At 33.1% G+C, this 69,144-nt stretch overlaps 1 protein-coding gene, 2 long non-coding RNA genes and 1 other non-coding gene across 4 annotated transcripts; 1 reads left to right on the top strand and 3 right to left on the bottom strand.

Moving 5' to 3' along the window:
* Window positions 1-24,620: 24,620 nt before the first annotated feature.
* LOC146722116 (uncharacterized) lies at window positions 24,621-25,539 on the bottom strand. The gene is made up of 2 exons (XM_085485414.1): window positions 25,224-25,539; window positions 24,621-25,165 (listed from the first exon to the last, which is right to left on the bottom strand). The coding sequence occupies exons 1-2, from the start codon at window positions 25,537-25,539 to the stop codon at window positions 24,621-24,623; spliced, it is 861 nt and encodes a 286-aa protein (XP_085341540.1).
* Window positions 25,540-39,772: 14,233 nt separating this feature from the next.
* Window positions 39,773-39,847, top strand: TRNAV-GAC (transfer RNA valine (anticodon GAC)). Its single transcript has one exon. It is a non-coding gene; the product is annotated as a tRNA-Val (tRNA).
* Window positions 39,848-49,234: 9,387 nt separating this feature from the next.
* LOC146722115 (uncharacterized) lies at window positions 49,235-50,246 on the bottom strand. Its single transcript, XR_014925336.1, has 2 exons — window positions 49,386-50,246; window positions 49,235-49,312 (listed from the first exon to the last, which is right to left on the bottom strand). It is a non-coding gene; the product is annotated as an uncharacterized LOC146722115 (long non-coding RNA).
* Window positions 50,247-52,362: 2,116 nt separating this feature from the next.
* On the bottom strand, window positions 52,363-52,821 carry LOC146722114 (uncharacterized). The gene is made up of 2 exons (XR_014925337.1): window positions 52,514-52,821; window positions 52,363-52,440 (listed from the first exon to the last, which is right to left on the bottom strand). It is a non-coding gene; the product is annotated as an uncharacterized LOC146722114 (long non-coding RNA).
* Between the last annotated feature and the right edge of the window lie 16,323 nt (window positions 52,822-69,144).

The raw sequence follows: 69,144 nt of genomic DNA, 5'->3' as shown, positions 1-69,144 counted from the left end.
TTCTGTTCTTTATGATCGTAAGACACATCGCGTGTGGCGCTATGGCTGAGCTGGGAATGAGTGTAGATCGTGTTTTTAAGAATTAAGGAGCCGACTAATGTCTTATTATTGGTATTACAAAACCAACTTAAAATGTTCATCACTACACTATTGTTTAAAAATCCGTAAAAAAAAATAGAGAATGAATTAAATAATTTGTTGAAAAAAATGGTTTAAAGGGGGAAATATATCAAAAAAATGAATAGTATAAATTACGTTCAGTGATTCTCCCCTTTTCCAAAAGCGTACGGATTACCTAAAATCCAAAAGGGAAAAAACTACCCCCAAGTTAGAAAAATAGTTTCATGGGTTTGATAAAAGCTTTTACCGCTGGCTTCATTTTACAAAATGTCTTTAAAAACTACCCTCCCTAAAGCAAAAGTCATATCAATAATAGTTTTGTTTTGTAAGCATGTTGTCTGGTTTAAAAAAATTGATGAGAAAGATGGATGTTTTTTTTAGATTGGTTGGGGTTTTTTTATTTTCGAACGTACCTCTGATCTTGCGATTAATGGGATTAACGATGTGGAATCACATTGAAAAAAAATAAGAATCCCCAAAAACGAATTTATAGTGGTATAAAATTCATTTTTGACCTCTATTATTTTACATTTAAAGAAATAATTTTCAAACAGACTTTTTGGGGCCCCCATTGGGTCCCGTTATCTCCAATTTTTAGTGATTGGTTAGCAAGATCTTGAAGGGTACAGTTTTAAAGCGTTAAATTTAAAAAGTTTGTTTTATTTCCGTTGGTTTTAGAGACATAATATTGGCCACTTCTAGATTAATTGATCAGATAGTTAATAATTTTAATAACTATCATGATAGACTTTAAAATTTACGGAGAACAAGAGGTTAACCGTAGCTTGAATTTTTTTTAAATTTTTCACTTTAAAAAATTTTTAAAACACAATTACATTGGGGTTGGTATCAAAAAAAAAACCCTTTTTAGGAAGGATTTTTTCATTTTTTTCTAACCACCATTATGCCATTTAAAAATGGAATAATATACAACCTTGTGGAAAATGTTTTTTTTTTATTACACCCACCCAAATTTTTTTAAAAAAAATTTGGCGTTAATATTAAATAATCATAAGCAATGGTTACTCTCTTGATCTGTTTTTAATAAAATTTTAAACATCGGATAGAATGTTGAAAACTTTTGTACGGCTTGTAAAAAGGATCATCTAAATATAAAAAAACAAGTTTCATGAATGAAATTTTGAACAGATTTTTTAAAAATCAAAATTAGGATTATTGCCTCCCTTAAAAACTAAAAATTGGAAAAAGGGTTTTTTACTTTTTATATTAAATTTAATTTATTACGGGGTTTTGGAATTAAAAAGGAAAGGGTATATTGGAATTTAAAAACCCCCTTTTTAAAGTCTTTTTAAAAAAAAATTTTTGGAAATTTTAAAGCTTTTTTAGGTATACTATAGAGTAAAATATTGCCCAATATGAAAGGAAAGACCCCAAAAACAAATGATGTTCCTTTTTTTTTTTTTTTTTTTTTTTACATGGTGGAAACCTGCAAAAAGCCCCCAAATTCCCCCTCGGGTAAGGGAAAAGGGGAAATGGGGATTCTTCTGGGCCCAAAATACCGAGATGATCGGGATCACTGGGGGTAGGGACCACGAGAAGGGACCTCACTAAAACCACCTTTGGTGGCCTGGCCCGGGGGGTTTAACGGGGACCCCCCCGGGAACTTTGCAATGCATTACTTCCGGGGGCCCCCCCAAACCCAACCTTTTCCCCATGGGGGGTCCCGGGAACCCCCTTTTGTACCTCCCTCTGAACAAGAAGGGGGCCGCACTCGTGTCCGCGACGAAAAAGGGGACCAAAAAAACCCTCCCCTTTCGCGCCCTCCCTAAAAGTTAGGGGGGGGGGGGTAAGGGGCTCGAACACCCGCTCGAGCCATGGCCCCCCTGCCCCCCCGATGGGGGGCTCCCCCAGAAAAACCCTAGGTATCTGGGTTCGGCCTTCAATCGAGGGGGCCCGCTCCGGGGGACTGTCCCCTGAGGGGGGCAGCCCACCTTTACGGCGGCGGTTTTCCCCCGGCCGGAAGCCCTTCGGCTCCGGCAAGGGGACCCCGGCCGCCGCAACTCGTCCCGAAGGGGAACACGTGCAATGGCTTGCCAATTCTTATTTGTGCTCCCCTTTGAGATCCCGGGATGTGGCCCAGGTTATAACTGTACCCAGCCCACGGAGCTCCTTTATGCGCTCGTACGTTGATTTGTACGCCCGAGCCACGAGCTCCATGGGCGGCAGTCCCGCCAGGGCCGAGGCAGCTGCATGCGCCACGGTTCTATACCCGCGGACGACGCGTATGGCCACCTTCTTTGCACTCTCCTGAGTGTATCTCTGATATGTCGAGTGGCCACCGCCTCGTCCGCCCAAACTGGTGCCCCGTATAGGACCACCGAGTTCACCACTCCCGCATACAGCCGTCTGACTCGATCGTTGGCCCACCCAGGTTGGCATTAGGCGACTAAGTGCCGCCGCAACCCGGTCTATCTTTTCCGCCAGACGATCGAGATGATCGCCAAATCTCAAGAGCCGTCCAGCCAGAATCCAAGATATTTAATGTTGGGCCCCAGCCGGACTGGAATGCCATCCACCATGACCTGGTCTCTCGGTGGCCTTCCCCGATGGCCATCGTGGAAATAGATGGCCTCCGTCTTATGGGGAGCCACCTTGAGACCCAGTCCCTTGATTGAGCGCACCACGCACTCGGTTGCAAGTTCCGCCTGTCTTTTGGCTTTCCCCCAGTCATCCCCCGGCCAGCACTATCGTGTCGTTCGCGTAGCAGACGACATTTGCGCCGGAGGAAGGGCAGAACGGATTACACAATCATATGCGATGTCCCACAGTAAAGAGCCCAAGACCGACCCCTGCGGGACACCGCAATGCATGTCCCTCCGCGTATTACACCGTCCTTGCCGCGGTATTGCAAAGTACGGGGGCTAAAATAAGCCTTGATGACCTCCACGGGTTTGAGGGACGCCTGATGTTGTGGGGTCTTTACCTTCCCCCAGGGGGGTGTTGAATGCGTTGGTAATGCCCAAAAACATCAGTGCCAACACCCCGCCCTCCTCCGAACGGATTCGCAGCTTCGGACGCAAAGGGATCGCATTTTTGTCAAAATCTTTTGGTGCGGAATCGTAGGGTCCTGTAAAGGGTACCCCCACACCCCTTATGCGGGACGAGCTGTCCGCAATTATTCCCCGAACAATTTTGCTGACCCGTCCGCAGATAAAGGGTTTTAAAAAGGGGGAAGGGCCTCACCGTCCTGCCCCTTTTGGGATGGGACTAGATTACCCTCCCCCAACTGGGGGGAATTCCCCACCCCGTGGGGCCAGTTATAAATAGTCGCTTATTGGCCCGACAAGTGCGAAAAGGGCTTTACAGCCAACCCCCCAGGAACGCCATCAACCGGGGGCCTTTTTTCCCTTTCCTTAGTTTTTTGGGGATCCGTTTATTTGGGGTGGGACCCTGGGAATCCTCTTCCCTAAAAAGGGGGCTCCCACGTATAGTCGGAAACCCTCCCTTCATGAGAAGGGGTCGACAACACTCTATTAATGTTTGGGCCCTTTAAAAACACCCCCGTCGCGGGGGGCTCCAGCTTTAAAGTTTCTTATGATAATTTATGGACCCCCCCAGGGTTGCTTTGAGAGCGTGGAGGTTTGTCCCGGGCTTCGTTTTGCCTCTTGATGGCTGCACTCAGAGCGTTTTAGCATTTTTATAACGAAAAAGCGCCTTAAGGGGATGCCGGAGCTTTGGGCCGAACCCCGGGGGTTAGGCCCTCATTAGAGGAACAAAATTGTCGATAATTACCGCCATTTTAATTCCGCTATTATCCGAGAATATATATATTTTAAAAAAAGCCTTTTTGTAGTTAAACTATGGAAATCAAAAACATAATATATTTTTTTTTGTCAAATCATCTCGCACAGAAATCAAGCTTTGTCAAGAAAAAAACTTTCCATATATAAATGTGTTCTTTATGAATGTGAACACATTTTAATATTGCTTTTTTATATTTTTTAGATAATGCAATTTATTTTTTCAAAAGGGAAAAAAACAATCTACCATAATTAATTTTATCAAAGGGTTTTATATATTTATAAAGGGGGTTAAAAGCCGGCAAAAGGTCAATTATGCCCGAAAAGTGGTTTAAAGAATAAAAATTTTAAAAAAAATTTAGGGTTTAACCGGGGGAAAAAAAATTTTTTATATAATTATCTAAATAATTTATAATTTAAAAAATTATTGTGAAATAGTTTATTTTATATATAATAAATTTTTTTTATTAAATTATGAAATTTATTATAATTTGTCAAATTATAATTTAAAAAATTTTATAATTTTTTATATTTAATACTTATTTTTTATATAACAATATAAAAAATTTATTTATATAGTAATGATTAAAACCCTTTTTATCTAATTATTATAGACTATTTTCATTTTTAAATTTTTGCAATTTATGTGTATTTTTTATATATTTCTATAAATTTTTTTAGAAGAAGACCCGGTGGGTCGAAACTTTTAAAATTTAATAAAATTGGAATTGAGATCTCTTTTTAAATTTATTAATTTGTGCTTGTCTGACGGGCTCCGTTTGCCTTGGGTTTTTATTTTATTGTAACACAATAATTCGAGCCGAGATTAACTGTTTTTAATTAAATTTACGCTGGCTGTAATAAGCGTCCGTTGGGGAATTTTTCCAATTTGTTGGACAAGTTTCAATTGGAGCGCTGTCAAAATTTGAAGGTTTGGGATTAATTAAAAACAAACCCTGTTTGATTAAATTTGCGAATAAAATTTTTAAAAAGATTTTTTAATCAGAATGTTAAACCGTCTCATCTTTATTTCTTTCTTTATTTAAAATTTTAATCTTTAAATCTGCTTTGAAAACAAATTTTTTATTAACGTATATTAAAGACATTTTAAGAAATAAAAATTTATGATTATAGACAGGGCCAAGTTAGTTTAGATATTTATAAAATCGTTCTTTCCCTCTGATGTTTCCCCCAAGGTGTTTTTTTTTGCGAGGGGTTTTTTTGGTAGCAAACAGATCATTACTTTATTTTTTTAATAAGGAGGGGGGTTTCGACTGGATGAAAATTTTTAGGGGCTCTTGAAAAAACAAAAAAAAATTAAATAATAGAAATATTGTCCATCCCAATTTTATTAACAGTACGAAAGATTTTTCTTCAAGGCCATGTGAGTCGGGGCCCGTCTCAGTCCTCAGGTTTCTTTGAACCCGATTTCCTTTGTTTTTTAAACCTGATTTTGTGACAAAAGATAAAGGGGTTTTAAAATTTTATCATCCGTATCGATCCGGTTGAAATTCAAGATTTGTTGGGGTTTGGGGAGAAAACTTCGTCTCCCATATTTGAAAAAGATAAAACCCCCATAGATTTGTTAAAAAGAATGTAGAAAAATTTTTTTTAAACCCCCTGAGTTGAGGAAAAAAACGATCTGCGTCAGAAAAAGGGCCCTTTTCCCAAATAAAAAAATTTCATTTCCATGTCTAAAAAAAGCTAACCAAAAATGTTTTGAAAAGGTTTACAAATTGAGGGGAAAAATTCTCCAAGACAATCCCGTTTTTTATTTTATGAAGGGGGATAAAGGAAAAAAAAGATTTTTTAGGGTGACCTTGACTTTGACGAAAGGGGGTAAAATTTAGGGGTTCATTTCAAGATCAATTTTTAAATTAAAAAAAACCCTCTTTTTTTATTAGATATTCTTGAAACCCTTATCTCAAAAATTTTCCCAAAAACCCCAAATAAAATTTTTTTGTTTGTACTTATTGAGAAAAAGGGTTTGAAGTAAAACCAATTTTTTTTAAAAAATTGGGACAATTTTCTTGAAAAAAAATTAAATTTTCATTAACATTTAAAATTTTTTTTATGCACGGAATAATAAACCAATCAATATTTAAAAAAAAAAACCCACATTTTTGGCAAAAACGTATGTAGTTTTCAAGAAGCAACTGCCCAGCAAACATTATAATTGCTATATAACACGTAAATAACGTGCATGTAACATGTAACATACACGTTAGTTGTAATTCCCACTTATGGATTCTATTATTTATTGTAATTAATAGATAGGATAGTGGACTTAGCGAAAGATTATCTTTCGGCATCCTACAATATCGATGCCTATCTGGATTTAATTACAATATATAAATAACATATGTCATATTCAAATGTTACATCATGAGTGAGAAATTACCGTATATATTACATGTAACATGCACGTTATATAGTATTATATACATGTAACATAGCAGTTATATTTTGTGTTTGCTGGGTGCATTTTCTTTACACCAAATTGGTCTCATTATTATGTGCATAAAAATAAAAAGTATGATAACGTAAAACTGAATACTTTTACAAAGATATAATTTTATGTCAAACAATTGCTTCGAATCTTTATAATTCAAAAAGTACTTCATGAAAAAATGTTTTATTATATAATGCTTTAGGAAAGCTGTCGAGATAAGCTACAAGAATATCTAATAAAAAATAAAGGATTTTTAAAAAATTAAGTTGACCTATAAATGATCTCAAAATTTGACACCTAGGTAAAAGTCAATACCTTTAGTATTTTTTCATAAGACCACTATTTTCGGAGATAATTGGCCATTGCCAGACTTTTTAATCACCATGTACATATTATATATATGTTTATGCATAGGATATATGCATCTATATACATGTATATATATGTATATATTTCTTACATATATAAATGCATGCCTAAATCGCATACTATACATATACAAATACATGACTACGAATACATGTAGACACATACGTGTATGGTATAAGCAACGTGTATGGTAGCGTATATTGATATTACCTGTAATTTCTATAAATTACATGTATGCAGTGGGCGATAATTCCGCTTTCCTTCTCTTATCAATAATTGAGATAGCAAATATAGTCAAATATATAGTCAAATAACTAGTGCTTATATTTTTATATAATAATACCCAGAATATTAGTATAATATACAAAACCTTTTTATGGCATATATAGAATGTAAATGGGCCCCTCTCTCGCCCATCCCGTGAGAACGCAACCATAATATATGTATTTTTTTCGTCTCTCCGATTTTTGCAAATGAGACATTTGTATTAGACACTTTTTTTGCAACAATATGTATTAGAATTACACATTTCTAGTATAATGATAAAATTTTATTAGTTAGGAAAAGGTGACAGTTTAATTTTCTGCTATTATTTTTAAGAAATGTTTCTCATACGTTTAACATCAGCAGAATATGTCTCATTACAAGGATTTTCTCCTAAAGCTATAGTTGTAGCAAATGCGGCCAGCAAAGATTCCACAACATATACCATCAGGTTGTGTTTGAACGTTTTCAAATATTATATTATTTTTATTTATTTGTGGATACGGCGATGAATGTAATTTTTTTTCTTTAGCCTTCAATGTTTCGTATGTACAGCCAGATAGATTGTCGTACACTCGAAGCTTGGTGCCGTCAAAAGAAATACATCGCCAGTGATTACTGCAATTTTCTCCAATAATTTGTAAGCTTTTGTCGTTACAACTTGCTTCAATTATATGAGGATATAAAATATCTTTTTTTAATAACTAGAACGCACATGCAAATCGTTCTGGGAGAAGATATTTTAGAAACAACTAACAGACGAATAATCGTCTCTGATAGAAAATATCTTTTTTAATAACCAGAACGCACATGCAATCGTTTCTGGGAGAAGATATTTAGAAGCAACTAACAGCCGAATAAATCGTCTCTGATATAAAATTCTTTTTTTAATAACCAGAACGCACATGCAAATCGTTCTGGGAGAAGATATTTAGAATCAACTAACAGACGAATAAATCGTCTCTGATGTAAAATATCTTTTTTTAATAACCAGAACGCACATGCAAATCGTTCTGGAAGAAGATATTTTAGAAAGCAACTAACAGACGAATAAATCGTCTCTGATTAAAATATCTTTTTTAATACCAGACCGCACATGCAAATCGTTCTGGGAGAGAGATATTTTAGAAGCAACTAACAGACGAATAAATCGTCTCTGATATAAAATATCTTTTTTTAATAACCAGAACGCACATGCAAATCGTTCTGGGAGAAGATATTTTAAAGCAACTAACAGACGATAAATCGTCTCTGATGTAAAATATCTTTTTTTAATAACCAGAACGCACATGCAAATCGGTTCTGGGAGAAGATATTTTTAAAGCAACTAGCAAACGAATGGATCATCTTTGCATAAATATCTTTTTTGTTACTACTGCAACTTTATAACTATTATTATTACTATTGTACTATTGTAACTACTATTTATTATTACTATAATATTTCTACTACTAACAACTATTTAAAATAAGCAAGACTGCTTTATTTTTCAGAAATTGTTACTTTTAGAAAATATGTATATATATATTATGTAAAAAAAATTTATAACAATTGAACCCATAAATATTGAATAAGAATGAAGGAGGTGTCATTAGAATATCGCAAAAATTTTATAGATGGAGAAAATCTTGCAAATTTTAAAATATCTTTTTTTAATAACAAAAACGCACTGCAAATCGTTCGGGAGAAAATTTTTAAAGAACAACAGACGAATAAACTTCTGATATAAATATCTTTTTTTAATAACCAGACGCCCCTGCAACGTTCTGGGAAGATATTTTAAAGCAACAAACAGAGAAAAAATCGTCTCTGATGAAAAAATATTTTTTTTTAATAAAGAACGCACATCCCAAATCGCGGGGAAAAGTTTTTTAACATGCAGGGGGCAATAATTGCCGAAAACCCCAAAGAAAAAGAAAAGGGGAAAACTAAAACGCGTTTAGCAATTACAAAAATCAAAACGTTATGGGGGAGCCCCCGAAAAAAAAAAAAAATGCCGTAAAATGCTATAAAGGGGAAAAGGGGGGGGCATACGGCGAGAATGCCGTAACGTAAATACGCGTTTTCCAAAAAAGAAAAGTCAGATCGGTAATCACAAAAAAATTTTTAAAAACCCAACTGAAAAAAACGCGGACACACCGGAAAAATTTGCTGGACGAAAAAGGGGGGGGCTAAAAACGACTCAAATCGCGACAGAATAAATGGGGAAAAAAAAAAGGGGTTTTTTTTTTTAAACCCAAAGGGTCAAAAGAAGCCAAAACAAAAAAAAGGGTGATAGGGTTTCCGAGCAAAGCAGGGCTTTACAAAAACCAAAACAGAACGGGGGGAAAATCGGAAGGAGGGGAAAACCCGGGCACGCGCCGTCGGATCGTATCACCCCTAGATCCCACTAAAAGAGAGCCGGGTTTGGAAAAAACACTCCCAAATGCGCGAAGTGGGAAAAGGCCCCCAGTTAAAATGCTATTGATTCGGGGGAAACTTTTTCATTAAAAAAAACTGAAAACTTAAAAGTTTGACGCATTTTTTAAAAAGGAAAAAAATAACGTTTTTTTGGGCCCCTTAGGGAACAAACACGGAAAAAGGAAAAAGCGGGGAAAAATTTTGAATGGGAGGTGAAAAAAAAGCACACAACCTACGTCGCAAAGATTTTTTTCCCCCGGGGGAAAATACAAAGGGAAATTTCCCCGGGGGAAGTTTTTGGGGGGGAAAAGGGGGGTTTTTTAACGAAATTTTTAAAAAAAACGGGAACCCCCAATAAGGGGCCGTTTTTAAATTTTAAAACCATACAAAAAAATCCGTTACAGCCGCCCCCAGCGAAAAAAATTATCCGAGCCCCCAAAAAAAAATAGGGGGGGGAATCAAAGAGCCGAAAAAATTCACCCGGTGTTTTGGGCCAAGCCTCTGAAACCAGGGGAATTTGAAAAAATACAATGACAAAAGTTGTGGGTTTTAAGAACGGCTAAAATTTAGAAAAAAAAAAAGGGGGGAAAGAACCCATGAAAAACCCCATCATACAAAAAGAAACCGAAGTATTCGAGCAAAAAAATTTGGGAAAAAGTATAAAATTAAGGAGGCCTCTAAAACGTAGAAAAACAAAGGGCTAAAAAGGGGATATGCGAAGAATTTGCGATTTTTTTTTTTAAAAAATTGTCACGTTTTTTCAAAGCGCCCAAAACAAAGGTAAATTTTTTTAAAAAATTAAAAATTTCCCCCCCGGATGTTTTCCCCGGGTTTGTTTTCTTTCCCGCGGGAGGAATCTAAAAAAAAACTCCCTTTTGTCTCTTTTTTCGGGGGATGGGGCAACCCGCCGCAAATGGGTTTTCAGCACTTTGTCCCCAGCGCGATCGGATGATGACCCCCCCCTTTTTGCTGCCCGAATTCCGCGGGATCAAAAATTAAATCGGGGGTTTAAAACTGAAGAGATCTCGTTTTTTCGGGAAAAAAAAATCCCAAAAATTTTTAATTCTTTCTAGAGGGGGAATTCCCGCTTTTTAATTTTGTTGCGGGGATTTTTGAAAAAAAAATGTTTGCCTAAAAAAGGGAATTTTCCCCCCCTTTTTACAATTTTCCCGCATCCGTCTCCTTCGTATCTGCCCCCCGCTTTAAAAAAAAAAATTTTCCCTTTCCCCCGGGGAAAATTAAAACAATCAAAGGGTTTCCCCCCCAAAAAATTTTAAAAGGGTTTGGGGGCCCCGGATTGTGAAGAAAACGGGGGCCCAAAAGGTAAAAGGGGAAAAAAGTTTCTGTGTGACTCTCGCGGACAAAAAAAAAGGCGGGGGGACAATAAAAAGCACTCTTTAAAAAACGAGGTGAAAAAGAAGGACAGGAACCAATTTTCGATTCCTTGAAAAAAAAAGGGTTACGGGTAGACTCCGTTTCAGGGAAAAAAACCCCAAATTTCGATGTGAACAAAACTTAGTGGTTCTTTCGAGAAAAACCCCGGGGGGTTCGCCCAGTAAAGTCGTTCGCAACTCGTCCCGTGGGTTTTTCACGCCCCCGACATATTTCATGGTTTTTTTTGGAAAATTCGTCTTTTTTTCAAAAAAAGGGGTCGTCCGCAAAACTCTTGCCGTCCGCCCCGTTTCCGCCCCCTGACAAAACAAGGGTTAAAGTCAAATTAAGACATCCCGCGTCGCGTTTGATAGGGGGAAGCGCCCCCCAAATTTTCCGTTTTACTACTGACGTTGCTCCAAAAAAAATATCGCAGAAAAAGTTTTGGTTTTCGCGAAATTTTAAAGCCCAAATCTCTCAAGTAAAAACGCTGCTCTGTTTACAAAAATTTGGTGGTCAATTTTCCCCGAAAAAAATTTAAAGGACTTTGGACGACTTACGTCGCTCGGGGCATCCTGCAGGGCTCCACAAAAAACTTTTCAATTAGTTTTCAGAAAGGGGCCCAAAGGGCCATTTCGCTGAAGTTTTTCTAATCGTGGGTGTCTACTCGGGGGGGGGCCTTTACGCTCCTGAATGATAAGTAAAAAAAGGTCTCTTCCCCGTTCTCCGTCGTAGCCGACCCCTCGTTTCGCGACGGAAATTTAATAAATTTTTCGTTGCCTCGTTTTACGTTTTAAAAAATTTTTTGGGGGGTTTTTTTCCAAAGGGGAAAATTTTTCAAAAATTTTTTGAGTTTTCTTCTAGAAGGGTTTCCTACAACACTCAAAAGTTTCTTTAAATAAAAAAAAGGGTGCTCGGGGGACGTTCCCTTAAAAATAAAAAATTTAAAAATTTTGGGTAAAAATTAGAAGGGCCCCGTGGAAAAATCTTAATTGCCGAATATGATATGGGCGCCCTTTTTTTAAAACCCCCTTTTGTTTTGAGCATCCCGTTATGAAAATGAAAGGTGGGGGGAAAAAAATTTTGCGAGCCCGGGGGGGCGCATGCGGGCCCGCGCTGACAAATTTTGGGGGGTTTTTCCCAAAGGGGAGGGTTGTTTTTTTTTTTTTCAAAAAAATTTGTCAAAAAACGCAAGGGCGAGGGAAATTAAAGTTTCCTCTTAACTTCAATTCGGCGAAAAAGTTTTTCATAAATTTTTTACGACTCGAACCCGGGTTTTGTCAGACTTCGGGGAAAAGTTTCAAGGAAAGTGTTAATCAAAAGCCGCAAGCCTTTGAAAACCCCTAAAGTCCCCTTTAAGTGAAAATGCTGTCAGGCAATATTTTGTGATAAAAATGCGACCCCTTTGTAAAAAATCAGTTGAACAACGAAATAGCTCCCCCGCAAAAACGGTATTTTTTAAATTTTTTTGCGTGGGGGATATTTCGCCGAAATTTCCCGAGGCCCAAACCGGGTGCAACCACTGTAGTCGGTTCTCATTCTTTTTTGTTTTCCCCCAAAAATTTAATCGTGGGTTCAGAAAATTTTGGAAGCTGGGGAAAAAACCGGGTAAAAAAAAAATGCGAAAAACCCACGCCTTATTCCAAAACGCTGCCGGGGCCCCCGCGTCCAAAAATGAGCCCCGGGGCTTTCGATCCGGGGGTTCTCCTCGGGAACCGCGTGGGGAAAAATCCACCCCCCCTGGGGGCCCGGGGCCTTTAAAGGGTTTGCCCCCTATTTGGGTCAGGGGGTCCAATTTTGGTTTTTTGGGAAAACTTTTTAAAAACCCTAGGACCAAAGGGGAAAAAAAAACCCCTTTTAAAAAAAAGGTTCGGGGGGGAAAACCCACAGGGTGCCCAAAGTCGCGCGTGCCTTGCGAAAAGACTCGTGGCGAAATCCGCCCGGGGTTTTTTCCCAAACAATGAAAAGTGTTTTCCCAAAATACGTTGTAGCGGCTTCGCCGGGGTTTGCCCCGTCGAAAGTGGCCCCACTTAAAGGGGGCCCTTTCCCCCGCGGAAACCCGGGCCCCTCGGGGCAAAAAAACAAATTTATTTGCTTCTTGGAGCCGACTTTTTTGGGGCCCCTTTTTATGGCGACTTGAGGCAAGGGCCCCTCGGGGACCCCCCCCAGTAACTAAACGCGCTTTGGGTTGGGTTATTTTCCCGGCCGACCAAAAAAAAAAAAACGGGGGAAAGGTTTAAAAAAAGCCCTTTTTAAAAATTTTTTTCTCGGCCCAAAAGTAGCCCTTTTCCCCGGTTTGGGAAGGAGGGATCGCGCCCAAATTTCCCCCACGGGGGAGGAAGGTTTGGAGCGACACTTCGTGCAGACGCATGTCGGTTGTCCGACCCAACCCTCGTTTTTTCTACCCCCTTTTAAAGGTACCTCCCCTCGAAAACGGGAGTCTCTTTCCATTGCCCCCGGGGCTTTACAACCTTTTTGGAAAAAAAATTTTAGAAAACGTGGAAATGTTTGCAAATTAACGAATTTTAGCGGGGAAAAAAGTCCCGGGGAAAAAAGCTAGCGCGACCCAGTCGGAAAAAAAAAAAGGGAATTTTTTCCCTTTAATTCCGGCCCCCCCCTGATCGGGAAAATATTGCCCCCGACTAAAATTCGGGGGTTTTAAACCCCGGGGGTGCCGAATAGGAAAGGCACGTCGTTTTTAAAATTTTTTTTTAATAGGGCCCCCCAAAACCCGCAAACTCCCGCCGTGATCGCGTGGGACGGGGGGGCTTTTCGTAGGCCGACATCCCAAATGTTTTGGCAAATTCAAATTTAGAGCAAGATTGTTTCCAAAGAATTTTTTTGGGGTCCCCAAGCGGAAACGCCCCTTTGACATTTTCGGTTGTTAAAAGGGCCTTAGGTCTCGCCCCGCTCCCCCTTCGCAATGGAGTATTGAAACAGCTGCCCTTGGGCGAGGGAAAAAAAAACAAAAGGGCCCCGGTTCCTACTAGGGGAGTTTTTTATTTTGCGACCCCTGTTTGGGCGGATATTAAAATCTTTAAAAAAAATTTTTGCGTTCAATTGGCGTTAATGGGAAAAAAGGGGGGGTTTTAAATTTAAAGGGAAAAGGGGTCAAAAATTTTTTCGAAAATTCCCAAGGATTTGTCTGTTTACCCCAAAAAGGGGAAAAACCGTCCAATCCGCGGAAAAATTTTTTTAAAAAATTTTGGGGCCCCCCATGGTCCTAACGAAGGGCGTGTTTTCCCCCGGGGGAAAATCGAAAACCCCCCCCCCCTTCCCAAAAACGCCAATTTTTATTTTTTTCGGGGGTTTCGACCCTTGGAGGGCCGCTCCCCCGGGATCGGGCAAAAATAAAATTAAAAGTGTGGTTTTAAAAAGCAAAAAAGGGCTTCCCTTTTCCCCCCGGGGTTTAATTTCCCCCCGGGGAATTTTTTTTATAAATTTTACAAAATTTTGAAAGATCAAAATTCCACGGGGGACGGTCAAAGGGCCCCCCAAAATCTGCGCAGAATTTCACGGGGTTTTGCGACGCGCAAAAAAAGCTTTGCCCCCGTCGTAATTCGCGTTATTTGCTTTAGGGCTTGCAATAAATTTTAAAAACGCAAAAAAAAAAAGGTTTTGCGCCCCTGAAAAAAACCCCCAGCATCCCGCTCTAGATTTTAAAAAAGGTTTTGGGTTTTAGCGCCTCGTAAAAAGGGGGGGGGGTTTAAATTTGTTGCAGTTAGTTTGGGGGAAAACCCATCCCCTTGTTGGCGGCCCCCCATAGCTCTGGGGGTTGCGCCCGCACCCCCCCCAAAAGGGGAAAAATACGTGGCCAACCCCCCCTGGCTGAAAAACAAAACCCAATTTTTATCTTTCTGGTGGGGGTTTTTGATCATCGGAGAAAACCCCCCGGGGGATTTTGCGTCGCGGGGGTATCCCTCGGGTTTGTGTCGAAATTGATGGTGGACGGGACCCCCATGGCTTCGGCAACCTTTAACCCCGGGGGGGGAAAGATATACGAAACTAGACCCCCCAAGAATCAGCAAATTTTAGCGAACTGCGAAAAAACCCCAAATTCTTTACATTGAAGGTGAAAAAGAGGGGTCTAAATTTTTTAAAATTTTTAAATTTGGCGAAAAAACGTCCCGGGGGACGGTTTTTTCCACCCGGTTTTTCGCCCTTTTGGGGGAAGGAAAAAAGGGGTTTTTTTAAATTTTTAAAAAAATTTTGACACGAGCGTCGACGGCTTTAAAGGGGCCCCCCAATTTTGGTGTCTTATGCCCGGGAGGCTTTCAAGGGCCAAAATTTAAAACTTTTCAAAAAGGGTTTCCACGATTCAAAAAGGGGTTCCCTTCGAAAAAATTTCTCCTTCTTGGGAAGATTCGGGGCCCCCCCCTTTTCGGGATTTGTGACCCAAAGGGGTTGCCCCCCAACTAATAGCGAAAGGAACAAAATTCCAGGGGCAAAGGAATTGAAACCGTTCACGCCTTTAGAAGTTTCTTCTTGCCACATCCTTCAAAGACAAAATTTAAAATGGAATTTTCATTCCGTCTGCGGTCCCCTTGGGGGCTATGGGAGGGGGGAATAAAAAGTTCAATGCATTTAAAAAAGTCGCCGGTTGAAAATCGTCACAGGCCCAATTTGCGAGTTATTTCCCAAACGAGGGTGTTTAAAAATTTCGTCCGATCGCGGCAAAACGAGACCAAAGTGCCTCGGCACTCACCCGGGATTTCCTATCGGGGCCCCAAATTCAACCGGAGGATCAGTGCTAAATAAGCGAATGACTATCGCGTGGCAGATGGCCTTTTTGTCGAAAAAATTTTGGGTTTGTGGGCAACTACTTCCTCCCTGCAGAGCGGCGAAGGGGTGGGAAAAAAAAAAGTCTTGTTTTGCATAGGAGAATCCCCTTTGTTGAAGCCCTTTTCCCCCCCAGCAATGGAACTAGCGCGTCCGCGATTCACCCGGGCTCGGATGACTCGTGGGTATTTGGGAGAACTGCGGTCGATCCTGAAAGCCAAATTTACCTACTGGCCGGCTCCAACAAAGCAATTTAAAAAATTGACTTGCGTTAAATTAGATTGAAATTTTTTTAAAAATTTGGGGTGATTTAGTTTTAGCGTCAAAAACTCTAGTTGGAAATTTCTCCTTTCGGCGGGTTTTGACCCCGGATCGCTTTTATACTTTTTTATTTGCCCCATGCATTGTGGGTTAAAATTTTTAAAAAATGATAATTTATTTTGGGGCTCGCACCAAAAGGGGCGAAATTTGAAAGGGCTCGTGCCTTTTAAAATTTTGGGCGTTTTTTAATTTAAAATTTTTTCAAAATTGAAAAAAGTTTTTTTACCTTTTTCTTGCCCGTTATTCGATCGAAGGAATTATGGGTTTTTCCTTGTTTTTTTCTTATTGATTGAAATTATTTTTTTGTCTCATCGTACTTTAAGATACCTTTGGGTAATTTTGCAATTTTAAAAGTTCAAACGAGGGGGGCGGATGTTTAAAAAGTATATTTTTTAAACGAGAAGCAATCATCTTTTGAAATTTAAAAAAATTTTTTTCCCGAGAAAGTTTTTCCGGGTTTTTTTTTGTCCGGGAGGAGGAATTCAAAAAATGCCCTTTTCCGGTTTTGGGCGTATGGGGCAATCGTCGGAATAGGTTTCCCCCGGTCCCCCCGTCGATGGGGGACGATGCCCCCTTTGCTGCCCAATTTTCCCAGGACAAAATGAGTCTACCGGGATCTGAATGAAAAAAGTCTCCGTGTATATCAGCCGAAAGAGGCATTCGCGCGAATATTATCTCGTTCTAGAGCGAACTTCCGCGTTTTAATCTGTTCGCGAGAGTTTTGAATAAAACTGCTTTGCCTCAAAAGTGAATTTCTCCACCTTTACAATTTTCTTCCGCATCCAGTCGTCCTTTCGTATCTGCGAGCCGCCTTATAAATAAAATAAATTTGCCTTTGCGCGTGAAAATTAAAACAAATCGGAAGGTTCTCGCACAATTTCTTTTGAATGGAGAACCACTGACTGCACCCGCGACCAGTGGAACATGAAATAACACCACGCGCGCCGATTCAGCATCCGGTACAACGTACGACCGTACCGCCTGCCGGAGAAGCAATAAGGCGTGAGGGTAAATAAACAAGTTTAAAGAGATGCTAGATGCTGGCATTATCAGGTCAAGCGTTAGCCAATGGAACGCTCCACTGTTAGTAGTGCCGAAAAAAAGCTGACGCATCCGGAAACCCAAGACTAAGGGTAGTTGTAGATTTCAGAAAGGTAAATGACCCTTACAGTAGGCGACTCCCCGTTTCCGCTACCAAACATCACGGACATTTTGGACCAGCTGGGAAACGCTAAAATACTTTACAACGCTCAATTTAGCATCAGGTTACCACCAGATACCGATGGCTGAATACGATAAAAAGAAACGGCTTCTTCTCAACTCTTTTTGGACATTATGAGTTCAACAGAATGCCATTTGGACTGAAGAATGCACCCGCGACCTTCCAACGACTAATGAATTCAGTACTGACTGGAATTCAAGGGCTCAAATGTCTTGTATATCTCGACGACATTGTCATATATGGGTCAAGTTTAGAGAACCATAATATAAGGCTCAGGGAAGTATTGCAGAGATTACGGACACACAACTGAAATTGCAGCCAGATAAATGTGAATTTTTACGAAAAGAAGTTATATACTTAGGGCACATAATCTCGGAAAACGGTATATTACCAGACCCATCAAAATTAGAGGCGGTAAAAATTTTCCGACGCCGCAAAAAGTTAAAGATGTACAGGCATTTATAGGACTTGCCGGTATTATAGGAAATTCATTCAGGATTTCTCAAAGATCGCAAAACCCCTGACTAGATTGACAAAAAGGGCGAAACCTTCGATGAAACAGCGAGCAACAAATTGCGTTCGATATTTTAAAAGATAAGCTAATAACAGCACCGATATTACAATATCCGGATTTAGTAAGGAATTTAATATAACTACAGACGCGTCCCGATTATGCAATCGGAGCCGTGCTCTCACAGGGGCTCATAGGCAATGACCGCCCTGTTGCTTACGCAAGCAGAGTGCTATCTCGCGCGGAGCAGAATTACAGCACAACTGAAAAAGAATTATTAGCGATTGTATGGGCCGTAAACATTTTAGACCATACGTATACGGGACCAAATTCAAATCATCACGGATCATAAACCATTGGTATGGCTATTTAACGTAAATGACCCCGGCTCAAGGTTAATTCGCTGGAGATTAAAATTAGAAGAATACGATTACGAAATCATACATAAGGCCGGACGAGCGAACGCAAACGCTGATGCATTGAGTCGGAAACGTAATCCGAAACGCTGACTCAAGCGAAAGGACGGGAGGTATATGCAAGATAGAAAAAGAAGAGGTAAACGGCGCTAATAATGAAAGGATGTACACCAAAGAGGAAAAACAACAGATACTGTATGAAATATCACGATGCGCCCATTGGAGGACATCAGGGAATAGAAAGAACAATTAAGAGGATTCGTTTAGATCATGATTGGCCGGGTTTAACAAAAGACGTCAAGAAATACATCGCCAAGTGTGAGTCATGTCAAAAAAATAAATTGTCGCGGAAAAATAAAGCACCGTTAATAATTACAGATACGCAGCCTGGTAAGCCATTTGAAAAATGTGCGTTGGACATTGTAGGGGCCGCTAACAATAACTACGAATGGGAGTAAATATTTATTAACATTCCAAGACATCCTAACAAAATTTAGTAAGGCGATTCCAATACCAAACCAGGAAGCCGGCACAATCGCAAAAGAGTTTCGTAACGAAAATAATCCTAGAACACGGAATACCGGGAAAAATTTTGACAGATCAAGGGACAAACTTTTTAAGTGAAATATTTAAGAACACATGTAAACTGTTAAAAATCAAAAAATTACAAACAACCGCGTATCATCCGGAAACAAATGGGGCACTCGAACAATCACATAGGACATTAGCAGAATATCTTTGCCATTATGTTGACGCTGATTAAACAGACTGGGACGAATGGACACCTTATGCAATGTTTACTTATAATACGACCCCGCACAGTGCAACGGGGTACACGCCGTTTGAATTAATTTACGGACATCAGGCCAACCTACCGACGGCATTAACAAAACCACCGAGGGCCACATACAGCTACGATGATTACGCTCAAGAGCTTAGGGAAAGATTAAGGGCCACACAACAAATTGCGAAGGATCGCGTAAACGAAGAAAAAATCAAATCAAAAAAATATTATGATAAAGACGCGAAAGAAATAAAATTTAAAGTCGGTGATAAAGTGCTTATATATGACGATACGCTACGACGCGGACGATCAAAGAAACTTGACGCCTTATGGGCAGGACCGTATACGATAATCGAAAAGAACTCCGATGTCAACTACACAGTAAAGAAAGGAAGAAGAGCAGTACGCATACACACAAACAGACTAAAATCATTTATCGAAAATTGAGACTTACCTATTCTGGTATCGCGAATCGATCAAGGCTGGTCGTCCCCACCAAAACCACCACCTCACGCACCACTCGCGTACCGGTACGCGTATCGAGGGTGACGTGCAAGGAATGCGGCTCACCCGCCCTCCGGGGACACATTCGCCCACCGGAGCACCACATCGTACGCCCGGGTATATTCGTCCCCCGTTATTTCGGGCCCCACAACAGGGGCGCGGGCGCGACAGTAGGGACACAACAAATCATCTAAATGCGAATAGGCATTGCACCTAATACAATTAAATCGAAAACACATGATAATACGTCGTGCCGCACGTAACAAAAATTGTCCTAAGACTGAAGAAACGACAGAAGATATAAAAAACGAATGCTCCGCTTTTTTGATAAAAATTGCATACAAAAGTATAAAATAGTAAGGGGAATTATATATATTACAGGATGATCATATTCAATGCCAACGCAGCGATATTGAGACGGTCAAGCCAAGAGCCATACGAACTCGAGGAATTTACCAACGAACCAGGGATACATTTTGAAAAAATAGGCCATTTACATTGTTCTAAAAGCACGTGGAAACTAGTAATAAAACTAGACCTAGCAACATTAACTGCGAAACAGGGTTACATACGAAATTATATAGAGCGTACAGAAAAAGCGTGCAATGTGTTAACGCAACAAAACACATGCCTTAATTTAGTTAGTATTACAAAACAAACACTAAACTATTTGGAAAAGACGACAATACAAATAACTACACTCTACGACAGACGTACAGACAAACGTAGGGGAATAATTGACGGGATAGGAACAGTAGCAAAAACATTGTTCGGTACCATGACGCCGATGACGAAAAACGCATAAATGGCCAGAGAGGTGGATGGAAGAGGTAATAGTGCCAATAGTGAAGAAAGGGGAAGGGAAAGAATGAAGGATTATAGGGGAGTGACCTTGATGCCGACACTGTACAAGATTTATACGGTGGTGCTGGCGGAAAGAATAAAGAGGGAGGTGGAGGAAAAGAGTATAGTGCCAGAAAATCAGACAGGACTCAGGAAAGGAAGGGGTACAATGAATAACATATATGTACTGAATTATGTAATAAACAGACAGTTGGAAAGAAAGGGGGAAAAGATGACAGCAGTGTTTGTGGATTTAAAGGCGGCGTTTGACTCGGTGAATAGAGGGAAGTTAATAGAGGCAATGGGAGAGAGATAGAGAGAGAGAAAGAGAAGGGAGGGTAACGATAGGGCTGAGGAGAAGAATGATGGAGGTGCTGAAGGAAATAAAATGTAGGATAAGGATAGGAGAGAAGATAGGAGAGGTGTTTTGGACGAAAAAAGGAGTGAAGCAGAGATCCCCGTTGAGCCCGATATTATTTAACATTTTGACGGCGGATTTAGAGGAAAAAATGGGGAGAGTAAGAAAAGGAGAGTAAGAAGGAAAGGAGTAGGATAGAAGAGAAGAGAATATACACGCTGGCATATGCATGGTATTAGTAGCGGAGGAAGAAGATGAACTGAGAAGCATGATAGAGAGACTGAAAGAATATCTGGAGCAGGAGCTGGAATTAAACGCAAAAAAGACAAGGATTATAAGGTTTAGAAGAGAAGGAGGAAGGTGGAAAAAAGAAAGTGGAAATGGAAAGGAAAAAAAATGGAGGAGGTGAAAGAATTCACATACTTAGGCTACAGGTTGCAGAGAAATAGAAGGCAAGGAGGGCGGTGAAAGATAGGATAAGAAAGCAGCAGTCATAGAACAAGTATGGGTAATAGGGAAAAGGAGATTTAGAAAAAATTGGGGGAGGAGATTATGGCTATTTGATAAGTTAGTCTGGACGGTCATGAGTTATGGAGTACAAATATGGGGGTGGAAAGAGAGAGAAGGAATGGAAAGGTGAGAAGAGAGGTACTTAAGATGGATGTTAGGGATGGAAAGAAGAGCGCCGTGATATATAGTAAAAGAGGAGCTGAAAATGAATAAATTAAGGACAAGAGCAGGGAAAAGAGCGTGGAGTTTTGAGAAGAGGTTGGAGAAGGAAAAGAGAAGCGGGTTGGCAAGATGTTGGGAAGAATTGAAGGGCAGGACAAAAAAAAGAAAGGAAGGGTCGGAATGGGAAAGAAAAAGAGAGGATTTTTTCAGGAAAAAGGATGGAGGATAGAAGACGTGACAAAGAAGAGCGGAGAAAAGGAGGGGTGGTACGGGGAAGTAATTAGGAGAGACGTGGAAGAGCAAAGAAGAGAGAAAAAGAGGAGAGAATAGAGAGATCAGGGCACAATAGATGGTATAAGGAGGTGAGAGTAGAGGGGGTGCCGGAATATTTGAAGAAGAAATGGGGAGAAAGCAGATGAAAGAGGGTAGCAAGATTTAGACTAGATAATAAAGTGTTAGGAAGTTGATATTGGAAGGAGGCAGAAAAGTAGAAATGCAGAGTGCGTGGAGGAAAGAAGGAGTCATGGGCACACGTATGGAAGAGATGTAGGGTGAATGGGGAAAGGGAAATGAGTTGGCAGGAGATAGTGAGAGAGATTTTAGAGGAAAAAGAGAAGAAGAGAGGAGGAGGATGAGGAGAGATGAGGGAGAGTGAGGTAGGATGAAGCAGGTGAGGGAAGTTATAAAGAAAAAAGAGTAAAGGCAAGAAGAAACAGAAGTCCTATGCGGCGTGTGTGTGTATATTAGGGAGTTGAGCGGAAGCTAAAGGGAGATGGCCATTAGGGCGACCCAGAGTGGATGCTCAATCCCCTAGAAATATTAGCCCAGCAAACACCGATATATAATTATTACATTGCTATAATAAAACGGAATATAACAAATAATATAACGTGTACGTAACATTCATGTTAGTTGTAATTTCCCACTCATAGATGTAACATTTTAATATAACATATATATTGATATAGGATATATATATATATATTTATATATATATAGAAAGAACAGAAATGGAAGAAATATGTACCGGGTGTTTAATTAAGCGTTACAAATTTTTACCTCTACTAATATTTGTAGAAAAAATGTTTCAAATAAAAGTTTTAGTATCTCAAAGAGGGGCATAGTTAATGTCATAAAAATGTTTGTAAGAGGCAATTTTCAAGCTTATTTATTTAGTCAATTTAATTATTTTATATAGAATTATTTTAAGCGTTTATGTAAATAGATTTTTTGTAATATTTTGCATAAAAAATATAAGAAAATGTAGCCAAGAATTAAACAGTTTTTGAGATATTTTGCCTAATCTGACATATTTTTGATATGAAATACAAAATATCTCGTATAATATTTAGTTTTCAATAATCTTGCTTTTATGGATAGACTAGATAACACAAGCGCCAAACACATTTTCACTACGCAAATGTACATAATTTTAATTCGTCAAATTTCTTTTATATAAATAATTTTTTATTTTCCATTATGTTTATAATTTTAATTCTTGAATTTCTTTATGCACTTAATATTAATTCGCCGTATTTCTATTATGTAAATAACTGAAATTGTACCTAATAGAAATTCGGCCAGTTGAATTTATGTACACAATAAAAATTTGATGAATTGAAATTATAATACAATATAGAAATTACTTATGTATTGTACATAGTAAAAATTCGGCGAATAAAAATTTAAAACATAATACAAATTTAAGAATTAAAATTACACAATGAAAATTCAAGAATAAAATTATGTACATATAGAAATTCAGCAAATTAAAATTATTTACATCAAGGAAATACGACAAATTAAAATTATATACATAATAGAAATTGAGCAAATTAAAATTATTTAGATAAAAGAAATACGATGAATTAAAATTATGTACTTAATAGAAATTAGAAATTTAATAAATTAAAATTATGTACATAATAGAAATTTGGGAATTAAAATTATGTACGTAATAAAAATTCGGAAATAAAAATTATGTCATTATTCTCAGCCATCTTTGGTCCACTCCTGAACATAAGCCTCTTTGTTCCCCTTCCATGCCTTTCTGTCCGCTGCCACCCTTAACCAGTTGCCCTTTACGTTTATTTTCTTGATGTCATCTGTCCATTGCCTTTGAGGTCGCCCTACACCTTTTCTGTTCGCTCTTGGTCTCCATTGGATTATTCTCTTTGTCCATCTCGAGTCATCATGTCTGGCAACATGACCCACTCATTGCCATTTCATCTTGGCAATACGTGCCATGATGTCCGTAACTTTAGTACGCCTTCTTATCTCCTCGTTCCTTACTTTATCTCAAAGACTAATACCCAACATAGCTTTTTCCATGACCCTTTGACAGACTTTCAATCTGTTGGCGCTACTCTGTGTGAGTGCTATTGTTTTCATACCATACACCGCGACCGGTAGTACACAGATCTCGTATACTTTTCTCTTCAGGTTGATGGGCATAGCCTGGTTTCTAAGGATGAAGGCTAGCTTTCCAAAAGCGGTCCACGCCAGCCCCATACCTCTGGCACTCTCTGCACCTTGGTTGTCTTTACCTAGCTTAAGTTTGTGTTCCAGATATATGTAATGGTCCACTACTTCAAGGACTCGACCTTCAACCGTAATTTGAACCTGGTCTGGGCTCAAGATTTTTGTCTTTTGTAGATTCATCCTCAGTCCTTTCTTTGCTGATTTCTGGTGCAGTTGTTCGAGCGTGACTTTTAGTTCCATTGGGTCACTGCTGATCAGGATTATATCATCCGCGAATCTTACAATTAGATGATTGAGGTAGAAGCCATCCACACTGATGCCCTTATTTTCTCAGGGTAAACTCTTGAATATGTCCTCTAATGCCAGAGTAAAAAGTTTAGGCGAGATCGTGTCGCCCTGTCTTACACCTCTTTTGATCCTTATCTTTTCCGTTACCATGTCTTCCTCCAGTCTTACTTGAAGCGAGGCATTTTCGTAAATGTGTTTAATCAGATTGGTGTATCGAAAGTCTATTCTTGCCTTATCCATTGCTTCGAAAACTGCCCAAATCTCTATGGAATTAAATGCCTTTTGGTAGTCTATGAAAGCCAGATAAAGTGGGATGTTATATTCCGTTGCTTTCTCTATTAGAGTATGCATAGTTTGTAGATGATCTACTGTGCTGTAGTTTTTCCGGAACTCAGTTTGTTCTATTGGCTGATAAAAGGTAAATTTGTTGTTTAGTCTATTTGCCATTATTCTCATCAACAATTTATAGAAGACGGAAAGTAGACTGATTGGACGATAGTTTTCTATATTTGTGTGATCCCCTTTCTTGAATAACAAGATAACTTTAGCATTGCTCCAAGAGGTTGGTATTTGTTGTTGTTCTAAGCATTTGTTTAGGAGGTTAAGCAATGCTAGCTCCAGAGGTTTTTCTCTCATTTTTAAAATGTTACTTGTCACCCTGTCTTCTCCTGGAGTCTTTTGGTTCTTTTCATCTTCATTGCTACTCACAGTTCATCTTTGTCAATTCCTGGAATCTCTTCCGAACCGACATTTAGGATTTTTTGTCCTCTGTTTCCTACCTTGTCCGGCCTTGGAAATGCTACACTGTATAGCTTGCAATAAAATCTTTGAATGGTGTCGGTGATATCATCTTTATCTGTGATTATTTCTCCTTTTTCATCTCTTATGGCGTAGATCTTTGTTTTACCTCTTGCTATCTTGGAACGTAGAACTTTCATATTGGCGTCCCCCTCAATAGTTTTGCGGGCTAGTTCGGTGTTATGATTTCGTAAATCTCTCCGTATACTTTTCCTGATCTTTTTGTTTAGATCTCTGTATTCTTCTGATTCTCTATTCGTTTGCCATCGTTTTTCTATGAGATGTTTAGTATCTGTACTTAGCTTGTTGTTCTTTTCTTGTTTTATTTGTGCATTAATTTTTTTGTGGCTATTTGAATACTCCTGGTGATCCTCTCCAACAGTTTGTTGATGTCTATTCCTGCTAGATTTTGTGGCTGTAATTTTGTTTGGAGTGTTTTTTGGTATTCTAGCTGTTTTAATTCCAATTCTTTTAATATGAGTCTGAAGGTTTTGTCTTCATCAGCTTACGCCTTTCCCGTTTAATGTTGATTAGGATCCTAGCCCTTACCAGACGATGGTCACTTCCAATGTGAAATTTATTCAAGACTGAATCATCTGTGCATTTCTTCTTGGTATTTGTGAGGATGTAATCGATCTCGTTTTTTGTCAAGTTGTTTGGGCTTTTCCAAGTCCATTTCCTTTGAGGTAATTTTTTGAAAAAAGTGTTCATGCAGACTGAGTTTTCGCTGCCGAGATAATCCACCAACATTTGGCCTCTGCTATTTCTGGCCCCCAAGCCGTATGGTCCTATAATTTGAGGATCCTCTGCTGTCCTTGGGCCCATCTTAGCATTAAAGTCTTCTATAACCACCGTAAATGTCGCTTTTCCCGCTCTTCTTGCTGTACTCACATCCTCGTATAGCTACTCTATTTCCTCATCTTCCGCTGTGGTGGTCGGCGCATAGACCTGTATTACCTGGATGGTGTATCTCTGATTTAACTTCATCACGATGTAAATGACTCTTTCTAAAATGGCCCTTGTCTTAGTGACAAGGTGTTTTAAGTTTTTGTGAACCATGATCGCCACTCCTCCATTATGTGTATTGTTGATAGAGTTATTCTGATATAGAAAATTTTCCCCCCATTTGACCCCCTGCCCCAAACCCCACCCTTTAGACGGGCCCCCGCAAATTTTTAAAACCCCCACTTTTTGAGTTACATTTTTGTTTCATTTCCCCCCGAGGGGCTCACCAAACCCGGGGTTTGTATATTTATTCGCATCCCAAAATTCCTTTTGGTTACTCCTATTTTTAGGAGACGCGGGGAGTGTCCCCGGCCTTTTTTAAACCCAAAAAACCTTAAAAAACACAAAAAGTCCCTTATCCCCCCATAAATTTTCCTTTTTTTTGGGGAAATTTTAAATTTTTAAAAAAAAAAAAAAATTTTGGGGAAATTTCCCCTAAATCACCAAAAGGGGGAAAAGCCCGAGAATTTTTTACCCCCGAAAAAAAAAATGGTAAAACCTTTTCCCGGGGTTTTCAAGCGGTAAAAGGGGGGACGTTTTTTTCATAAAAAATTAAAAAAAAAAAGTCGTCTTCTTCTTTTTCTTCTCTTCTTCTTCTCTGTCCGCTTAAAAACTCTTCTCCCTTTTTCCCCAAAACCCCCTAAAATCCCCCAAAAATTTTAAAAAAATTTTCCCCCCCCCAAAAAAAAAACAAAAAAAAAACCCCCCCCCCCGTTTTTTCCCCCCCTTTTTTTTTAAAAAAAGCTTTCCTCTTTCAAAACTTTTAAAATTTTTTTAAAATTTTTCGTTTTTAAAAAAATTTTTTCGCCTTTTAAAATTTTTTCGGGCCCTTTTCCCGCTTTTTAAAAATTTTTTTAAAAAAAACCCTTTTTTTAAAAAAAAATTTTTTTTTTCCCCTAAAATTTAAAACCCAATTTTTTTTGTTTTTTTCATTTTTCTTTTTGCCCCCTTTTTTTCCCCTTTTTTCCTTTTTTTACATTTCTTTTCGCCCCCTTTTAAAACCCCTTTGTAAATTTAAAAAAAGTTTTTTTAAAAGAGCCCCCCTTTAAAATTTCCCCTTTTCCCCTCTTTCCCTCTTTGGCCCCCTTTTTCCCCTTTTTTTTTCCTAGTTATTTTTGTCACTTTTTTCAAACCTAAAAATTTTGCCTCTTTCCCCTTTTTTTCCGCCCCCCTTTTTCATTTTCTTCCCCCACCCTCTTTACCCTCTTTTTTTGCCCCCTTTTTCCCCCCGATTTTACCCCCCCCAAAAACCCCACCCCCCCTTTTTTCCTTTTTTTTTTAAAACCCTCTTTTTGTCCTCTTTCACCCTCTTTCTTTTCTCCCCCTTTTTTGGCCCCCTTTTCACCCCCTCTTTCCCTTTTTTCCCCTTCACCCTTTTCCTCTTCACCCTCTTTTCCCCCACCTCTTTCGTTTTTCTTTCCATTTTCCCCCCCTTTCATCCCTTTTTAAAACCCCCTTTTTTGTTTCTTTCCCCCTTTTGGGGCCCATCTCGTTTCTCTTACCCTCATTCTTTTTCCCCTCCCCCCTACTTCAAAAAATAAAAATAAAAAAAGGGAAACCCTTTTTTAAAAAAAAGGTCCTAAAAAATTAAAACCCAGTTGTACAAAAAAAAAATTACTCGAATTCCCCGAGTTCCAATTTTTTAAAAACAAAAAAAAGTATTTTTTCAAGTAATGGCATTTGAGTCAAAACATCCTTTTCGTAATGCATTTTTTTCTTTTAAAGGGACTTAAAAGAAAAAAAAAATTTTTTAAAAAAATTTAAAAAATAGCACTTTTTTAAAAAAAAAAACTTATAAATCGAACTTTTTTTAAAAAGGAAAAGGGGGGGAAAAATTTTTATTTGCCTCTCCCCTTTTCAAAAAACTTTTGGGTGGTTTTGTCCTCCGGGGAAAATCCTTTTAAATTTTTATCACGAGTTCACATTCTCGTTCAGGGTATACCCAAAAAACAAAGGGTTTGGGAAAAAATTTAGTAGATTTAATAAAATGTAAAGGGGTTTTTAAAAAGGGTTGAAAAAAAAAACCAAAATCCCCCAAAATTCGTCTTCCGGGGGTCATTCTTACTATTAAAGGAAAATTTTTGGCAGGAAACAGAATAGGGGAATTGTCTTTTGGGGAAAAGGAAAAGGACAATGCCGAAAAAAAGGGGAGGGGGTTTGGGGGAATTTCCCCAGCTTGGGGAATTTGAAAACAATGTACAGCAAAACAAAAAAAGATAAAAAAAACCGTTTTAAAACGGGGTTTTTTTCCCCCCCCCAAATCAAAAACCATTCGGATTTAACGATCATTTAAAAATATACCCTTTACACGCGAAAAAAACCCCAAAAACCGAATCTGATTGAACTTTATCAATGGTAAAATTTTAAAGATTTTCCAATGGATAATTTTTATAAATATGGGGGTTTGTCATGTGTTTCCCTGATTTATATCCAAAATGTGTAAAGGGGGAACCGGAAAATTTTAAAAATTTTAAAATTCCCCGGAATTTTTTTTTTGGGGAACACTTTTGATGTCGAAACTAAAAATTTTAAAGGTTTTGGAATCTGGGGGATTTTTTTCTTCCTTCAAAATATGCAACTCCAAAAACAGTTGAAAAGTGGTATCTTTTACGAGGGGGGTTAAAACCCACGAGAGAAACACTGCGGTTTTGATACTTGAACGAATTAAAGGGTTTTACGAATTAGAATAAAAATTTAAGGAGTATTTCAAAAAAATTGGGGAAAAAATCGGAAAAAATTTTGGGGGCCCCCCCAAACCGTCCAAAATTTTTAAAATGATGACTTTAAAATTAGGGCCCCACAATTTTTTTTCTTTGAGTCCGGGGAAATGGAAAGGTTTTCCGTTTTGGGTGGAATTTTACGAGATATAATCCCGAAAAAAATTGGGGAAAAACAAAAAAAAAATGCCATCCGATCCAAAAGTACTTCGGGTTCATGTGAAAAAAATTAAACCCCAATTGATTTTTTGTTTTTCCGATAATCCTATGGAAAAAGGTTATTTTTATTCTGGAAAAGGGAATATCAAAGAAGTATCCAGCACAGCTTGGGGTTTTTTGGGAAAAAAGATGCTCCAGTATTAAAAAATGCCGGATGAAGAAGTTGCCTAGTTTTTTAAAAAAAACAAAACGTGTAAATTCCAGAAAAAAATTTTTCCCCCAATTTTGTACGTACGGAAAAAATTTGGCCCCAGAATCATAACAACTCGTATTGCATGCGTACAAAAAAAAAAAAAAAATTAATATAAAAAAAAAATTTTGGGGTTCTTTTTTTCCTCGGCCATTACGAGAATTTCGTTTTAAGAGACGTTATCACTTCGATTCGGAAAAAAAAATTTTCGCAAAAAGAGAGATTTTACGATTTCCTCGCAAGGAGCCGGAAAAAGGGTTTATAAATGATTTAATCCGCTAAAAATTCCCCCGGGAAGGGAAATATGGAAAAAAATTTTTAAAAAAAAAATCAGAGTTTTTAAATCATTTTAACAAATACACCCCCAAATGGAAAAAAGAATTTTACAGATTTTTAAGTGATAGATTGGGAAAAGCCCCCGGGATCGAACTGTGGAATTTTGCTAGGGGGTTCTTAAAAAAAAAGAAAGGGGGGTGCTTAAAGTGCGGATACACTATTGGGAAAACCTTGTACGGTAGGGGAAAAAGATACCCTGGTCAAAGGGGTGGTTTTTAATTTTAGGGGAAATAGAAAATTAAAAAAAATTAATAAAAATTAAGCTCTTGATAAAAAATTTAAAAAATATTTATGTTCGTCACTCATCGATGTTAAAATTTTCCAAAATTTTGACCTCGGAATTAAAAAATCTTGAATTTGTAAAATTTTCCAAATTTTTGGGGAAAAATTTCGAAACGATGTCAAATAATGCCCCAAGTCAAGTTTTAAAAATTTGGGAGGGGGGTTTTTTTAAAAAAAAAAAAAAGGGTTATTTAATTAACCCTTATCGTTTTTAATTTTAAAAACCGGGGCCCGAAAAAATCTTTTCCCTTTCGGGGGTTTTTTCTATTCAAACCATGGAGAGTTTGGGGGAAAAAATCAAAGGTCCCTTGGGAAATTACACGGATGCCTTTAAGAATTCAAAGTCTTTTTTAACAAAGGGGAAAAAAAATTCACAAAAACTCGAAAAATAAAGAAAGCTTTTGAGAACGTTGTTTTTTTTAACGAAAAAGGCGAAAATGTTTTAAAAAAAGCAGACAGAAACAAATCCATGCAAAAAAAACGGGGGGTAATCCGTAGAACTGACAAAAGCGATGAAAAATCTGGAAATTTTGGGAAAAATTGACAAAACCCCATTAAAATTTTCGAAAAAGTTTTTCCAAAAATTTAACAAAGCCCCAAAAAAAGGTTTTTTAAAAGGAGAAAAGCCAATTTTTTAAGAAAAAAAACCCCGATTCGGGGACTGTGGGGGGGGGCGAGGGTGGAAAAGGGAAAAATTTTTTTTAAAAAAACGTTTTTTAAAAGGGGGTCAAATTTTAATTGGAAAAAAAAACTCCCCTATCTGCTCCCCCGGGTACGCAGAAATTAAAAATGGGGGCTTGAAAATCCATGAATTTTCAACTACCTTTTTTTTCAGGGGGGAAACTACACCAAAAATACGAAAAAGTCAGCATGGTTTTAAACTTTAGAAAAAATTAAAAAAATGTGGGGTTATTTAAAATCAAGGAAAATTACATGTAACAATGCAATGGGGGTTTTTAGGAACGACTTTTTTAAAGGGGGGGGGTCAAGCCTATGTAGGTTTTTCACGAAAAAAAAAATTGGAAGGGGGGCCTTTTTTTTGAAAATTTTTTAAACCCCCGCATCTTTAAAGCAAACTCGGGCCCCATTGTAGAATAAATCGACTGAGATCTATTTTAAAAATTAAATTTTCCACAAATCAACCCCCCCCGAAAAAAAGGGTTGTGAAAATGTACTTTTCCCCCATGGGAAAACCCAATTTTATCATTGATGATGGAAAAATTATTTTTGGGGAGGAAACCCAAAAAAGTATTTTTGGGGTGGGAAAAAATATAGGGCCCTTTTCCCCAAAAACGTGTTTTTTGGGGTTGGGGCTAATTAATATTCAATGTGCTTTTCACCCCCTTTACGTATTGGCCCCAACAAATACTAAAAAAAAAAGCATCAAGGGGCATTGACTTTTGAATCTGCGCGTATGGAAAACCAAAAATTTAAAAACATTAAAGGGGGTTTAGAAGATCTGTGGAAAAAACGCTTCCCCGAAAACAAAAACCCAAAAAATTTTTTTTGGAAAATTTTTTACGGTCAAAGGGGTCACGTATTCCGACCCCCAATGATTTTTTAAAAAAACTCAAATTTTTAAAGCACGTAACAAGGTTCCCAAAAGTAAATTTTTATTACAATGTAAAAAAGTTGGAAAGCAGTAGTTTGTTAATATTACCTATACTTTGGGGCTTAAAAAGGAAAAAAAAAAAAAAAGGGTTCACTAAAACAAAGTTTTTTTAATTTTTAAATTTTTTAAATAAAGGGGAAACAAAAAACCGGTTTTTTAAAACTTTTAAAGGGGGGCCACCTTTTTTGGAAAAAGGAAAACCGTAATCGAATCAACTTTATTTTTTCGTAGAATTTTACCCCTCAATTTAAATATTTTTTTAAAAAGGGTTGCTTCTAAAAAAATTTTTAAAAAATTGGGGAATTAACGGGGCCGGGGTCCCAAAAGGGGGAAATATCATTTTTAAAAAAAAAATTACAAGCTAATAACGCTATATTTCAGGGGGGTTTTGAAGAAATAAATCTTGGTCATACACGTGATTTGAAGCTGACAAAAAATCGGAATGGTAAAATCTAAGGATATGGAAGTTTTAAAAGAAAAAGGCCCAAAGGAAAAGCACGGGGGGATCCTTTTTGTTTTAAAACAATTAAAAATGGCGCTGTATTAGGCTGCCGAAACGCTACTTAAAACATCAACTGTTCTAGCGTTTTTTAAAAATTTTGCCAAAAAGGGCCCCAAAATAAAATATCGGCTGCTCTGGCTTTTTTAAAAACCCCTGCTTTAACCCCTGCATTAAAACGAGGGCAATAAGTTTCTAATTTGCCCCAGGTTTTATGACATTTCAAAAAAGAAACATAAGGGGAAAAAAAATTGAAAAAAAAATGGGGGGAAAAACGGGGGAGAAAGAAAAAAAAAAAGGGGGGGGGGGTTAAAAAAAGGAAGGGGGAGGGAGGGGCCCTTTTTACAAAACCCCAAAAAAAAAAAAATTTTTACGGGTTAATTAAAAAAAAGGGCGGGGGGGGGGAAAAGGGAAACCCAAAAAAACAAAAAAGGGGAAAAAAAAAAAGGGGGGGGCAAAATAAAAAAAAATTTTTTATCCATATTTTAATTTTTGGGGGAAAAATATTGCAATAAAAATTTTACTTAACAAAGTTATGTGATAAAATTTTTTAAAAAAACATATATTTGTAATACTTAATTTTTTTAAAAAAACTGCTCTATAAAACTGTATTTTTAAAAGTAAGTAACCCCAAAAAAAACATAAAAATGAAAAGGGCGGCCATTTTCAAAAAAGGTACTAAAAAATTTAAAAAAAGATCTAATAAAAATTTTTCCCCCAAAAAAAAACTGATTTTTATTAAGGTTTCCCTTTTTAAAGTGAAAATCCCTAAAGTTTTATATTTTTCAAAAATTTTTTAAAAAAATAAAACCCTTTTAAAAGAAAATGTGTATTTTATTAAAAGGGCAATTTTACATTAAAAAAATACATATAAGTAAACTGTTTTCAATTTGATTCTAGAAAATAATTTCGATTTTATTTTTAGTGACAAAAAAAAAGGCCCTTTTTTAGAGTTTGGGGTTTAAATTCATACTAGCCCTTTTTAAAGAAAAAATTTTCTCGAATTTTCCCGGTACCAATTTTTAAAAGCTCAGAAAAATAACAGGGGGGGCCTGCTCTAAAAAAAATTTCAAAAGGGTTTTAATAAAAATTTTAAAAGAGTTGGGGAAAAATTTTTAAAAAAAAAAACCTCCAATCTTTTTTTAGAAAAAAGGAAAAATAAAAAGTAGTAAACGGGGGGGATTAAAATTAAGTAAAAAAATTAAAAAAATGAAAGGGTTTTAGGTCAACTAAAATAAAGTTATCCGAAAAAATTTTTAAAATTTTTTTGTGGGGAAATACAAAAAAAAAATTTTTTTTAATTAAAACAAGTTTTCAGTAAAAAAAAAAATATCTTAAAAAATAAAAAAAAAAAAATTTTAATTTTTACTCTAAAAAAAAAGGGACATGGTTTTTAAAAATGAAAAGGGTTTTTTTTTTTGCTTAAAATTTTCTTAAAAAAACACAGAAGAAAAAGTATTTGTATATAGTTTTGTATATTCACTTTGTTGGTGTGTAGAGCTTTTAAAAATACGTTGAATCCTTATTCTAATCTAATCTTCTTCTAATGTAATACATTTCGTATCTCAAATGTTGTAGTAATTATTCTGTAAGAGCTTTGACATTATTTCTAAATGGACATCGAGAAACATCATAGTTTTTTGAGAGCAGGCCGCCATGTTATTTTTCTGAGTCATTAACAAATTGGTACTCTGGAATTACGAGCAATTATTTTTCATTGTACGGGCTAGTATGAATTTCAAATCAAATCTCTATAAACGACTATTATATTTTGTGCACTAAGAATAACATATCGCACTTATTTTCTAGAATCAAATTGTAATCAGTTTTACTTATATGTATGTATATTCAATGTGAACTTGCACCTTGAATAAAATATCACAGTTACTTTTCATGGTAATATATTATTACTAAATTTAGATAATATACACTTTACGTATGTTCACTTTGAACTGGCACCTTGAATAACATATCAGTTACTTTTCGTGATAATTTATTATTAGATCGTTTAAATTTTTGAGTACCTTCTTTTGAACATGGCCTGACCTTTTCATTTTTATGATTTTTTTAGGATTCAGTTTTCGGTAATCTTACCTTAATACTTTTATGCACGAAATAATGACACCAATCAATGGATGTAAAAAAAAAAAACAGATAATTGTTTAAAAAAAACTATGAAGTTTGCAACATGCAGCTGCGTATTTTATCTTAAAAGCAATAATTATGTTTTTTTACACCAATTGATTGGTTTCATTATTCCGTGCATAATGTATTAAAATAAGATTATCGAAAACTGAATATTTTACAAGATGTTTTATATATTATATGTCAAAAGAATTGTTATCTCCAAACCTTATAATTTAAAAAGTACTTAAGAGAAAAATATTTAATGCGATTATTTAATATGATTTTTTATTTATTTTATGTGTGTAATTTATATGTGCGTAATATAATGTCATGTATATGTGCACAATAAAATCATGTGCACAATCCGTATGAGCAATAACGTCATATGCAAATGTGCGTTTGTATTTTAAATGATTAAATGTGCGCTTGCAGGCAAACGTTCTGTACGTAATCAGAAATATCGGCAATGAAAGCTATCGGTAAAACGATGTAAACAAACGAAGCCGTTGGCAGTCAAAAATGTAGATAAACGAAGTCTTTCTCGATATACCAAGTGGTGTTCTTATAGCCCGATAGGTGGATTTAAAATAATTTTATATTTATATTATAAAATTGAAAGAGTAGTCGCCCGGCAAGCGAAAGGTCTCGGGTTCGATTCCCGATTCAGCGACTTTCGGATCTATATTTTTCTCTCACATTTATTTCCTTAGGGGGGAAGAGAGGATGTATGGAATTAAATCTCATGTATAGAGATTATTCCTATTTTAAGTCTTGGCCGTGACCAAGTAAAATTTGGTGCCTTGTGTACAGGTATTTAATTCTAACGAAAAAATTTTAGTTTCGTTGGGATAACGCACTGTCATCCGCGATTTGGCTTTTATTGCTTGTTTATACACTTTAGATTTATATTTATATTTAATAAATATTATTTATTAAAATTTTTTAATCCAAAATGAAAAATCTAATTTTTTAACTTAAGTAGTATATATATATGAAGACTATATAGCGCATACACACACACACACAAAGTTTTTTTTCCACGAAGCAATATAACTTCTCCGAAGCTACAATATGAAAACTGCGGATCTCACTAGATCTATATCTAAGGAACAGCTCATGGGGAAATTTCTGTGGTAACATACTGACAGTTTGACAAGGAGAGATTATCGCTCTGTCTTTGTTTCTCTTGCATTTTGTATGCATGTAACGTTCGTATAGGTACAAAACCAATATGCTACGTATACGGATATGACTGTTGAAAGATAATGTCAGACAAGAAGCGACAATCGCGTGCTAGCCTTGTCCCTCTACTGCGCTAATGCTGCACCCAACATCGATAGTGATCAAAGCTGAATATGTATCGCTCTGTCCAACATGCCGACAATGCTTTTTAGCTTCTTGTGGCAGAAAGCAATAACTCAACGAGAATAGCAGGTGCCTACTTTTTATATGTTTATATATGCATATATGTACCTATACATATGTACATATCTCTAAATTATATATATTGTATATATATATATATATATATATATATATAATTTAGAGATATGTACATATGTATAGGTACATATATGCATATATAAACATATAAAAAGTATATATATATATATATATATATATATATACATATCTCTAAATTATTAAAAATTAAATTAGAATTATTAAAGATTATATGTGCAATTCAAAATTGTATGAAAAAGAATAATAATAACGATTAATAATAAATAAATATACAATACATAAAGAAATAGGTGCTTATTAGGCTTTCTAACTTGTTGTTTTCTCACTCTCGATGTAATATTTTACGTACCATCAACGTGATAAAGGTTAATATTATTAATTCTTCTGTTTCATTATTGTTTTCTAGTACTCGTAGTAGCATTTCTATAACTTTAGATTTAGAATTATAGATCAATAATTATATACTATCATGATTCTTTTTTATTATTCCAATTTTGCTGACAATGAGTAAGTGAATCTATTGTTAAATACTGATACTGTAAATAAATAATATGTAATGATTTAGTACAAAATATTTAAGCTGACTGATTCAAACTTAAATAAATTTTTCATGTATAATTTTATAATTATGGAAATATTTTGCTAATTAATGACCAAAATAATGTTATTAATTAAAATAACACAAAGTAAATTATATATGAATATTATCAATTTAAAAAATATATATATATTATTATTTTAATCATATTAATATTAATGATAAGATGATATAAGAGCAAAACATTTTAAAATTAAAATTGTATATAAAAATTTGTAACATAATCAATTTTACGAAATATTAAAATATATAATACTTATTTTGTTAGAATATACAATATACAATTGCTAGAATATACAATGTATATAGGTGAATAATTCTATTCTTGCTTGATACAATTGATTCACATTGGATTATTGATATAATATATGTATATCTAAAGAATATAATATTTATATATGTTATAATTATAATTATAATTATATATCTATAAATGTAACCGAAATAATGTACATAGAAGATTTAAAGTCTATATATTATGTACATAATTAGTACAATCTATGTATATGTACAATACATATATCCAAATAGCACATGAACTTTTTTAGCGCAAATATCAATTAAACAGATATTTTCAGACATCGGATATTCATTTTCAATTAAAAAAGGATTATATTACATAAACAGAGTGATTCAAAAGTCCGGCAATGGCCAATTATCTCCAAAAATAGTGGTCGTATCAAAAAATGTTAAACAAAAATTGTAGGACTCAAAATAAGGCACTTGATGATGACCTTGACTTTGATCTAGGGGTCAAATTTAGAATCATTTCAAGGTCAATTTTATTTTTTTAAACGGAACCTTCAATTTTTTATTACACCTTCTTGTAGCTTATCTTGAGAGCTTTCCAAAACACTATAACAAAACATTTTTTCAGTAAGTACTTTTTGAGTTATAAAGGTTTGAAATTAACAATTTTTTGATAAAATGTAAAATATTATTAGTTGCTTTAACTTTTGTAAATTCTAAGATATCGAGATAAATTTTCTTATGTAAATAAACTATCATTAAAGGATTGTTGATATTGAGTTTGGCGAGAATCGGTAAAAGGATTCATTTTTATAAAATTTAGAATTTTAAAAGTGTGCATTTTTTAATTTTTACAAATTTTGAGATATTGAGCTAAATTTTGTTTACATAAATAAAGTATCATTAAAGGATATTTAATATTTTGATATCGAATTTAATAAGGATCGATGAAAGGGTTTATTTTTTATAAATTTTGAATTTTTCAAAAAATGTAATTTTCAAATTTTATGAAACATAGGAGAGTGAGTACATATACAGAGTGTTTTAGGAGGAAAGGTGCATACTTTAGGAGGTTATAGTATGAACCATTTTGAGTAAAAAAGTTTATATTAACATGTGTCCAATTTTCAATAGGTATGGAGTTACAGCTGTTTGAATGTTAAACATCAACAAAATTTGCAATTGAACAAGAATATAAAAATGACTTATTTTTGCAAAAAACTTAAATAATTAATGAAAACTACATGAAAAACTTACTGATGAAATTCGTGATTCACAATCAGTCAAATTGAAAACACGTGTAAACACTCTTGAATCCGGTACTCTGCAATCGGGAAACCATCTACGATACTCTTCACAAACAGCATGAGCACTTCCATTACAAAAACCGTACACAAATATCATATCGACAAATTCAGTATGTGTAAAGATTTGCGGCATTGTGCAAAACACGTGCATCCATGTATAATACAGCTTACTTCAAACGTCAAACGGCTGTAACTTCACAACTACTAAAAATTGGACACATGTTATTATGAACTTTTTTACTCAAAATGGTCCATACTACAACCTCCTAAAGTATGTACCTTTCCTCCTGAAATACCCTGTATACATACATACACACATATATATACGAGATATTTTGAAAAATATTTTATGTGAAAAGTGTGCAAATTGGGAACTTGCATATTGCTTCCTTTCCATATTATTTCACTAATTAGGATGATTTTTCAATTATGGCGCCCTCAGTATAGTGAAAGTTTAACTTGCACATTGCCACAATTTAATTTCGCTATTGGCATAAGTGTGACTATGCGAAACATGGGTCCATTTTCTGTATATTGCAAAAAAAAATGTAATATACTTCCACGTATAGCATGGACTTAAAGCTAGTACATATTATATATACATATAAGTACTGTCTGTCTGTATGACTGCGAACTACTTATTTATTTATGGACCGATTTTCTCGAAATTAATACCACAATTTTTCAAATTTTTGGGGGATGGCAATGATGTGGTTTCTTTAATTAAAATTTTTTTATTATGGAGGAAGCTTTGTTTTCGTAAAAAAATTTTCTTTCCAGATTTCTATGCCAATGTGTTTAGTTCCAAAACATTGATAAATAACATTTTTGAAAAGTGCCTGTGTGTGTATGTATATATGTGTCCACCTACATTTTTTTATTTGAATATCTCAAGAACTATTTGACTTGCAGCGCTCCAATTTGGCATACAAGTGAAATAATACATTTTTATTTATTATCATTTTTATAAAAATTCAGAGGTGGCGATCCTTGTAATGGATAATTAAATAGTATAAAAATTTATCTTTTTATAAATTTGATGTATTTTTATATAAATTTTGTATATAAATTTTATGTATAGAAAAAATCAAATGGTAAAGTGATTGCTCTTGTTTTAAAAAAATTAAGAAAGGAAAACAGGTAAACTTTCAGAGCAAAGCGAAGATTTTAGATTGCAAGAGTTTTTTTATTACTAATACGTTTATCGCGAACATTTCGGTCCACTTTTTTTGATCATCCTCAGCGCGAAAAATTGACAAAAAACCAATTTAGGTCATCGACAAAGAGTATAAGAAAAGCAAAATTACAAAAAATAAGTCAGCATTGTGATAACAGTATTAAGTTATAAAATAAAAAATTTTTCAGAATATATTGTAAGTAAAAGTAGAGACAAAAAAAATTAAAAGATTCCCGCCCTCAAAATATTCCGTCGTGTATATAATGACATTATGTTTGGGTGTGTCCTTCTGTCTTATTGTCAGTTGATAGGCCCAAACCTAGGGTTACATCGTATATAGAATTAATGCAACGTCAAATTTGCTGTGACATGTAACATTAATTACTTGTTGGCTCTAAAATTCTCAAATAAAGAGAACAAATCCCTTACTTACATGTAAAAAAAAAAAGAAATTCGCACAAGCAGAATATTCGATACATGTCAGAATTAAATATAGAATTATTTATATATTTAATATAGAATATTTATATATAGAAATTCTTTATATAAATTTTATATATAATTATTACTTTAAATAAGATTATATAAAATTTATATAAAAAGTTTGATGTATAATATTTCCGCGCGTAGCGTGGGCTTAAAGTTAGTATGACATATTTATCTTGATAGTTGCTGAACACGGTTTAAAATAAAGATCAAAACGTACAAAAAATTAAATAATATATATAACAAACCAATCAGCATACTAATTACCGAGCCCAGCTCTTAATTAATGTTTCTCTTTACCAATATATTTAATATCTAAAGCTTTACATTTAGTCAATAAATTTATTTAGTTTTTATCAATTTATTATTTAATTAATTATTTAAAGTGGAGACTATTTACATTAATATATTTTACATTCGATAAATGAATGACATATATGCTCTTTACACGATCTCTTTAATAATATTAGCAAATTAAAATATTAATATAAATCTAAATCGTAAGAAGGCATGAAGAGCCAAACGCGGATGTTGCTATGGAAACAAATCGTGCACAAGGCACATATTACTCTTGGTGTACTAACCAAGACTTTGAAAATTGAAATAATCTCTTACTTGAGATTTTATTTCAAAAACCCTTTGACCCCCCTACGGAAATAAATAAATAAATGCGAGAGAAAAATATAGATCCAAAAGTCGCTGAATCGGGAATCTTAGTTGTTTATACACACGTCGGCGAATAGGCATTATATAGAGTATATATAAGCAGAGAAAGGTATAGAATCAAAGGGTCTGAATAGCTCAGTTGGAAGAGCAGTCGCCCGACAAGCGAAAGGTCTCGGGTTCGATTCCCGATTCAGCGACTTTCGGATCTATATTTTTCTCTCCCATTTATTTATTTATTTCGGTAGGGGGTCAAGGGGTTTTTGAAATGAAATCTGAAGTAAGGGATTATTTCAATTTTCAAAGTCTTGGTTAATACACCAAGAGTAATATGTGCCTTGTGCACGATTTGTTTCCATAGCAACATCCGCGCGTTTGGCTCTTTATGCCTTCTTACGATTTAGATTTATATTTATATTACAGAGCCTGTTTATTGAATCTTAATTGTTTAAAATATTAAATAATATTGTCAAAATTTTTAATCTGTACGTTTTTCTTTTTATAGAAATATTATTACAAATTATAGCTTTAAAATAGTAGAATGTATTAAAAATAAATGTACTAATATTAGTAAAAAGCCTTTATGCGAAAAACAAAATAATTTATTTATTGATTGTGAAAACATAAATATGAATAGTTATCTCACGTTAAATGCTTACAGTAGAAATAAATAAATAAAAACTAATATAATCAATTTTCTTTTTAAGTTTATTATTAAAATTTACTTAAATTTAAACACAAAATTGACACACAGGATGTTTCACAAAAACATTAATTAACTTTAGTAATTTTTAATCTTTAATCCTAAACTTGTTTTTGTGAGATACTAATAAATTTTTAAATCTGTGGCATCTGATTTAATGCATATAACTTTTAAATATTAATAAATAATTTCTTTTTTAACTAAGACATTTTCTTTATATAGGTTATACTAATATTTCCTGTAGTTTATTTGAAGAAAATAATTTAATAATTCATTTTTATTGATTTGTCAAGAGAATAAAATTAGTATTTGACATGAGAAATAGTTTTTCGATAAATAATTTTAAAGACAATTTTCTTTATGGATCTTTGGTTTAGACTTAAACATTATTAAAAATAAATTATGAAAAAGAATTGCTTAAAATTGTTTTTGCAATACCTGTTGCAAAAGTTCCATTTTTGATTGCTGTTTAGCGTGCGGAAAATGGCTTATTTCTCAACGATTCAATATATGCCTTACTTTATCATACTAATGCGAGAAAATCATTTTTTTTACTTTACCGCACTAGTGCGGTAATGTGTTACTATGGTTACACTTTACCGCACTAGTGCGGAAAAAATCATCTTTCTTCTCGATTGACATAACAAACTTGAACGTAACGAAATTTACGCGAGACAAAACGTCAATTTGTTATAATCTTCACTATTCAAGAAGGATTAAATGGATAAAAGAAACGAGTATTCAAGACCGTCCACGCCGTTAGAACTTATAGAAGCAGCTGAATCTGCCACGAAGACTTTATTATCAAAAAAATCAAAAGATAAATACATGAGTAAAAACATCTCAAATTGAACTTTCGCGATAGGCATTACAATAGTATATTGTGTTACAAGTGCGGAAAGTTGACAATTGGTCACGAGTGTGGGGGATAGACGCACGAGCCGAAGGCGAGTGCGACCATCCCACACGAGTGAACAATTATCAATCTGCACGTGATACATATACTATTTTGTATTACAAGTGCAGGCAAAGTGGCTTTATACGCGTTTTCTGTGCGCGAGGTGGCCGATCGCACGCCGCCATCTTGCGACGGCACGGTGCAGGAAATAGCCGCTTTGAATGCGGCTTATTCACTCACCTGCGTTGCCGCTAGATGGCGGCGTGGGAAATCGGCCGCTTTCCGCACAAAAAACACGCACACAAAGTGCCACTTTACCTGCACGTGTAATACAAAAAATATTGTATGTAGCATGTGCGGAGAACAACAAATACATCGCACGTAAAGTTGCCGCATTCGCCTTAGCTTATGATGCATTCACACTCGTACTCGTGTAAATGCATCATAAGCCTTCGGCTCATGCGGCAACTTTACGCGCGATGTAATTCGTTATTTTCCGTACTTCTCACATAAGATACTATTATTTGTTTGTAAGAACGCAACAGGTTTTTTAATAGTACGACAGGGGTTTCTGTAATAAAAAAAATAGTTTTAAGTGTTTTAAATATATTTTATTTTATTAAAAAAACAGTTATATTAATTATTTAAAACAATTAATATTCTCTTCATGAGAAAGTTTAGCAGTTGGCACTGCTCTACTCCTTAACACTGCATATTTTCTGTTCGATAAGCCACTTTTCAATACATTTTTTTTACTATAAAATAAATTATTTTTAAATAAACACTAAAATAATAAGTTTTATTTAAAAATATAATAATATAATTATAAATAAAATATTTTTATTATTGCTATGTCATTATAAACTGAACATCGTTTGAATATAAACGCTGCACAGAATAATGTGAGACGTGAGCGATTACCAATTCTAAATTAATACAAATTTTAATATAAATTGTAAAAAATGGCAATCACTCAGAGTAAAGTATCGTTTTTTAACAAATTTTTGTGATTTTAATTTATAAAAAGAATTTTTTAAATAAATAGATTTGAATATATCTAGTTCAGACAAGAGAGAATAGTATCAAAAATATTCCCGCCAAACAAATCAATCAGTTGAAAAGTTTTTGAAATATCGTGGCAACGGTTTTCAAAAAGATTGTTTGGGGAAAGATGTGTTTAAAGTGTTGAGAGTAGTTTTTATTATGATATAATCATTAAATTTCATCACTTACTTCTAACCAGCAATTTTAGAGATCATAGAGACGACTTTCTTCGATATCGAGAAACTTCCATTCAGCTAATTTCTACTTTGGCACCAGTTTCGCTTCTTTTTTATCGCTCGACTTCCAAACGGTCAATCGACGACTTCCAAGCGTGCTTGTTCGATAATTAATGTTTCGCCACTATCGCGAATCAGGAGAGGATATCCGGAATAATAATTTAGGGTGCAAAGTATATTGTATTTCACTGCATTTATTCGAGTCACAAAGAATACAAACTTTTTACTCTCTACCGAGAAAAACCGTGTATCGCGAATGCGAGTCAAATTCTATCTGCCTCTTCGAGGCCGCGCATTGTCTCGCTTCTCTCGATCATTCTACGACCTTATTTTTATTTTTAGGTGATTAGACTATCTATTATTCTGAAGTACTCTCGCTTTTTATTATGTACGGAAATCGAAATTTACCTTCGTCATGTTAGTCTCTTATTTGTTTATTTATTGATTTGTGTCACCGGTCGCGATATACTCAACACTCGTCGCTTGTAATACGAGGGTCACTATTTATATTTCGGGAATAGGAACAAAAACAAATAGTTAAACTGCGAATATATTTTTATTGTTTTTCAAAGTACTCGCCACGATGATCGATACACTTTTGCATGCGCTTAAATCAATTTTCAAAGCATTTATTCCATTCCGAATGAGGTATCTCCAAAACATGATTTTTGAACGCTTCAATAGCTTCTTCGGGCGATGAAAATCGTTGACCACGCAGTTTATTCTTCACGGATGGGAACAAAAAGAAATCATTGGGTGCCAAATCAGGGCTGTACGGCGGATGACCCATCAATTCGATGTTTTGAGTGCTCAAATAGTTTCTTGTTTGAGCCGATGTGTGAGAGCTCGCATTGTCATGATGAAGAACAATCCGACGTCTCTTGTTTGTTTTCCTTATTTCACCGAAGATTTCTGGCAAACAGATGGTTGTGTACCACTCAGAATTTACCGTTCTACGATCCTCTAGAGGCACTGTTGCAATATGACCAGTTTTTCCGAAGAAACAGGCCACCATTTTCTTTGAAGTGCTTCGTGCGCAAACAACTTTTGTTGGATTTGGTTCATCTTGGAACACCCATACAGTCGACTGCTGCTTACTTTCGGGCTCATACGAATATATCCATGATTCGTCACCTGTCACGATTTTATAAACGTCTTTTGAAGCACCGCGATTGTATTTCTTAAGCATTTCTTTGCACCAATCGACACGAGCCTTTTTTTGAGCGATTGTCAAATTATGTGGGATCCAACGCGAACATAACTTTCGCACAGCTAAGTATTCATGTAAAATTGCATATATGCTGGTGGAACTAATGCTTAAGGATGCCTCAATCTCACAATAGGTTACATGACGATCTTGCTTAATCATTTCGTGCACAGCATCGATGTTTTCTGGCACTACAGTCGATTTTGGACGACCTTCACGAAATTCGTCGGACAGCGAACTACGACCACGATTGAATTCACTATACCAGCGATACCAGTGGTTTTTGATGGAGCTTCATCGCCAAAAGTCAAATTAAGTTGATTGACGCACTCTTGTTGTGATAATCCACGTCGAAAGTCATAAAAAATCATCGCACGAAAATGTTCACAATTCAGTTCCATTTTTTGCCGAGACGAAACTTTCAACTAAATATAAAATAAACAAATAGCGTCCGTATGACAAAATGTTCTGAGTACGTATATCGTCAAAAATGTCAAACTTTACGATGGAACCGTCAGATGGACTCACATGACATCAGTGTTGCCAATTCCCGAAATATAAATAGTGACCCTCGTATATTTTTATTTCGTATATATTTTAACATGCTTGTGGCATTTATCGTCACAATTATAATGAAATAATTTAGGATTTTTTTCTACTTCGCATTTACACTAATTATCCGATCTAACTGGACAATTTTGATGTTGAGGATTGCTATTTGTAGAACTTTTGTGAACTAATGATCGAAATTTTATTTTTTATTGAATCTACAGACTTAGGATTTTTTCTCATACTCCATATAGTGATGTGTCAATTCATCGATAACTTTGTCCATTTTTTAGCATCACTCAGATCTTACTGAGATTCTTTAAGCTTTTGCATACGTATCTCTAATTTTTGCTCACGTGATCAACATATTTTTTTCCCGCTGTAACATAGTCATCCTTTACTCATCAATTCTGAAGATATTTTTTTCTAGGTGTTACACAAAAATTTTATTTGATTTAAGTATCCAAGAACTTTCTTCGAAAATTTGCTCTAAACCATGATTTATGTCCACCATATCACATAAAACAAATCCTTTTCCAACCAATGATCCAATAATTCTATTAGAAAAACTAATTGATTATTGATTTCATATACAAGTTTAGCATTTATTAGTGGATATGAATGAATAAACTTATTACATTTGCGTGAGCTTTTTATTTTTAAATTCAATTCTCTTCAAACTGTTGTTAAAAAATTAATATTACCGTGACATTTTCTACACACAACATAGCTAGATATCATTGAAAAATGTTATAAAATTAATAAAAACCAACTCTGTTCTCGATTGATAGAAACGTCGTCGTTATCGGTTTTTGGTAGTTTGACGGCAGAGATAACTGGTAAAATTTATATCACAATTTAAAGTATAACAAATCCCGGAAAATTTCCGGCTTTTACTTCAGGATGAATATACTCTTGCATTGAGTCATCAGAAACGACCAATTTCAATATACCAAAATATTTCCTAAACGGCGACTGTTTATCTCTGCACATACATATACAAATTGTTGTGTATGCACATTAAATGAAAGAGGAGCAAATTTTATGAATAGAATGAAAAGAGATGTCAGCGTGCAACTCTAGTTGGGTCGATTTTATACCTGTATGCGTTTCGTTTAAATCAACATATTTAACTTTCAACTATTACAAATATAGCATAAAATCCGTAAATATACTAATTCTAGAATGTTAAACTAAAATAAAATCCAAAAAAGGATTTTTTTATTAAAATTAAGCGGATATATCATTAAATTATAAGAAACTATAAATATATATATATTTGAACGAATTCATATTATATATCGCTAGTAAGAAATTAAATATGAACAGTTAATTTATTGACCAAAACTGGCTTATTTTATTACGTGCAAAAAAAAATTACAACGTTTCGATCACTGCTTGTAATCCTTTTCAAATAAATTGAAAAATATATTGTTAAATTAAATTAAAGGAATATACACAAAATTTAATAATAAAATCATAAATTCTAACTCACAACTAAACAGGCGAATTGATGGTAATCGCTCACGTCTCACATTATTCTGTGGAGCGTCTATATTCAAACGGTGTTCAGTTTATAATGACATAGCGATAATAAAAAGACAAAAAGACAAAAAGTCAAGTAAATAAACAAACGCAAAACAACAACCTAAAGTAAAAACAAGCTATCATATACAGAATTTAAGCTCTCTGTGTCTTTTTGTAAATTAATCGTATTTTTCGTTTTCTTAATATAAAACATTTCCGCCACTTCTCTCTTATAAGAGAGTATACGCAATTGTTTTTCCTTATGCAAAACAACAGGATTTTTGCAGTCAAAATCATGGCATTCCGTAAGACGATGATCTGTGATAACAAAATAGTTATCTTGAGAGCCATTCATATTTCGTTCGTACTCCCTTATTCTAACATGTAAATGGCGTTTTGTTTGTCCAATATAAGACGCATCGCAATTTCTACAATTAATTTGATAAACCAGTTCTGTGTGTTTATCGTAATTTAGCTTATCTTTTCCAGTTCCGATAATGCAATTAAGTTTTCTCGGTATAGTGAAGAGTACATGGAGACCCAATTTTTTCAAAATAAGACGTATGTTGTCACTAACTTTATTAACAAATGGAATCAGAACAAAATCACCATCTTTGTATCTATGCTGTATCTCCCTAGTTTTATCTATGTTACCATAGGTGATTTCTTTCAACCGTTTATTAATGTGATATTTAATTAAGTTAGGAGGGTAACAATTATTCAATAAAATTTCTTCAACAATCTTAAGGTTAGAATCATGAAATCGTTAATCAGATAGCAACAAAGCCTGATCAATTAAATTAATGATATTAACTTTTATATTTGAGCGGGTGGTTAGAAAAGAAATTAATGTATCGTCCTGAAAAAGTTGGTTTGCGATACCAATTTGTCAGTAAAATGCCATTCTCTCTAATGATTGTTGTATTCAGGAAATTTAACATGTTGCTTTCTTCCATCTCGTATGTGAAAACAAGACGAGGATGATAACTATTGAACATAATTAACATCTCATTGATCTTATCCTTGGGGAGAACAGCAAAAATGTCATCAACCTATCTATAGAAATGGGGAATCTCAAAATCTAACTCAGCCAAACAATAAGTCTCCAGGTCATCCATGACCATATTAGCCAACACAGGTGAGAGAGGGGATCTCATAGGACTACCGAAAATCTGCTCATAATACTGTTCCTCAAAGGTGAAGCTGGTGGAATTTATTATTAATTTAACCGCGTGTTGAAATTGCGTTAAACTAAATTTTGTCCGTGTAGATATAAAACTCCATCTTTTCCCAATCCCGCTCAGAACAAGATCTTTCGGAATGTTTGTGAAAAGTGCAGTAACATCCAACGAAACCAACATGTGATCACTATTAATTATTTTATTTTTAATTAACGAAGCAAAAGTCCAGCTATCCTTTATGTACGATTTAGGTTTTGGGACAGAATCGAGTAAAATATTGTGTAAATATGTAGCTACGTTATACAGAGGACTCCCAATAGCTGACACAATAATTCTCAATGGGAGTTCTTGTTTATGTATTTTCGGCAGGTCATAACATCTGGGAACATTACCATTAGTGCATCTCAACCTTTTATAAACATTGTTGTCAATAAGTTCATTATCAAGCCAAGATTTAACCAACGTATTTATTATAACAGACATGCTACTCGTCGGATTTTTTTTCAATTTTCTATATGTGTTACAGTCGCTCAACAATTCAGTCATCTTTTCTATGTAATTATTCCTATTCAGAATCACTGTCACTTGACCCTTGTCCGCTCTACTAATTAACAAGTCATCCCAATCAGCCAAAAACTTTTTAATCCTAGTAAATTCTTTTGAAATGTGTCTATCCATAAAATTATGGTGTTCAGTTTTTTGCCGCCATTTATTCAGGGACCCCGCAATCTGATTATGTGTGTCATCTATTATCTCATTTTCAACTTTATAGAAACACGAATCAAAATTCTTAATAACGTCTAAGGTAAACAATTCACAATCACTTTTAACTTTCTGGTTGATGGGTAAACTAAATTTACCTCCCAAACTTAGGAAACAAAGGACATCATTTGAGACAATCGTATCACTATTATTAATTATCCATTTATTCCGGTTATTATTAAAATAAGTATCGTATATAGCGTTTTGTCTACTAATCAAAAGTCGAAATTTATTAATTAATCTATTTTTAATTTTGTCATCATGTCTATTAATTTTGTTTTTATTGTACGTCATAAATTTATATATTATGTCATGCGGAAGACAATTATCTATTTTATATATATATATATTTCTTTCACAAAAAAATATGTGAAAGTAAAATCCTTAAAACTTTTTTATTATAAAAATTATATGAAGATCTCATCAAGGAAACAATATAGAAACTATAAATATATATGTATATTTAGTTTGCAAAAATATGTAAATATTGATTAAAAAAAGCAATAAAGATAAAAAATTCAAGTGTTATATATTATATATTATATATGTAGCTGAAATACATTTTTTATAACAATAGTATTTCAATATAAATAAAACTTTTTTATCCAAAAAGAAACCAATTACAAAAGTAGCATTAAAAATATATATAAATTATATAATATAAATAAGTACTAAAATAATGAAAGTAATTAAATAGGTTTATAGTTTTTACTAAAATACATTTTTTTATAAGACATAAAATAACATTCTTTATTTTAGAAAAATGATATTAAAAAAGAATAGGTATAAGTTAATGATAAAAAATACTAAAATTATTTAAGAATTCAAACATATTTGAGAACTTTACAAAAATGATAGTCAGGAAAATATGTTAAATACCGATAAAATTAATGAAGTTGCCAGTGATGAGTGAGAAAATATGTTAGCTGAAATAATAGATTTTTTTGACAAATGGAATAAAAAAAATTAATTAATTTTAAAACAAAGAACAAATATAAATGTTCAAACGCATTATTCTTTTTGCTAGTGGAGAGCAAGTTGTGGCAGAGATAAAATTCGGACATGAACGAAATATTCAACTCTGGTATATTTGATTTATCCATGTTCCGTGTAATGCAATTTATATAATTTAGAATATGTATATTAATTATATAAAAAATTAACTCTTGCTTAAACTCTTTTAGCACTTTTATGTGTATTATATAATATAATATATGTCATTAATATATATCTTCCTTTCATTCTTATATATTTTTTTTTAATACATAATACATTAATACATTATTATGAAAAAATTTATTTTGATTATAGAAATTTTATTTCATAAAAACTTATTTTATTACTTTTATAATTTTAAGTACTTTTATAATTTTAGTACTTTTTTGTATACTTTTTCAACTTTAAAAATAAAATATTAAATTTCGTTCGCCAGGAATGAAATACTAAGGTAGTAGATATTAAACTGACTACACTGGCTGTCTATTCGATTTGTTAAACTATATTTATTGACGTTTCGACCATACGGGTTGTGGTCCTTTTCAAAATTACAATAGAAGCATTCTAGAAATTAATGTACATGCAATCAGAATCAACATTTAAATTGAAAACGTGAAATGTAACAAATGAGACTTACAATGAGTTACTGCATATCGTTATTGACATTTAAAAGTACGCTCCGGTGAGACTTAACTTAAGATCGGATGGTAAATTAACTGCGTTTCACTTGTGTCATCTTGCTACGACTGAGCACACTGTACTAACGAATAAACACGCCGAAAATTATGTCAAAGTTAAAAGTTAACAATATTTACATTCTCGCTAAATTGTGATGTACCATATGGCAAATTACTAAAATAAAATATAAAAAATGAAAAATAAAATATAAAAAGTATAAGATAATAAAAAGACAAATAAATAAATAAATAAATATATTCGGTTCGCTTATGTCATCCTGCCTTAACATACCAATAATAAACTACTAATAATAGCTCCCAACAATGTATGTTAAAAATTTTTTACTTCAATTTCTAAACAAACTGTCATATATCGTACTAAAGCTTTCAGTGTCTTTCTGTAAATTGATAGTGGAATTCAATTTCTTGATAAAGTACATTTCGGCTATTTCTCTTTTTCTTCTATTGTTTTCTTTATGCAGAATTAAAGGATTCGACCAATCAAATTCATGTCCTTGATTAATTCTGTGCTCACTAACAACAGAAAAATTGCTCGCTGAATTTTTAATATTACGTCGGTGTTCGTTAATCCTAGTACTGAGATGTCTTTTTGTCTGCCCTACATAATTAGAATCACAATTGTTACAATTAATACAATAGACTACGCCGGTTTGCTTATTAATATCTAAATTATCTTTCCCCGATTTTATTAAACAGTTCAGTTTTTTGGGGATGGTAAAAATTACGTTAAGGTTCTTTTTGTTTAGAAATCTATATATGTCATTAGTGAACCGATTACAATATGGAATAACGATGAAATTTTCCCTCGAAACATCCGTCGAATCTACATTTATAATTTTTTTATCCTTATTGTTTATAGGTTGTGACAGCTTGTGGGTTCTATCATTGACATATTTATTAATGAGATTTTCCGGGAAGCAATTATTTTTCAAAATATTCTTTACAATTTTTAAATTAGAGTCATGAAACCGTTTGTTAGATAAATTTATTGCATGGTCAACTAAATTGGTAATGGTGTTAATTTTATATTTCGTCGGATGATTCGAGAAAAAATTGATGTATCTTCCTGAGAATGTTGGTTTTCTGTACCAGTTAGTTATGAGCTTATTATCATCCCTGTGGACAATTGTATTCAAAAAGCTGAGAGAATTATTAGTTTCAATCTCATAAGTAAAAGTTAGTCTTGGGTGATAGCTATTAAATACCTCGCTCACCTCTAACAGTTTATCGTTAGGAAGGATCATGAATATGTCATCTACATATCTATAGAAACAAGATGTTTCGAATCCAAGCAAGGACAAACAATCCGTTTCAAGATCCTCCATTACGATATTTGCGAGTATGGGGGAGAGAGGTGAGCCCATTGGACTCCCATAAATCTGTTCATAAGCTATCCCATTAAACATGAAACTAGTTGAACACAATATTGCATCAATCGCATGCCTGAACTGTTGAAAACTAAAATTAGTATGTCCCGATATCTCATTCCATCTCTTTTCTATACCTTTTATGACTAGTTCCTTCGGAATATTAGTGTAGAGTGAAGAGACATCCAACGACACCATTATATCGGTTGACTCTATGGTTTTATTATTTATTGATTTGACGAACTCCCAACTATCTTTGACGAACGATCGAGGTTTTTGAATTGAATTTAGTAAGATAGAGTGTAAATAATTTGCCATCATATACGTTGGACTCCCAATAGAAGAGATGATAATTCTTAAGGGGGTTCCCGCTTTGTGGATCTTCGGCAATCCATATGCTCTCGGAGTGTTCCCGTTCGTGCATTTTAAATTATTAAGAGTACGTTCGTCAATTAAGTTGTTCTTTTGCCAAGATTTTAATAAGTCGTTAATTCTTTGAGATACATTGTTTATCGGGTCTTTTTTCATGATTTTATATGTCGATGTGTCACTCAACAATTCAGTCATCTGACGCACGTATTTGTCCTTGTTCATAATGACAGTGACTTGTGCCTTATCCGCTCGCGTTACAAAAATATCTTTGTTGTCATTTAAAAACTTTTTACACTTTGAGAATTCGATTAGAATATGTCTATTTATAAAATCTTGATGTTTTCTTTTGTTTTTAAGTCTATTCAAAGAATTAGCGATGCAGTTACGCGTATCATTTAGTAGGTTGCCCTTCAGTCGGTGGCTATTTAATTCAAAGTTTTTTATTACGTTAAGAGCAAATAACTCAGAATCTTTTTCACTATTATGATTAAACGGCAATCCGAATTTTCCCCCCAAGCTCAGAAACCTAAGTGTGTTCTCTGGTACTACTTTATCAGAATTATTAATTATCCATTTATTATAATCGAAATTGAAAAACCCACTATATAGCTTATTTTGACGATTGAGAAGCAGATCAAATTTTTTAATTAATTTACCTTTAATTATATTTTTATGTTTTAGAACTTTTAGATTCTGTAATTCTTTAAACTCTTTAAGTAATTTATTCGGTAGCGCAGATTGCAGATTCTTTTCTAATTGTCTGCTTCTTACATTAGAACAATTTAAGAAAAAGTTAATGTCCTTAATTTCTAAGTTCAAAATAAGTTGTTTGCCACGCGATACAAATGTGGAAAACCTTCGAGTAACAAGATTATTCTGAAACCGTACTCTAAAATTCAAATTATGAATATGCGGTGGAAGCACGTCGAACCTTCTACACCGAAGCAAGAAGATGAGTTTGTAGAAATCTTCAAATTCAATCCCATCCACTGTTTCAAAAGCTGAGTCTGTTGCTTTCCATAATGTAACGTGATCAAATTGAAAAAACTTCCTTCCCGGTAAGATGCCATCATTAATGTCAAAGGCGTATAATAACAATAAAATATTAATTAAATTTCGTTCGCCAGGAATGAAATACTAAGGTAGTAGATATTAAACTGACTACACTGGCTGTCTATTCGATTTGTTAAACTATATTTATTGACGTTTCGACCATACGGGTTGTGGTCCTTTTCAAAATTACAATAGAAGCATTCTAGAAATTAATGTACATGCAATCAGAATCAACATTTAAATTGAAAACGTGAAATGTAACAAATGAGACTTACAATGAGTTACTGCATATCGTTATTGACATTTAAAAGTACGCTCCGGTGAGACTTAACTTAAGATCGGATGGTAAATTAACTGCGTTTCACTTGTGTCATCTTGCTACGACTGAGCACACTGTACTAACGAATAAACACGCCGAAAATTATGTCAAAGTTAAAAGTTAACAATATTTACATTCTCGCTAAATTGTGATGTACCATATGGCAAATTACTAAAATAAAATATAAAAAATGAAAAATAAAATATAAAAAGTATAAGATAATAAAAAGACAAATAAATAAATAAATAAATATATTCGGTTCGCTTATGTCATCTTGCCTTAACATATTAATAATAAACTACTAATAATAGCTCCCAGTAGTCAGTTTAATATCTACTACCTTAGTATTTCATTCCTGGCGAACGAAATTTAATATTTTATTGTTATTATACGCCTTTGACATTAATGATGGCATCTTACCGGGAAGGAAGTTTTTTCAATTTGATCACGTTACATTATGGAAAGCAACAGACTCAGCTTTTGAAACAGTGGATGGGATTGAATTTGAAGATTTCTACAACTCATCTTCTTGCTTCGGTGTAGAAGGTTCGACGTGCTTCCACCGCATATTCATAATTTGAATTTTAGAGTACGGTTTCAGAATAATCTTGTTACTCGAAGGTTTTCCACATTTGTATCGCGTGGCAAACAACTTATTTTGAACCTAGAAATTAAGGACATTAACTTTTTCTTAAATTGTTCTAATGTAAGAAGCAGACAATTAGAAAAGAATCTGCAATCTGCGCTACCGAATAAATTACTTAAAGAGTTTAAAGAATTACAGAATCTAAAAGTTCTAAAACATAAAAATATAATTAAAGGTAAATTAATTAAAAAATTTGATCTGCTTCTCAATCGTCAAAATAAGCTATATAGTGGGTTTTTCAATTTCGATTATAATAAATGGATAATTAATAATTCTGATAAAGTAGTACCAGAGAACACACTTAGGTTTCTGAGCTTGGGGGGAAAATTCGGATTGCCGTTTAATCATAACAGTGAAAAAGATTCTGAGTTATTTGCTCTTAACGTAATAAAAAACTTTGAATTAAATAGCCACCGACTGAAGGGCAACCTACTGAATGATACGCGTAACTGCATCGCTAATTCTTTGAATAGACTTAAAAACAAAAGAAAACATCAAGATTTTATAAATAGACATATTCTTATCGAATTCTCAAAGTGTAAAAAGTTTTTAAATGACAACAAAGATATTTTTGTAACGCGAGCGGATAAGGGACAAGTCACTGTCATTATGAACAAGGACAAATACGTGCGTCAGATGACTGAATTGTTGAGTGACACATCGACATATAAAATCATGAAAAAAGACCCGATAAACAATGTATCTCAAAGAATTAACGACTTATTAAAATCTTGGCAAAAGAACAACTTAATTGACGAACGTACTCTTAATAATTTAAAATGCACGAACGGGAACACTCCGAGAGCATATGGATTGCCGAAGATCCACAAAGCGGGAACCCCCTTAAGAATTATCATCTCTTCTATTGGGAGTCCAACGTATATGATGGCAAATTATTTACACTCTATCTTACTAAATTCAATTCAAAAACCTCGATCGTTCGTCAAAGATAGTTGGGAGTTCGTCAAATCAATAAATAATAAAACCATAGAGTCAACCGATATAATGGTGTCGTTGGATGTCTCTTCACTCTACACTAATATTCCGAAGGAACTAGTCATAAAAGGTATAGAAAAGAGATGGAATGAGATATCGGGACATACTAATTTTAGTTTTCAACAGTTCAGGCATGCGATTGATGCAATATTGTGTTCAACTAGTTTCATGTTTAATGGGATAGCTTATAAACAGATTTATGGGAGTCCAATGGGCTCACCTCTCTCCCCCATACTCGCAAATATCGTAATGGAGGATCTTGAAACGGATTGTTTGTCCTTGCTTGGTTTCGAAACATCTTGTTTCTATAGATATGTAGATGACATATTCATGATCCTTCCTAACGATAAACTGTTAGAGGTGAGCGAGGTATTTAATAGCTATCACCCAAGACTAACTTTTACTTATGAGATTGAAACTAATAATTCTCTCAGCTTTTTGAATACAATTGTCCACAGGGATGATAATAAGCTCATAACTAACTGGTACAGAAAACCAACATTCTCAGGAAGATACATCAATTTTTTCTCGAATCATCCGACGAAATATAAAATTAACACCATTACCAATTTAGTTGACCATGCAATAAATTTATCTAACAAACGGTTTCATGACTCTAATTTAAAAATTGTAAAGAATATTTTGAAAAATAATTGCTTCCCGGAAAATCTCATTAATAAATATGTCAATGATAGAACCCACAAGCTGTCACAACCTATAAACAATAAGGATAAAAAAATTATAAATGTAGATTCGACGGATGTTTCGAGGGAAAATTTCATCGTCATTCCATATTGTAATCGGTTCACTAATGACATATATAGATTTCTAAACAAAAAGAACCTTAACGTAATTTTTACCATCCCCAAAAAACTGAACTGTTTAATAAAATCGGGGAAAGATAATTTAGATATTAATAAGCAAACCGGCGGAGTCTATTGTATTAATTGTAACAATTGTGATTCTAATTATGTAGGGCAGACAAAAAGACATCTCAGTACTAGGATTAACGAACACCGACGTAATATTAAAAATTCAGCGAGCAATTTTTCTGTTGTTAGTGAGCACAGAATTAATCAAGGACATGAATTTGATTGGTCGAATCCTTTAATTCTGCATAAAGAAAACAATAGAAGAAAAAGAGAAATAGCCGAAATGTACTTTATCAAGAAATTGAATTCCACTATCAATTTACAGAAAGACACTGAAAGCTTTAGTACGATATATGACAGTTTGTTTAGAAATTGAAGTAAAAAATTTTTAACATACATTGTTGGGAGCTATTATTAGTAGTTTATTATTGGTATGTTAAGGCAGGATGACATAAGCGAACCGAATATATTTATTTATTTATTTATTTGTCTTTTTATTATCTTATACTTTTTATATTTTATTTTTCATTTTTTATATTTTATTTTAGTAATTTGCCATATGGTACATCACAATTTAGCGAGAATGTAAATATTGTTAACTTTTAACTTTGACATAATTTTCGGCGTGTTTATTCGTTAGTACAGTGTGCTCAGTCGTAGCAAGATGACACAAGTGAAACGCAGTTAATTTACCATCCGATCTTAAGTTAAGTCTCACCGGAGCGTACTTTTAAATGTCAATAACGATATGCAGTAACTCATTGTAAGTCTCATTTGTTACATTTCACGTTTTCAATTTAAATGTTGATTCTGATTGCATGTACATTAATTTCTAGAATGCTTCTATTGTAATTTTGAAAAGGATCACAACCCGTATGGTCGAAACGTCAATAAATATAGTTTAACAAATCGAATAGACAGCCAGTGTAGTCAGTTTAATATCTACTACCTTAGTTTTTCAATTTTAGCATTTTTTTTTTTATTAAAGAAGTTTTATTTTTGTATAGTATATATGTATTCTATTTTCTATATTATGTAAAACACATTATTTTGACTGGAAAGAGAAACTTTTTTTACAACATATTTAAAGTAATAAAAAATTTGAATTAAAACAAATATTAATACGAGAAGAATAAATATATAATTTGATTATGAAAACTATTTCTGATCAGATTCACATCCGATTAATTTGTCATAGATTCGGTTGAACATAATTTCAATTAGGTATATTTGTAATTTCTTGCGCGAACCGAGGTTTATTCATATCGATAGGTGCTATCAATATGACGAGGTCAATAATGGTACAGTTTCACATAGATTTGCGACTTTCCGCACGAAGCAAAGTCCATTTCATTTCATCGATATGAACTGTGCTCTATCGAATTTGATGAGAACTGTGCTCGATTGTGAATGTGTCCAATTGCAATTGTATGTGTCTGATCGACTGTATGTCTATAAATGGGACTGTGTCTGATCGGGAAATATCGTTCTGTCCAATTGGTAATGTGCGCAATCAAAATTTACTCCTGATATATTTATGCTATCTCATTTCAATTAACGTATTATCGAATGCACGCGCGCGCGCGATAGATGATGTATTTAAATTAAAATTTTATTTTTTATTGAAATAAGAATCTATCCTATAATGCTTACGACATTCTTTAAAAATAAAAAGAATGTCTATAATCTCATTTTTTAACATTAGTTGACATTTGAATTGAATTCTAAAGTTTATTTGTTATTTTTTGTAAAATAGTAATAGTATTAACTAAAAAAACTTTCTAGAATTAATTATTAATAGAAAAAATAGTATAATATGAATAAATGGACAGTTTTGCGTAAAAAAAGGAAATTAAAATAAATGCATCTAATGTTACGCGATAAACTTTGTTCATTGAAAATTTCAGTATGTGTGCAATAGTATGTACAAGGGCGTCCGCAAAATTTTTTCCAGGGGGAGCATCATTTATATTGTTAAAATATATACTTTTGGTAAAAGCTTTCTCACCGCGTCCGAATCGGATCAAAATCGGTGCGTGCAAGTAAATCCCAACACGTTTATTCAAAAAAAGAGTAAATGTCAAATTTTTTACTGATTCCAAATTCTAGGGGGAGGGGCAAATGCCGCATCTTGTCCTCCCCCCTCCGGACGCTCTTGAGTATCTACTTATGGTTAATTACACTAATTTACAAAAAAAGTTTTTTTTCATTATTATTAAAAAAGTTTTCATTATTTTAAACCAGACAAGATGTTTCTTATAGATTTTTGGACGATAAAAACGATACTGTAAAGAAGCCAATTAAAAAAGTCTTTTTTAACCAAGTTTCCCCTTGTATTTAATATTTCATTGATTTCAGTGTAAATTTTTAATTTTTTAATTATATTCTATTTATTTGGGTTACGTGAATCTTGAGCAATTTGCTTTAAATCAAACGCATACGAAATTACACGAGCGCTCACGTGCAAACGGGTGGACGTATGTATATGTGCCCGTACAAACACACAAGTACGCACGCACCGACGGATTACAGATAAACAGCAGACTAATGTGAGAGAGACAAGGGGACTCACACTATTAAATACCTTAAGAGATCAAGATCATCTCTATTTTTATTAAAAGTTTATTTAATTCGAAAAATTATTCTTTTAATATTTATTTAAAAATTACATTAATATAGCTATGTTTACTGATGAAACATATTATTATACTAGCTTTTCGGACCGCGCGAAGCGCGGTCCTCATATAATCTATATTATGGTAAATCCGTTTTAACACAAAAAATTTATTCTTTTTTTTGTATTACCGCGAACTACTTCCACATTTGTTGTCCGACTTTCACGAAATTTATACCAAAATAAATGTTTAAATTTTTTTGTAAATGACTATTATGTTATTTATTTCATTCTCCCAGATATTTTATTATACACCGCGTTTTGCATATATTTAAATATTTATAATATATTTTTATTTTTATTTTCTTGTTTATTTTAAAATTTCCACACAATTTCATATTTTTTAAATATAAAACATTATTTTAGTTAATATATACTTTAAATATTTTTTTATTACTTAATTATTATATCCTTTTTTACATTTTACTCAATTTTTTTTTATTTCTAATGTTTGTGAATAAATGTGTAAATGTGTGGGTAGATGCGTGATTGGGATAAAACTTAAAAAAACCACACAACAGCTTTCTATTAAAAATTTGCAACATTTTGGTACCAATTTCGTGAAAATCGGTCAATAAATGCGTATGCACATGGGTGCATGGATGCGTGGGCGGATGAATAGGGTGATAAAAAATTGTTAAAATCATATAGTAGCCATCCCCGACTAAATTTGAGTACAAATTTCGAAAAAGTCTGTGAATAAATGTGTGAATGCGTAGGTGGATGCGTGGGTGGGATAAAACTTAAAAAAACCACACAGCAGCTTTCTCAGAAAAATTTGCAACATTTTTGTACCAATTTCGTGAAAATTGATCCGTAAATGCGCATGTGCGTGAATGAATGCGTGGGTGGAAGTGTAACACGAAAAAACCACATTTTCGCCATCTCTAAAAAATTTGCAACATTTTGTTACCAATTAAAAAAAAATTGGTTCATAAATATGCGATTGCGTGGGTAGGGTGCGTGGGTGAAGGCGTAAACTTAAAAAAATAAAACAGCAGCTTTCTCAGAAAAATTTGCAACATTTGGGTACTAATTTCGTGAAAATTGGTCCATAAATGCGCATGCGTGTGGGTGAATGCGTGGGTGGGTGCGTGGGTGGAGGTGTAACACTAGAAAAAACCGCATCGTCGCCATTTCCAAAAAATTTGCAACATTTTGGTACCAATTTAAAAAAAAATTGGTTCATAAATATGCGATTGCGTGGATGGGTGCGTGAGTGTAGGCGTAAACTTAAAAAAATAAAACAGCAGCTTTCTCAGAAAAATTTGCAACATTTTGGTACTAATTTCGTAAAAATTGGTCCATAAATGCGCATGCGTGTGGGTGAATGCGTGGGTGGGTGCGTGGGTGGAGGTGTAACACTTGAAAAAACCGCATCGTCGCTATCTCCAAAAAATTTGCAACATTTTGATACCATGTGTTCAGAAATATTGCAAAAAAAAATATTTTTCGCAAAAACATACCCTCCTCTGAGGAAAAAAAATAAAAATTAAAAATTTAAAAAAAAAATTTAATAAAGAAAACAATTAGATATTTAAAGACAAGGCTCGTGTGATATTATAAAATTAAGATTTAGAAAGACAGGGCCAACTATAACGAGCATATTAAATTAGTGAGAGATGTAATGTCAACACATAATTGATTTATTTCTTAGTATATACAATGATAATAAAATTAATAAAACGTTTCGGCTGTTACCTCAGCCTTCTTTAGTAAATATAAAAACAATAAAAATTTTTTTAAGAAAAATTATGACATATTACGCATTAGAGTCTATTTTTTAATGAACATTTTGTTTTAATAAGTCGATGAATTTAAATTGGGTTACGCATATAACATTTATTAAATTAGATATTTTTTCTAATCGGCTAACCATTTTTTAGTTAAGATGGTAAGCTTTTTGATTATGTCAAAAAACATGTAAACGAGTTCCCTGTTGTTAGTAGAACAGGTTGACGGCCCATTCCACGTCATCAATTCTTTTGAACATTATTAGTTAAAATTATCGTCAGAACCGCTTGATATGAGAATTGAAAACAATTAGATGTTATCCAGCATCAAAAAGTTAGTCCCCATCATCAAGGATATTTCCGAGTAAGTTCGTCATTGCAGTATATTTCACCGTGATTGTCTAAGTATATTTTTATTTTTTCGGTATATTAATTTATATTAATAAGTTATTTTTTTATGTGAAAGATCTTAATTGTGTTTAGAATTGCTTACGTAAATTGATGAGTAGTCAAGATTCCGCCAAGTTGATGTGTTCACTATACAAAGTCACAGTATGATGTGTCGAGTTCAAACTGTGACTCCTATTATTATTATTATTTATTTATTAGATAATTCTTCTAGAATGTCAAAATATGACTCGTCAAGCATATCGGTATCTTTTTTTAGGTTTAGACCGTTTTTTTGTTCCTTTATATGGATCATTTCAGAAACATTTCTCTTCTGGAAATTAGATTCAGAATCTAAAATTTTTATGTCTTCCCAATTAAATGAGTGTTGGTAATTAAGGATATGTTCCGAGATGACCGAATGCTTTGACGAATCTAACTTTATATTATTTACATGTTCTTCAACTCTCGTTTTAAGTTGTCTTTTGGTTTGGCCAACATATGTCGCATCGCAATCGTGACAAGAGATCTTATAAACAACATTGGAATTAGTTGAAAATTGATTTTTATCTTTATGAACCTTGATAAAACGATTGAGTTTATCCAGACAACGATAACCTATAGTCATTTCTGTTTTTTTGATAGTTGATGCAATTTTGTCAGAAATGCTATTCACATAAGGAATAACAAAGAAATTCTTTTTTTCATTATCTCCATCTATTTTAGGAACCTTAGTAGTATTATTATCATTAGTCAAGATATTTAGTTTGGAATTAATAAGATACTTAATTCTTTGATTAATAGCGGAGAAAATAAATTCTAAAGGATAACCGTTGTTACTTAAAATAGTTATGATTGAATTTATATTCTTATTATGAAATTCTGGATGTGAAAGAAGAAGAGCTCTATCTACTAAGTTATAATATAAATAATGCCTTTTTTTTGGCAGAAAGGATGGTTAGAGTAATAGGAAAGAGTTCTTCCAGAAAATGTTTTTTTCTGAAACCAATCAACAAAAATGGTATTGTTAATTAATTTCAATGATACATCTAAGAAATTTAAACAACGGTTATCCTCATATTCCAATGTGAATTTGAGTCTGTCATGGTATTTGTTAAAAGAATCCACAATCAAATCAACCTTCTCTTCAGGAACTGTCATAATGATATCATCAACGTATCTATAATAAAATGGGATGTCGATATTAATCAAGTCAAGAACAGAATTTTCCAAATCTTCCATTATTAAGTCAGCTATTATGGGCGATAATGGTGATCCCATGGGGGTGCCGAAAATTTGTTTATAAATTATATTGTTAAATGTAAAATATGTAGATGACAGAACAAATTCTATACATTTAATAAATTGTTTGGAATTTTTGTCTGTGACTTAATATACTCCCATTTATTATTAACACTGTTAATCGCAAGGTTGATAGGTACATTAGTGAAGAGAGAGATAACATCTAATGATATCATTATTTCTGAATTCCTTAACTTTTTTCCCGTAAGAATCCTGCACAATTCAAAACTATTATTTATATGGCTTTTTGGTGGGGGAAGGCTTCGTGACAATACATTGTGAATATATGTGGCTATATTGTAAAGAGCCGTATTAATAGATGATACAATAATTCTAAAAGGAATGTTCTGTTTGTGAATTTTAGGGAGACCGTAAGCTTTCGGTAGTATGGAATCACTAGAGTGCATAAAATAATATTCTTTTTTTGAAATATATCCTTTTGTTAGAAAATTTTTGATAGTGTAATTGAGTTCTCTTTCAATTTTTAAGATTGGATTCTTATTGACCACGCAATAAGTGTTAACATCTGTAAGAAGTTCAGTCACTTTATTATTGTAAAAATCCCTCTCCATTGCGACTGTCACATTACCCTTGTCAGATCGCGTAAATATTATATTGTTGTTTTCTCTGCAAAATTTTACTGAGGTATTGTACATATCAGTAATTTTTTCGTTTATTAAATTCTTTTTGTGAAAATTATGTAGATAATGATTAAATTGGGGGATTGCAATATTCCTAATAGTTCTGAGGTTTTGTAAATTATTTCTTTTTCCATTAGCTTCCAAATCTTTGATAAATTCATGTATGGCAGTTTTTTTGTTGGAGATGGGAAGATTGAAATTACTACCCATTTGTAAAAGATTAGATACTTTTAGTGGGATTTCTGTGTTCGTTAAATTAATGAACCATTTATTATTAGTTTTGTTTAATGGGTCAATATCATTAATAATAGAGGACTTAGGATCAATATGGATGTCTATGATTGTTTCGTTAGAACTCTTAGTGGTTAAATTTTTAGTATATTTAATTGGTTGTGATGTTTCCTTATTTAACCAGCAAAAATAATGAATAGGTTGAATTTTTTTCATATGATCACTAATTTTTTTGTTTTTTAACCACAGGAATTTCTTTAAATGAGACCTATATAATCTTTCTTTGCATTTGTTAAAGGATTTTCTTTGATATATAATTATTGATTGCCATACATAAACAGGGATAGAAATGGATAACTTATGTAAAAATTGTAATATTTCTCTTTGTAAAGTGTCAACAACTCTGTACAGATCATAAATTTCTATTTTTAAAATTTCTGTTTTGAATTTGTGCTGTATTCTTGTCAATTTATTTATTAGTTTATAATTGTGAATGTTAAATTGTGTTTTTCCAATGTTGGTTAAGTGCGACGGTAAGATCTCATGGTTCATGCAAGACTTTAGAAAATACAATTTAGATCTTGCTTCAAGGAGTTTGTAATTAGCGTTAATCCATTTTTTAAGGTTGTAAAATGTGTATTCACCATAGTGTTTCTGGATAAATCCAAAATCATAGTATAATTTACGATAATTAATGTTACTGAGATTATTACGCATTATAAGGCCTGCGTTATTTAAATTTAATAAGGAAAACAATTAGATATTTAAAGACAAGGCTCGTGTGATATTATAAAATTAAGATTTAGAAAGACAGGGCCAACTATAACGAGCATATTAAATTAGTGAGAGATGTAATGTCAACACATAATTGATTTATTTCTTAGTATATACAATTTAAATTCATCGACTTATTAAACCAAAATGTTCATTAAAAAATAGACTCTAATGCGTAATATGTCATAATTTTTCTTAAAAGAATTTTTATTGTTTTTATATTTACTGAAGAAGGCTGAGGTAACAGCCGAAACGTTTTATTAATTTTATTATCATTGTATATACTAAGAAATAAATCAATTATGTGTTGACATTACATCTCTCACTAATTTAATATGCTCGTTATAGTTGGCCCTGTCTTTCTAAATCTTAATTTAAAAAAAAAAAAACTTACAGCAGCCACCCCCGAAAAATTTGCAACATTTTGGTACCGGTTTAACAAAAATTGGTCTACAAATGCGGAAGTAGTTCGCGTACATATATACAGACAGACAGACGGTGCTTATATATAAAGATTTGATTAGACATTAGATAACACATTTGAATATTCATATAAAGCATTATATTTACTAACTTTTAGATCTGACTACATATGATTAATTACACTAGTTTACAAAAATTTTTTTTTCATTATTTTAAACCAGACAAAATGTTTCTTATAGATTTTTGGACGGTGAAAACGATACTGTAAAAAAGTCAATTTTCACCAGCACGTCAAGTTTCCGAAATTGAAGTTAATTGAGGTTTAATATACAAAAAATGATTTTTTTGCAATATTTGAGATTTTTTGTGAAAAAAGATAGAACGCTATGTGGAAATTCTGCTGAATTCAGATGTCATAAATGTATTGTTTATCTTTTGATAGAATGCATTTTTTTTATTTATATTCATATAGTATATATGTTACTTTTTATTCAGGCTAACTTTTTAGTAGTGCTATATAAAGAATTTAAATACAGAGTTTTGTTGGGATAACAAATATTCCGCTTATGATGATGAAATTATATGTATAATTATATTCATAATTTATAGTTTAAGACTGTCAACACATCAACACACACACAAGCACACACACACACACACATGCACTGTGTAACTTATCATGATAGATTTCACTAAATGTATATTTATATATAGTGTCTCATTTTAATTGCCTACTTTGAATTTTTCGAAAGAATGTTCCAAACAAAAGTTGTATGATCTAAAGGGAGACAAATGGTAAAATTAATTTGGAAAAAATAATTTTTTTCCTCAGGAGCATCTCCATATATGAGATAATTTCCAGCTTTAATCTTACATAACATGTTTAAAAAGTAAAATCAATTTCAATAATAATTATCTTTATTATATATATACATAAATAAATAAAAAATTTATATTGAAATAAAAAAATACATTTTAGACAGGATGAACGATACATCCATGATATTTGGTCAAATTTTTCAGATAATGTTTTTACAATAAAATTTTATATATCGCAAGAAACATTTCTTATACATTAAATCTTAATTATTTTAAAAATCTGTTAGTATGTAATTTTGCCGCATAGTTTTTAACGCCCAAAAATCTATAAAAAACATTTTCTGGTTTAGAGTAATTTTGTAAATTATAATGTTATACATATACGATTTTATCTGATAAAATCATTTTTTCTATAATATGATATAAATACAAGTATACATGATAAACAAATAAATTAATAAATCGTTAAATAAAATTATCAATAATGAAAATCATTTAAAATATTACAGAAATTGATAAATAGTGATACTACACCTCATGCACAGGTTACTTTCATTTTGCATATATTATGGAGCCTTAAATCTTAAATAATACTTTGTGTTTTAAATTATGTAACGCTTTGTTTTTATTATATTTCTGAAATATTTTACTTCAAGAAATAAAAAATAAAATATTTAGAAAAGAAGTGTCATTGACCTTTATCTTAACATATGTTTTCATAATCTTACATACATATGTTTTTATGTGACATAAAATCACAATTTTCAATGAATTTCAAAAAAATTTTACCATTTTTATAAGTGTTTATTATTATTTATTTAATTAGAGACTTGCAAGTATATGCAAGTATATCAAACTTATTTATTATAAACTTTCTTATGTGTGCACAATTCCAAATCTATATGTGTTATTATCTATATATGTTTTATTTTATTGTTAAACAAATACATAAGAGGGATTCTACCCCTCTCGCTATACCATTCTCATTAATCCCTTTACTAACGCTAAATTAATTTTAACTTATCTTGAAATTATATGCTAATTGGGTATTAATTAGATGCTGAAGTCTAGAATTAAGTGCTCAAATTGTTTGGCAGAAAATTAAATTTATATTGGGTAGGGAAGTTGACTTATTATTTAAGCTGCCTTTCTTCATATAAAAATATATAAATAATATAAATAAAAAACAAAGGCGTAATAAATTAGATGCTAATTAGATTTGTTAAGACATATCCAAAATAAAATTAAACATTTATTTAATTTCTGATTTTAAATTAAAGTTAGGCAAGGGAGCGGCGAAGAACCTTTTCTTGCCCACGTGTTTATTTAGATATTTATTTGTTATTTATAATAAAAGTTAAAAAAGTGTGCAGTTAAAATGAGAAAAATAACATAGTGACGAAAAATATAAACATAAATATTGTAAAAACACAGGGGGTGGGATATAACGAAAGGATGATGATTTTTGTCTAAAACGTTTTTCTCTAAAATGCTTAGTTTTTGAAAGAAAAGGAGTGTACGGGTGGTCTGGGACACCCTATATATGTTGAAACTTTTTAGCCCTGAAAAGTTATTCCAATTATATAAGATATTTTAGTAAATTAGGTAATCTGTATACCAATTAAATGTTCTTTAATTTAAATAAAGTATTACACATATAAAAGGCTAATAAAAGCAGAAATAATATTACGGTTATAAAAAAAAACTAATTTATTACATTTAATCAATATGTACTGATAGAAACAATAAAGTTTACATTAATATAAAAAAATTATAAAAATAAACTCGAAAGTTAAAACAAATGAAAAGGCGAACGTTTCGATCCAATTTTTCGGATCTTCTTCAACGCAGTACAAAAAGCAAATTAAAATCATCAAAGTCTAAATGTTTAACGTATAAAAGTCTAATAAACATATTTAAACGCGGTTACATCATATCAGTAAACGAAATAAAACGTCGTAAGATTAACATTAAGATGATTCTCACTAAGCCATCACATTTACGTTACTGTGGAAAGCGATCCTTTTTAGTTTTCTGACTACGAGGTTGGCAGGTGTTAAAATATAAAACATTAATCGCATCCTATAAGTTAAAATAATTTTCTCATTACACCTCACTAATTATAAGATCCACAATCAAGTGCGTTATGAAACAATAATCTAACAAATGGTATAAAAAAATATGCTAATAAAAACTTACATATATTTATGATGTGACAGTATTTTAATTGTAACAGTAACAAAAGTGACGCTAGTTTAATCCTCATGTCAGTAGAACGGCTCAGAGGAAACTGAAGCTCAGTTGGAAACAAAAAGTGATAAACAACTATAATCATTTTGTATTTGTTATTTAATCTTAGAGTTTAGGTATAGTCTCTCTATAGCTTCCATATAAATATCAGATAGATTTTCAGTATCAGTCTGTAGATTGAGACTATTATTTTGTCTTTTTATGTATATCATTTCTGATACTGATCTTTTCCCGTAATATATTTTTTAATCTAAAATATTAATGTTCTCCCAATCAAATTCATGGTTAAAATTGACGCGGTGGTCCGTTATTACTGATTTAGTATTAGTATTTCTAACTATATGTTTCTTATGTTCAGAAATTCTTGTGGTCAGTCTTCTACTAGTCTGACCAACGTAAGAAGCGTCGTAATTTGAACAATTAATTTTGTAAACAACGTTAGTATTATTCATTTTAGGAATAGTATCTTTATGTACTCGTATATATTTATTTAACTTATTAACACTTAAAAAAGGATAATTTAATATTCATGTTCCTAATAATATTTCTAATTTGTTCCGTCAAACCGGGTAAAAATGGTATCGTGAAAAAAGACGTTTTTTCATTATTATTATTATTATTATTATTGTTAACGTTAATTGTGGTATTTTTTAACTTTTTGAATAAAATTACTAAACGTTGGTTAATAGTATTGAAGATCAAGTCAAGCGGATAACAATTTTCTAAAAGTATGTTGACAGCGGTAACGAGATTTTTATAATAAAATCGTGGATGTGATAATAAAACTGTTCTATCCACTAGACCATATATAGTTCCCCGCTTTTGACAAAATTGATGCTGAGACAAGAAATGTAAATACCTCCCCGAGAATGTCGGCTTGTGATACCAGTCAGTAATTATCGTGTTGTTTTCTAAAATTAATGTCAAATCCAAAAAGTTTATTTTATTATTATCGTCAGTTTCCAGAGTGAATTGGAGTCTATTATGGTAAGAATTAAAAATCATAAGTGTGTGGTCAATTAAAGTCAATGGAACATTCAATACAATGTCGTCAACGTGTCTAAAATAAATCGGGGGTGTGAATTTTAACAATCGTAATGATTTATTCTCAAGATCTTGTAAAACTAAATCTGCAATCACTGGTGAGAGAGGAGAACCCATGGGCGTCCCAAAAATTTGGCGGCAGATAATGTTATTAAAAATAAAAAAGGTAGAATTTAAAACTAAGCCTATTCCATTAAAAAATTTTGATTTTGATAAATCACAATTCTTTGAAATAAATACATTATCTACCAAAACATTTAGACTTTGATGATTTCAATTTGCTTTTTGTACTGCGCTGAAGAAGATCCGAAAAATTGGATCGAAACGTTCGCCTTTTCATTTGTTTTAACTTTCGAGTTTATTTTTATAATTTTTTTATATTAATGTAAACTTTATTAGTTCTATCAGTACATATTGATTAAATGTAATAAATTAGTTTTTTTTATAACCGTAATATTACTTCTGCTCTTATTAGCCTTTTATATGTGTAATACTTTAGGTAATCTGCTTTACGAAAAAAATTGTGAATTGTATTACTAAAAATCTATCAAATAATTCTCAATTATGTTTCTTTAAATTTGATAGCTAGTTAATTTAATAAGAATCTGATATTAAAATTGTCAAAATTAATTAATAAATTAAAAATTAATTAATAGAAAATCAATAATCAAACTTTTATATCCAACCTAATTTTTTCTAATATAAAACTTACTACCGATTTCAAAGCCCATAGTACATTATTACCGGCTAAATAAGTTATATTTATTTAATTAAAATAAAAATCTAGAACAAAATATTTATATTAATTATTTTTTAGAAGAAGAAAACGCTATACATAAGAAAAATGCAAAAACTATTCAACTATTATTCAAGAACAAGAATTATAGAATTGAAAAAAATTAAACTATTTAAGAGATTTGTACAAGAAATATATATATATATATATATATATATATATATATATATATATATATTTCTTGTACAAATCTCTTAAAATAGTTTAATTTTTTTCAATTCTATAATTCTTGTTCTTGAATAATAGTTGAATAGTTTTTGCATTTTTCTTATGTATAGCGTTTTCTTCTTCTAAAAAATAATTAATATAAATATTTTGTTCTAGATTTTTATTTTAATTAAATAAATATAACTTATTTAGCCGGTAATAATGTACTATGGGCTTTGAAATCGGTAGTAAGTTTTATATTAGAAAAAATTAGGTTGGATATAAAAGTTTGATTATTGATTTTCTATATCCTATATAGTATATTGTATATGTGCAACGAGTGATTGAGTAAACTAGTTAATTAAAAATATAAATATTAAAATTTTAAAAATATTAGAGCGTAACGCGATAAATCATTATTTTTTTTCGTATGAGTGAAGTAATTATACAAAGTAATATAAATAGGAATGTATACAGTGGAAGGTGATAAAACCCAGACACTTATAGCATTTATCTATTCATGGCAGAGGCATTTAGGTATCTGTGTATAAGGCATTTATATATTTTTCAGCTCAAATAATCATTAGAAAATAATATTTGCAGACTAGAGAAAAATATGTGAGGCGAGACTAGCTGAATCGGGCATTGAAACCAATTTTTCGCTTTCCAGACAACTGCTTTTACTATTCAGATCTTACAATATCTATTAGTTTGAAACATAAATAATTTTGCAATATACATTTTAAAAAACTCTTTTATAGAAAATAATCTAACCTTTTTGGATATATAATTTTTTTGTATTATGTATACGTTAGTTCTTCATATTATATTTATATGTTAATATTTTCAATA

This window comes from Nylanderia fulva, unplaced genomic scaffold (assembly GCF_048542155.1).
Source record: "Nylanderia fulva isolate GAGA-0341 unplaced genomic scaffold, ASM4854215v1 Scaffold369, whole genome shotgun sequence".
NCBI lineage: Eukaryota > Metazoa > Arthropoda > Insecta > Hymenoptera > Formicidae > Nylanderia > Nylanderia fulva.
This window is presented reverse-complemented; position numbering and strand designations above follow the sequence as displayed.

Excerpts from the sequence above, each read along its gene's own strand:
- LOC146722116 (XM_085485414.1), bottom strand. The coding sequence starts at position 25,539 with ATGGGCCCAAGGACAGCAGAGGATCCTCAAATTATAGGACCATACGGC. Across the intron at positions 25,166-25,223 it reads CAACATTAAACGGGAAAGGC|CTAGAATACCAAAAAACACT; the intron begins GTAAGCTGATGA and ends GAATTAAAACAG.